Source organism: Sorex fumeus, unplaced genomic scaffold (assembly GCF_029834395.1).
Source record: "Sorex fumeus unplaced genomic scaffold, SorFum_2.1 ptg000095l, whole genome shotgun sequence".
Classification (NCBI taxonomy): Eukaryota; Metazoa; Chordata; class Mammalia; order Eulipotyphla; family Soricidae; genus Sorex; species Sorex fumeus.
This window is the reverse complement of record NW_026606152.1, coordinates 1,015,026-1,082,906: the sequence shown is the minus strand read 5'-3', so window position 1 is coordinate 1,082,906 and position 67,881 is coordinate 1,015,026. Positions and strand designations below refer to the sequence as shown.

At 67.3% G+C, this 67,881-nt stretch overlaps 1 protein-coding gene across 1 annotated transcript; it reads left to right on the top strand.

Annotated features, from left to right (window-relative positions):
• The first annotated feature begins 32,413 nt into the window (after positions 1 to 32,413).
• RXRA (retinoid X receptor alpha) lies at positions 32,414 to 66,546 on the top strand. Its single transcript, XM_056132735.1, has 10 exons — positions 32,414 to 32,502; positions 54,669 to 54,913; positions 57,412 to 57,568; positions 57,643 to 57,822; positions 61,361 to 61,530; positions 61,767 to 61,896; positions 62,219 to 62,351; positions 62,738 to 62,829; positions 63,009 to 63,114; positions 64,515 to 66,546. Exons 1-10 carry the CDS (start codon positions 32,475 to 32,477, stop codon positions 64,660 to 64,662), a joined length of 1,389 nt encoding a protein of 462 aa, XP_055988710.1. The 5' UTR covers positions 32,414 to 32,474; the 3' UTR covers positions 64,663 to 66,546.
• The last annotated feature ends 1,335 nt before the right edge of the window (positions 66,547 to 67,881 follow it).

Here is a 67,881-nt window from a genome sequence, read left to right as displayed (position 1 = left end):
TTCCTTCCCTTCCTTCCCTCCTTTCTTCCTTCCTCCCTCCCTTCCTCCTTCCTTCCTTTCTTCCCTCCCTCCCTCCTTCCCTTCCCTCCTTCCTTCCCTCCGTTCCTCCCTCCCTCCCTCCCTCCCTCCCTCCCTCCTACCTTCCTTCCTTCCTTCCTTCCTTCCTTCCTTCCTTCCTTCCTTTATTCCTTCCCTCCCTTCCTTCTTCCTTCTTTTTCCTTCCTTCCTCCTCCTTCCTTCCCTCCTTCCCTTCCTCTCCTTTCCTCCCTCCCTCCCTCCCTCCCCCTCTCTTCCCTGCAGTGCTCCATGGGTACCTCTGGCTGGGCTCTGTTCTCAGGACGGGCCTGGCTGTGCTCAGGGAGCCGTGTGCTGCAGGGATGGACCTGGGGCCACAGCTGCCTCTCTCCCCGCCCCTTGAGTAAGACCTTGAGGCGTCTAGTAAATTCTGCCAGGGCTGTTCAGTTCCCTATGTCTGTCCATTTTCTATTTTTCTTGACTTTGACTCTTTTTTCTTTCTTTCTTTTTTCTTTTGGGTCATACCCAGCGGTGTTCGGGGCTTACTCGTGGCTCTGCACTCAGGAATCACTCCTGGTGGTGCTCGGGGGACCATATGGGGTGCCCGGAATTGAATCTGGATTGGTCGTGTATCGCTCCAGCTCTGACTCGTTCACCTTTGTTTGCTTGTTGGGCCCCACCATGGGATGCTCAGGCTCACGCCTGGTTCTGTGCTCAGGGCTCACTCCCAGCTCTGTGCTCAGGAATCGCTCCTGGCTCGTGCTCAGGAATCGCTCCTGGTGGTGCTGAGGATTGAACGCGGGTGGTTTCGTGCCAGGCAAATGTCCTCGCCACAGTCCTATCTCTCTGTCCCCAATAGCTCATTTATTTTTGTGCTTTTTTTTCTTTTTGGGTCATACCCGGAGATGCACAGGGGCTACTCCAGCTCTGCACTCAGGAATTACTCCTGCGGTGCTCAGGGGACCTATGGGATGCCGGGGATCGAACCCAGGTCGGCCGCGTGCAAGGCAAACGCCCTACCATCGTCCTATCGCTCCAGCCCCCTGGCTCATTAATTTTTTAGACTTTATTTTCTGCATTTGTTTCTTTGGGGTCACACCCACAGCTCCCACCCAGCCCCCCCCGCACTCCCCACTGAGCTCGCCGGCCCTCAGCGGCTCATTAATCGATCAATTCTTTAGATTTCTCCCTTTTTGGGAACCGGAGAGGTATCGCAGGGCTGGGGTCTGCCTAGGCTGAATGTCTGGCCTGTCCAGGTCTCTCCTGGACAGGGCTGAGAGTGGCCCCTCCCGTCCATGTCTCTCCCCGTTTTTTCTATTTTCCTGGGCTTCTCCCCATTTTTCTGTGTTCCTGTGCTTCTCCTTGTTTTTCCTATTTTCCTGCGTTTCTCAAGTGTTTTGGTATCTTTCTCACTTAAAATAACTTGTTAATAGATGTCTGTTTTGTTGTCTTTGTAGGACCTGCATATCATTATTTTAGAGACTCTGGAAGCTTAGCTGCGAATGGATCTTCTCTTGCTTCCAGGCCTCTTGCATGCCTGTTTTATGTTTGCTTTTGGCTTTGGTTTTGGGCGGTGCTCAGGGCTGACTCCTGACTCTGTGCTCAGGAATCTCCTGGCGGTGCTCGGGGCACCATCTGGGGTGCCGGGGATGGAACCCAGGTCAGCTGCCTTATCCCCCCCACATAGCCGGCTGGATGCTGGGGCGTCAGGCCTGGGCTGGCTCCTGTCTCTGAAGCTCACAGACTGGGGGTCTGGGGTCCTGCCCTGCCCCCCACCCCGCTCCATGTGCTGGCCCCGGGTTTGGTGAGTCCCCAGCTTCTGGGCCTCACTGTGAGTGCAGTGGCTGGGTGGGTGGTCCCTTCCTGCATTCCCCCCTTCCCACTCCCCAGGGCCAGTGCCCAGGCCCCGCCCCCGTGGCCCACATGCTGGTGTGAGCCACTTGGAGTGGCCCCACCCTGGGCCAGGAGCCAGTGGTGGCCGTGGCCAGGGATTGGCTCAAAGGGCTGGGGTATCTCCCGGGAGGCCCCCAGGGCCTTGTGGGGCAGGATGGAGACCCCAGTGCCCCCTTCTTCTCTGGGCGCCTGCTGGTCAGACTCAGGCTTTCTCCAGGCCGCTGCCCCAGGCCCCCAGTGTCTGTGTCCCAGCGGAAATGTTGGTCCCCTGGAGATGTCCTGGGTGCCTGACTCCCCATCCACCCCCGAGTGGCACCTGGCCTGTAAATGCCAGGGTGGCCTGGGTGGCTGTCCCCAGGCAGGGGCTCTGCCTCCCTGACCCAGGCCTCTGCCATGGTCCCTGCCCAGGACATCGGGGTCCCCCAGGCTCGCTCTGGTCTGGCCTGGCCTCCGGGCCTCCCTCGGGGAAGAGGCTTGGAATGAGGCGGCTGCAAGGGCCCCCGCGCCGCCAGCAGACTTCCTGTTTGAAGATGGTCCCCACATGGAATTTCAGAAACGCTGTTAATGAAGGCAGGGTCACCCCTGACCCCGACATCCTGCCACAGGAAGCGGGACTTGCCCCGCCCACACGGGGGGGGCGCAGACTCACCTCCCTCCTTCTGGAAAGTTCTGTGCCCTTTTCCCGGGAGGGTGCTGAGGAGGGCGCGATGTGTCTGAGTGGCCGAGGGCCAGCGACCCCGGCTGGCAGGAGCTGAGTGGCCCCCAGTTTCAGACTTTTATTTACCTTGAGCTGCTGAGCCGAGCGGCACATTATTTAGGGACCAGAATAAAAAGCCATTCACTTTGCTTCAATTGACCATTTAGTTCAATTTGTGTGTTCCTGCAGGTAATTACTCCAGTAATAAGGCGCCGGGATGGGTGCGGGTGGGAGCCGCCCAGCTGCGTGGTAACGGGCGCGCGTGCTAATTACCCGGCGTTGCCATAGTGATTTGCACACGGGGACGCCTGGAAACGGAAAGCCTTGGCGCTGGTGAATGGAATCTTTGTGCCTCTCCGAGCTGAGTGCTTCCCATCGTATAATCCTGGCGAACATGAGCTCACACGGCAGCCGGCCAGGAGAGCCAGCGGTGGCTCTGCCCGGCCTCCCCATCGCTGTGGGGTTGCCAGGCAACCCGTGACGTCACTGCACGCGGGGAGGTTCTGGGGGTCTGACCGAGCGGGGTCACCCGCGAGCCCCCTGACTACAGTGAGGGGCTGAGAGTGGGGTTCGCGCAGGTGCAGTGGCTCCATCCCGACCATTCCCTTCCTCTGCTGGGGGGCGTGTATGGGCCTCCCCGGTGCTGCCCAGCTCTCCTGGGGGGCTGGACCCAGCCTCGCCCAGGCACTGACCCCCGGCATTGCTCGGGGTCAGCCCTGCTCATCAGGCCTGTGTCATAGGCCGCGTCCTCCCAAGCTGTCCCCTGCGGGTGGGCAGGAGCCGGTGGGGGGTCGGGACTGGAGGGCCCCACCTGGCTGGGTGGACCTTGGGTCTCGAGGGCCACGTGGCCGCTAGGCAGAAAGCCTGACTGGGGGCTCTAGGGATTCAGGTGTGGATGGGGGATGGGGCGGGGACGGGGCAGGGACGGGGTGGGGGACTGTGCGGGGCTGGGGGGCAGGGCGGGGCTGGGGGGGACAGGGGATGGGATGGAGATGGGGCAGGAGACGGGGCAGGGAGGGGAGGGGTGCCCCCAGTCCTGAGCCTCCGTCCACCCTCCCGTGGGCAGGGCCAAGGGCCTTTGTCTCCGCGCCCCCCGGCCTGCAGAGGGCCTGGCGCCTGCGTGGACAGATGAACGGGGGCGCGCAGCTCCTCCCCGCTGGCCCCTCACCACGTATTTTTCATTAAAACAGCCGCCCCAGGTCACGGCTGCCTGGCGGGGTGCGACGGCCGTTAGCGGGCAGCACCGTCCCTGCGTGATGGGTGACCGCTGGACGCTCCAATTTCCGCCCGTCCCACAGCGATTGTATCGGCCTGAGTGATCTCCTGCCGGCCGCCTCCTCCCCGGGGATGAGGGGCACTTGGCGGCCACGGCAACGGCGGGGTGGATCAGTGGGCCTCAGGCTGGCTTTGGGGGTGTCTGGAGTCCACATACTGGGGCGCCCACCCAGCACCACCCACGGGGGCCTCCTGTGCGCCAGTCAGCCTCTTCCTCCTGGAGACCTCACCCTGCGCTAGAAATTTCCAGCTGCTCCCGGAAGCCGAGGTGCCCGGAGGCCGGGCCCAGCTGTGGGGTGCCCCCCCGCCCCCTCCAGGGGGGCTGCCTGTCTCGGCGGCCGCCGCCCTGGCCCTCGCTGGCTTTATTGCGCTTCACGCCGAGCTGCCGGGACTCAGTGGGTTATTGGATCATTTTTCATTTTGCATCTGTGGTCACCAGACTCGGCAATGAAGCACGTGGGCCCAGGCGCTCAGGCACTGAGCCCAGTGCCTGCAAGGGGCTCTAGGGTGTGGGGGTGCGGCCGGGCATGGCTCACAGGCCCCCTCACCCCTGTGTCTGAGCCGGACACCGCCCCGGGCGCTCCCTGCCTCAGTCCTGCAGGCCACGTGTGGGCAACTGTGTCACCGCACTGAGACATGCGAAGGGGTGAGGGCCGTGGGCTCCAGACTCATGTGCACCCGCGGGGTCCCGTCCCCTCTTCCTCTGGGGCCTGGGGGCCCAGCCCTACAGCAGGACACAAGGCAGGTCCCTGGGAGGCCGAGGAAGGGGACCAGGCTGGCCTGGAGGAGGGGCCTGCCCCAGCGGCCAGAGGAGCACCAGGATGAGAGAGTGGAGGAGACCCGGAGCCCCCCAGAGCCCCTCCTGCAGGACCCCATCCCGCCCAGGGCGACAGAATGTGGAGACGTCTTGGCTCCTCGGTAGGTGGGGGCCGGCCTTGGGCTCAGGGTGGTCTTCGCCCCCCCAGGGAGTGGCCAGTTAGTGGCAGAGCCTGGGCAGTCCCGTCCAGCTGCCCGGGCAGGCCTCAGCTCTCATTCCTCATGTGGAGGGTCCCCAGGCCCCCAAGCGCCCTGGCCCGAATCTCTCTGGAGCTCGCACCCCTCATTCATGCGTGGACGGTGCGGGGTCTCACCCACCCCAACAGCACCCCCTTCCCAGATGATTCCAGCACCGCCAAGGCAGCCCACACCCCCCGCCCCCCCACAAGCACTTCTTGCCTGGCTGGATTTGCTCGTCCACACTCCACACGCCCCCCGTGAGCGCAGCTGTCCGCCTGAGGCCAGGCCCAGCTCATCGGGCTTTATCCATTTATTTATTTTGGTTTTGGGGCCACACCCAGCTGTGCTCAGGGCTGACTCCTGGCTCTGTGCTCAGGGACACTCCTGGCGGGCCCCAGGGACAATATCGGGTGCTGGGGGCTGAACCTCGCTTGGCTGCGTGCCGGCAGACGCCCTCCCCGCTGTGCTGTCGCTCTGACCCTGACTCGTGGCATAGGTCGGGATTCCACCCTGTCACGGTGAGCACAAGCCCCGTGTGTGCATCTCAGTCCCGCCAGTGTCCGTTCATTGGCTGCTCATGCTCCACGGACGCCCTCAACCTCCAGCCCACTCGCTCACTTCTACCGCCCACCTGTCCGTCTACCTGTCCCAAATTCCATCCATTCACCACGGAGAGCATCCACCTGTCACTCACTGCCTGTCCCTACACCCACCCACCCGCCATCCACCCACCCGCCATCCATCCTTCACCCACCCTCCACCAGGCACTCTCTACCCACCCACCCACCTGCCACCCACCCGCCACCCACCCACCATCTACTCTCCATGCACCCACCCAACCTCTCCATCACCCAGCGTCCATCCACCACCAGCTGGTGTCCTGGACTGCCCGTCCCCTGGTTCTTAGGCCTGCGGCGGGCACAGTGTGGCCTGTCCCGCTGCAGGGAGGCCCCTTGAGCAGACAGGCAGCAGGACAGGCTCCGTGACGCTCCGGCCCGCTCCGCACCGCTCGGTGACACCACGTAGGATAGGCTCCTTAATACAGAGCCTTTGTCATGAAGAAAGTCGCACTTGTTGGAAGTTTCCCTTTTGATAACAATGTGTTCCCGTTTCCATGGAAGCGGCGCGTGATGACATCTTGTACGCCGCAGCTGTGCGCCTGAACCTGGCACGTGTGTTCCCTTCGTCCCGTCCCCCTGCCCGTCCCACCCCCTCGCTTCTGGTAAACCACTAATTGGTCCTAGAGTCCAGAAGAGTTTCATTGTTTTATTTAGTCCATCTGTTTGTTTGCTTTTAAAAAAAACACATCTCCAGCGCCAGCCCCTGGCAGGCGGCCCGCATACTTCCCTTCTCTGTCCTTACGCTGCCCTGGGCTGTAGGGGCCGATTCCCACTGGCAGAGCTGGGGCACGGGCCCCGGGGCCAGGCCGTGTGCATCACTGTCTGCCTATCCTGGAGGCCCTCGGGAAGGCTGCCTCTCCCGGGAGGCCTGTGTGCAGGGCAGGGATCTGAAAGCAGCTTTCTGCAGCCAGCAAGCTCGTGTCCTCGTCCTCTGGGGTCCCCTGGGCCAGGCACACCATGTGCGGTTTCCTGATGGGCCTGGCGGGCCTGAGCCGGGAGGGGGTCCAGCTAACTGACCCGATTTCTGACTCGCAGGAGAAGCTGCAAAGGAGGGTATGGGCCGCCCCAGCGCCCCAGACACGAGCCCCCATGGCTCCTGTGCCCCTGCCACCCCCAGCAGAGCAGGCAGCGACTTTCCAGTAAACGGGGGCTGGGGCGCAAGGGGGAACTTCCGCAGGCTCAGCTGATTTCAACGGGGACTATAAAATTTTATGAGCGGTTCAATCGTCCTACGGCCCCTTTAACATTCACTCTGAGCGTCGGAGTCGCCGTCAAGAACAAGTGGGTTCCGCGGCGAGTTTGAGCACTCGCTCTGGAGCACGCTCCGCCCGTCAGAATCCAGACAGTCCCACTGTGGACAGGCCTGCCGGGAGCAGTGGGCATGTGGCAGAACTGGACCCCGGGGCCAGTTTGAGGTGGCGGCCCTGAGCGTGGTGCCCTCCTGGGGGGAGCCTCTGGTGGGGGGGAGGGGGAGACTGTTCAGGGAGGAGGGGCGCTGATCGGGGAGCTGTCCTGGTCCCCGGGGGCCCAGAACGGGGCCCACCTTTTGCTGAGCAGCGGGGTGGGTTAACCGGCGAGCATGTCCCTGTATCTGGGCCCTGGACACCAGGCCTCCGGGGTCTCGGCTCTCTCTGCAGGGGACCCCAGGAGGGGGCACGGCCTCCTCTGAGAACCGTGCTGTCACGGCAGGCGGAACGTGGCGGGGGGTGCGGCTGAGGTGCTGGCACAAAGGCCCTGAACCAATCAAAGGAGGTGGAGCCCGGAGGCGCCTGCCGTGCTGGAGAAGTCCTGGTCTGGCCCTGCTCTGCCAGAGGGGCCCAGCGCTGGGGAAAGGGGCCCAGGGTCACAGCCATGGGGGTCTGTGCCTGCAGGGCCCATGGGCTGTTCTGACGGTCCAGGGGCTGCAGTTTGGCGCCGCCCTGGTGGACAGTGTCGGGATGGCAGGGCTTGGCTGGGGAGTGGGTGGGGGCTCTCATCCACCCGGCCCCTTGGTAGGCAATTGGAAGAAGGAGCAGGCAGCAGGCAGGGGCCAGCAGGGCAGCTGGAGGAGGCGCTGCAGAGCCCCCGCGTCCCCCCACGGCCCCCAGCCCCACCCACACCCTCCGGGGCAGACAGTGGCCAGTGGGCGTCCCTGGGATTCTCAGGAACCCCTTCCTGCTCCCCAGCAGACGAGGGGCTGGCACTTTGCACTCTGGCTGGCCTCACACTGGCCGTTGTGTCCCCAAACCCGCAGCTGGGCGGGGGCTCAGGGGGCGGAGGCGGCGGCTGGCCCAGGAGCCGGCCAGGCTGGTGCTCCCGAGCGTTGCGACAGGCGGTGATTGGGCAATGCTGGGAGCTCCGGGCCAGCGTCCCCGTCCCCGTCCCCGTCCCGTGCCGTGGCCTGCCCTGCGCCCAGCACCCAACACCCTCCCTGCAGCCTGCCTACGCCCAGCCCCCACCCCGGGCCCACACCCGCCCTGCGGCCTGCCCCACGCCCAGCACCCTCCTGTGCTGCTCAGCCCGAGGGATTGTCCAGGTCTGCAGCTGGCCAGGCAGGGGCTCGGGGTCTTCTGCACTCAGGACAGGGGCTGGACCTGGGCGTGGGACTGGGGGTAGGACCGAGGGGGTGGGGGGTGGGACACAGCGGGGTGTCAGGCTTGCTACTTTGGGGTGAGCAGCTCAGGCCTTTCCTGCCCGTAGCTCCTGGCCGTCAGCAGGCCCTGCCTAAGGGCAATGGTCCCCTCGGACCCTTCAGGATCAGACGCTGTTTCCGCCCTCGGCCCCTGGCCTGCAGGGCTGGGGGCTGGTGTCTGGGGCAGCTGGACCCCGTGCTCCTTCCAGCCCTGCCACCAGCCCGTGAGTCCAGATGCTGCTCCGGCTCGGCTGGACCTGTCATCAGGGCCCTGGGCTCTGGGACCCCTGCCCCGGCGAGAAGTCAGGGGCCAACCCCGGGCATCGTTTCAGAGGGTCACACAGGCCACCATCGCCAGAGCAGGAGACCGAGGCATCGAGTCTTCTCCAAGGGTCCTCAGCCTCTTGGGTGCTGGGTGCCTGGCAGCTGGTCCTTCCCCACTGGCCCCAGCCCTCCCGCCTCTGCACCCCCTCTTTGCCAGAACCTCTGGGCCAGCCCCACCCACCCGGCTGTCTGCACCTCCCAAGGAAGGGCTTGGCCCGGGGTAGGCGTGCTGGTCGGGGTCCCAGCCTCGCCAGCCCAGCTCCCTGACCCCAGGGACGGGGGAGCGCTCGGTCTGTTAGGGCCCCTCCCCATCCCCTCCACGTCCAGACACAGCCCTGGGGGTTTCAGGGCCCTGAGGGACAGTACAGTGGGTTGGGGGGCGCTGACCTGGCACCTGGCTGACCTCCAGCACCACTGACTGTCCCTCAAGCCTGCAGGGGTCGTCCCTGAGCACCATCGGGCATGCCCCCAATAAGACCCCCCAAACACACCCGAGTGGGGACAGCCCTGCCCAGGGCCGCCCCTGGGAACAGCCTGCCTGGGCAGACCTGGCTGTGTGCCTCAGTTTGGCGTGATGGAAGGGGGGCCTTCAGGGCTGTGGGGTCCCCAGCCCGCGGGGCGTCATGTCATCCCCCTGGGACCACGCCTGGCCCGGCGGCTCTGGACAGTGCCTGGTGTCACGCTGTTGCCCGGGACAGCAGCCCGGCAGCTTGGGCTGCAGAAGTGCCCTACAGGACTGGGTCGCGCCGGGTGCCGGGTGCCCCCCGCTTGCCCGCAGCTGCGACGCTGGCCCCTCCTGCCTCTCATTTCCCAAATGGCCTCCTGGCCCAGTGCCTCCCACTGGGCCGCCGCCAGGACGCTGCTGGCCTCCCAGCCGGGCCCCGTGCTGCCCGCCAGCCCACAGGCACGCGGCTGGACCCCTGGCTTGGTGGGACCTGGAGCGGCACTGAGCTTCCTCCGGGCCCCTGCAGGCACCGACCGAGCCCCCGCCCCCACTGACCTGCACGGGCACCACCCCGGCCCAGCAGCCCCCCTTGCTGCCTCACTAGCCCATCTCAGGCGCCCGGCCCAGGCCCCTCGCTTCACAGGCAGGTGGCCAGGCCCCGGATCCAAGGCAGGCTGAAGGCCGAGGGCACCAGCCGACGCTGTCCTGGCTGGACGTGGCGCGGCTCTGTGAGCCCAGCCCCGAGGAGGTGAGGGCGACGTCCTGATAGCTGAGACCTCGGCCAGGGCTCGGTCCTGCGCCAGACACTACCAGAACCCGCTCTGTGTCCCTGGGGATGCCCCTCCGCAGAGCACTGAGCACCCAGCACCCTCGCCACTGTAGCGGGCACCAGGTGAGCCCAGGGCCCCCGGCGGAGCCAGGCATGCAGGTGCTGCTGTGCCAGCCCCCGGTCCGGGCAGGGCACACGCAGACGCGGGCACGTGCCCCCCGGTGCCCATGGCCCGTCCCCCAGGCTGGTCCGTTTCTCTGCCCAGAGCAGGCTGCCCAGGGCCCCAGAGCCTGTCCCCAGTCCTAGCATCAGCCCGGCTTCTCCCCGCTGCCTCTGGCTTGGTGTCACCTCCAGGGGCAGGAGAGGCCCGTCTGTGCCCGTGGGCTGAGCAGGGCCCCTGTGCCTTCTTGGGCCTACGGGGTCCGGGGGCTGGGCCAGTCCCGGTGAAATGATGCATCCAGGACACCGAGAGCACAGAGGCCCGGAGACCCCTCGGCCCGGCAGGCAGTTGCCCCTCCCACACCTCCCAGCCTGGATCTGGGGGACCCCACTCACCGCTGTGCCTTGCTCTTCCTGCTGGCTTCTGAGCAGCGTCCCAAGGGACTGTCACCGGCGTGTCCCCAGCCAGGCACTCCCCCCCACCCCGGGCCCACACGGGGCCTGTCCACAGCCCGCTGCTGCAGAGGTGCTGACGCCCTGCGGGGCTCTGAGACTGGGTGCCCCTGCTCCCCAGACCACGGCACTGACCGGCCTGCCCTCCCTCTGGGCCTCCTGGGACCCCTGCCCGGATGCCTTTGCTCAGCTCTCACATCCGCACCCCTAACTGCCCGGCCACCTAGTGACCCCCGTCCCCAGCCCCCCTGCCTTGCTGCCCCCTAGTCCACGGCTGTGACTTAGGGAGCGGCGGCCTTGGGGCCCGGAGTTCAGGGGTGAGCACATGCCCTAAGTTCACCCTGCAGGTGTGCCTCCCGGGCCTGAGCACTGGAGCAGCGCAGATCCGTGACCAGCGGGCCCAGCGTGGAGGCCCCGGCGGGACACCTGAGGGTGGGGGATGCTGACACCAGGCTGTGGGGACAGGCCCGGCCTCCACTGCCCCCAGGGGCCGCGGAGCGGCAGACAGGGGATGGGCCCGTGGGCCACCGTGGAGGGAACACTCATCCTAGCCTCGGACCCCCGCACTCCCACACCCACCTAGGAGTGGGGAGGGTGACCAGGACGGAGCCCCCCGGGGCGCCCAGACTCCAAGTAGAAATGAGGCCTCCCGCCATTGCTCCACGCAGAGCTGCAGCCACGCCTCATGCCCGCCAGAGAACCACTCCTGAGGCCCCTCCTGGGGCCACTCCTGAGGGTCATTCCTTGAGGCCCCTCCTGGGGCCCGCTGCTTGGTACCTTATGGCCATGCCACCCGGAACCGCATGGGCTGGGTCCGTGTCTGGTTCAGGCGCCTCTCAGGACCCGCCTGTGTCCTCCTGGGGCTCACGTCTTTGGGGCTCCCTGGAGCAGGGGCAGCCTGAGCCTGTTCAGCCCACCCTGCCTCAGTGTCCCCACAGCAAGGGGAGGGAGCATCTGGGAACCAGGAGTGCAGAGGCTGAAAAGGGAGAGGGGCCACAGCCCCTGCTGCCTGCATGGGGCCCCCCTGCAGCTGGGCTCCTTCCCGGGGCCTGAACTGCTTCTCATGGAGGAGGTGTCCTTTAGAGACCCCAGGCTTGCCCTCCGCCCCAGCCAGCCCTGCTCCTGGGGCCCGCCATGCGTACCCCACTTGGAGCTCGGCCCTCCCGGGCCTGCACCTGGATTCCCTGGCCCTTGGCCTCCTGGGACGCCTGGCAGTGTCGAGGGCCTCCCTTCTGACCGCTCCCTGCCCCTCAGAGTCCCCAGCCCTCACACCCCCAGGGCGAGAACATTCTCCAAGGCCCTGCGGATCTGAGGTGGGGGGCACGATGGGGTGGACGCTCCCTTCCGGGCAGGCTGGCCCGTCCCTGGTGGCTCCTCCACTATTTACCGGTTCCTATGGCGCCGTCCCCACAGGCCTTCGGGAGCGGTTTTCCCCTCCACAGCCCCGCCCTCCCTGGAACGGGGGAGCCCCTCAACTCAGGGGCCAGGGCCATGGTCCTGGGGTCCTTGCTGCTGCGCTCGATGCCTGGGTCCCCCCTTCACCGTCTTGGCCGCACAGCGACCTGGACGCTGGTCCCGCACCACAGGCCGGGGGCCCCTTCCCTGCAGCCCCCCATACTCGCGCTTGCCAGCAACCCCGGGAGCCCCCCAAGGCAGGTGGTCTGTGTGGCCCAGAGGGCCTAGCTTCCCAGCTGGGGCAGGGGTCCCATGGCAGCACCAGCAGCCTGAAGGGGGCTCCCGCCTCCAAGGGGACAGAGGGTTTGCGGTGAGTGCAGACTGACTCACACAGCCGCACAGGGCCCCTGCCTCACTTATACCTGGGGCGACCTCTCGGGCCCCCAGAAACCCATCGGCTCGACCCGCAGCTGCTGCGCCACGGGGGACTTAGTTGGGCAAGCAGGGCTGGACTGTGGGGTGCTGCCTCGGGGTGGCTCAGCCTGTACCTGGGTTCAGGGCCCCTCCCTGGGGGCCACACCCACACCGGCTGGACCCCCAGGACAAGTAGGGGCCGGGAAGCAGGAGTTGCGGACCCCCAGAGGGATCCTGGGGTTCACTCAGACCCTCTTGGAGCCGACCCGGGTCCCTGGACCAAGACCCATGTCGGAGGCCACTGCACCCCCAGGGTGGCAGGGTGGCAGGGGGAGAGTGGCGTGCGCTAGGCTCTCTCTGTGCCCACTGCGGGGATCCTGGGGGGGGGTCTGCGGTCAGGCCTCAGGCTGCAGGACGGACATGTAGGCCGAGCCCCATCAAGGCAAGGTGGCCTGGACCTCAGGCTACGGGCTCATCAGGGCTGGGCACTTGCAGGGGGGCCCCTGGGGCTGCATTCCCATGGGGGGTGAGCTGTCTCCTCCTCCCGAGCCCCTCGAGCGTGCTGGCTGCGGAGTGGCGCTGTGCTGGCCTCTGACGGTCCCCTCCGGCGGGGCAGCCTCGGGCCTGCAGGGGTGCCCTCTCCCCCGGGAAGACCCCCAGCTCTCAGGGGCCTGGGGTCAGGAGGGGGCCTGAGTGGGTGGACGCTGCAGCTGAGCAGGGCTCGGGTTCACCAGGCGAGGGCGGATGCCGGACGGAGCGCCACCTCCCTCCCCATGTGGGCCTGTCCACACGCGCCTGTGGGGCAGGGCAGAGGCCTCAGGGCCACAGCGCACCCCGTGTTCCCTCGAGGGCACAGAATTCGCAGCGGGCCTGAGAAGCCAGGGACAGGCCCCACGGCTGGGGAACGAGCGCCTGCCAGCCCGGCAGAACGTGGGGTGCCCCCTGAAGCCGCAGCCCTTCCCCGTGGGGGCCGGGGCGAGGCCGCTGGGTCTTCCATCAGAGATAAATAAGGGGAGTGGGCTACGTGGGGGGTCTGCTGGGGAGACGCGTTGTGGGGAATTTCATTGTGATTTAGGTGTTAGGCCCACCTGGTGCGTGGTGACTCTCACCCACCCCCAGCCTTGCGCCCAGCTGTTTGTGCACAGACTGGCACTGGGCAGAGAATATTTTTTTCTTTTTGGGTCACACCCGGCTATGCACAGGGGTTACTCCTGGCTCTGCACTCAGGAGTTACTCCTGATAGTGCTCAGGAGACCATATGGGATGCTGGGAATCGAACCTGGGTCGGCCGCATGCAAGGCAGACGCCCTACCCGCTGTGCTATTGCTCCAGCCCCTGGGCGGAGAATATTAGCAGCCTCAGCGAGCAGCTCCTCTGGGGGGCTGGGGGGCTCCCACCTGCCACCACCAGGCCCTGCTCGGCCTCGCAGGGGTACGTCTGGCTGCTGTGGGGGCCGGGGGGACACAGCCCCCCAGGGCAGGCTGCTCTGTGCCCAGGGTCCTGAGAGCCGAGCTGAGGCCCTGCTCACCATCTGCAAAGCCAGCAGGGGCCATGCCCTGCGCAGAACCAAGTCTTCGGGCCCTGGCGTCCTGCGCACCCTGGGCCGGGAGGACAGGCACCAGGACCCCAAGGGCTGACTGGACACCGCTGCCTCTCCCCCAGCACCCTCGGGGTCCCTGGAGCATGCTGCAGTGGGCTGAGCCCCCCGTGCTGCCCCTCTGCAGGGTCCCCAGATTCTCACAGACCCTCGGCCCGAATGAAGGAGGCGGAGGGGCGGCCGCTTTGGACAGAGTGACCGTCCATGTGTCTTCAGCAAACGCCTCATAAAGGGGCCCGGACTGGAAATCAATTCTTTCAAGCTGAAATCAATAACAATAACCGGTATTAATACTGATCGCGCCTCTTTCCTGCGCGCTGCAGCCGGGACGAATTGTCTGTCAGTGGCGGCCTGAGGTGACTGCAATGCGGCGGAGCGAGGTGGGCGGGGTGGGGGGGCCCAGGAGGGCAGCCGGGGGTGGGGGGGAGAAGGGGGTCTCGGAAAGGGGCTCCGTCAGGTGGCCTGCGGGGGCGCCCTTGGGGGCAGCTCAGGGTCAGTGCAGCCCCCCCGCCGAGCCCGCCTAGCTGGATACAGCAGGGCCTCCCCAAGGCTGTTTTCCCAAGACAAGGGGGAGTCCAGGCACTGGGCCTCATCTGCAGCACCCCCAAGGCCCTCGCAGGAGTGTGTGAAGGATGCAGTGCGAGGCAGGGGTGTTGTGTGCAGGAGTGAGCTGTGCGCGGGGGTGTTGTGTGAGCAGGGACAAAGTGTGCAGAGGGTGAGGTTTGCGCAGGGGTGTTGTGTGTACAGGAGTGAGGTGTGCAGGGGTGTGACATGTACACAAGGGTGTGTGCAGGGTGGAGTGTGCAGAGGGGGTAAGAGTGCGCAGGGATGAGGTGAGATATATGCAAGGGTGAGGTGTGTACAGGATGAGGTATGTGCAGGGGTAAGGCGTACAGAGGGTTGAGGTATGCACAGAGGGGTGAAGTATGTACAGAGGGGTGAGGTGTGGGCAGGGGTGAGGTGTATGAGGGGTGAGATGTGCACAGGGGTGAAGTGTGTGCAGGGCTGAGGTGTGTACTGGGAGTGAAGTGTGTGCAGGGGTAAGGTTAGTGCAAGGGTGAGCTATGTGCAGGAGTGAGGTGTGTGCAGGGGTGAGGTGTGCACTTCACGGGGTTGTTCCCTGAAATCTTCCTGAGCTGGGCGGGTGTCTTGTGAACCAGCAGAAGCTGACGCGTGTTTGCTTTTGGGCCGCCCACGCTGGGCAGTAAGTGCTCAGGACTTGCTCTTGGCAGTGCTGGGGGACCATCTGGGGTGCTGGGGATTGAACCCGGGTCAACCGTGTGCACGGCGTGCTTCCTGCCAGCTCGCCTTGACAGGAGTCACTTGCGTTGTGCTGAGGCAGGATTGGGTGACCCCTGGGCTGGTGGTCCCTGCCCTGCGCTCCCTCCCAAGCGGGGTCAAAGGCCCTCTGGGGGCCTCTCGTGTGCTCCTCCTGCTCCTGGCTGCGGCCACCCCAGGACGCTGTCCCTGTCCTGCCTCAGAGGCCCTATCTGGGTCCCGAAGACTCGAGGACACAGCTGCGCCTTGTCCCGCCGGGGAGGCACTGCCCCTCCCAGACATGGCCTGACAGCTCTGCTGGGCACACGTGCTCGCACTGTGCCAAACAGCGGGTCCCAGGTAGGCCTAAAACATGTGTGCACATGTATGCTTACACACATGTTTGCCAGTGTATGCATGTGCACTTGTACTATGTCTGCATGAGCACACGCCTGCGTACAGGTGTGCATGTGTTGTGTAAGTGTATAAGTATGCATGAGTGCATGTACTGCGTGTGTGTGAGTGCATGTGTGTCGGAGTATATGCATGCATGCGTGCATGTGTGTGCATGTTGTGCATGTGTGTGCGTGTATTTCTGTGCATGTGTGTGTGGATGTAAGTGCATGGGTGCATACACACGCATGCATGTATGTTCCTGGGGCTGCCTGCCAGTGTTTTGAACTCACCATTGGGAATAATTTATTCCTCTTTAGGCGGCTAATGGCACGTTCCGACGACATCTGTGCGTCAGCTGGGGCCCCTGGGAAAGACTCACGCAGAGCCGGAAGACAAGCTCAGAGACCATGTGGGGGGCGGGGTGGGCAGAACCCAGAGTGGTCAGCTGGGAGGAGGGGGGAAATCACCATGAGGACAACCTTTCACCTCTGACCTTCCACCCTTCCTGCCCGGGACTTTTCCTAGGAGAAACAAGGGGGGTTCAGAGCGGTCACCTCCTGAAGCCTGTCTGGACCCCGGGGACAGACCCCAGTGGGGCCTAAGTGACAGTTAAGGTGCCCCGGGGTGACCCTTCCCGCAGCCTGGGGCACAGGGTCAGGACTAAGCCTGAATGCTCGGGTGGGGGCTTCCCCAGGAGGGAGAAGTCGGGGCTCCACTGGCCCGAAGCCCCCGGGGGTGCCGGTGTCGAGCCTTGGCAGAGGCTGGGGTGCGGAGACTGGCCTCTGGGCCATCCCTTTCCTCCTCGCACCAACCATGGAGCCCCCCCATCTCGAGGGACTGTGACGGAGCACACATGCTCTGACTGTGGGACCCAGCACCCCAGGCTGCTGGGGCCTTGACTCTGGGTCCTGGAAACTTGGGGAAGGGGCCGGCTGTGCCTTGGGGAGGTGTGCCAGGCCCCCCTGCAGAGCGGGCACCAAGAGGCCAACGCCTAGGATCCGTCCAGCCCGGGGTCCAGGGTCCATCCAGCCCAGAGTCTGTCCAGCCAGGGTCCGTCCCCCAAGAGCTGTCCCGAGCAGCCGAGCTGGTGGGGTGGGGGCAGAGTCCTGCAGAGTCTCGGGAGCTGGTGGGATTCAAGGAAGCCCACAGACTGGGAACCAGCCAGACTCATTCCTGGACGCCCAGCCCAGGCCTCCCGGCAGAGGGGCCACCACAGCGGCTGTGTCGCCCCTGGGAGCTGCCTGCTGGGCGCTGACTGCCGGGAGGGGGAGGGGAGGTTTGGTGCTGGAGCCCAGAGCTGGCCCGGCACCCCGCTACCAGGTGGAACCCGAGGCTGCTGGAGTTCTGAGGGGTGCAGGGGTGAGACTGGGGGTCCCCGGCCCCCACCACAGAGCTGCCCTGGAGACGGGTATGAGGGGCGTGTCGTTCTGGGCCATGCTGGGTTCCTCCTGTTCTGGGCTCAACTCTGGGGTCTCCCCAGGCTCCATGGGTCCCGGCTCAGACGCGGCCCCAGAGGATGAGGCTGGAGGCGAAAGGCGGCTGGACCCCCTGGGGCGTGTCCTGGTGGGGGGTACTGTGTCCAGGGCACATGGCAGCGGGTCTCAGCCCACCCTCCCCCATCTGAGGCCCAGATGCTGCCCCCGTGCTGAGGAGGCTGTGGTTGGGTGGGGTAGGGACCCCCATGAGCCTGGCCTGCCTGTGGCCCCAGCTCAGGGACTGACCCAGCCAGGAAGCCGCCGGCCATAGCACGGCCGACCTGGCCGCACCTGGCTGAGGGGAGCTGGGGGGGGCCCTGCCCAGCCCATGGGCTGGAAGGCCAGTGTCCTGCCGGGGCGCAGCCTGGAGGGGGCCACATGTCGCCCACGTGCCCGCAGGCTGGGCTCTGGGTTAGCCGGCCAGGCGGGGGCCGGGAGTGAGCCCTGTCCTGAGTCTCTGCCCCCTCCAGAGTCACACGGGGGCTCGGAGGCTCCTTCCTGGCACCCCAGGAGTGGTGCAGCTCTGCCGGGCCCACGCGGTGCCTGTGTCGGGGGAGGGGGGCGTCTCCCAGGGGCAGCTGCAGAGAGCCTCGAATTCAGAGAGGACCCGGGGTGGACACAGGGATCCGCATGGCTGGCACTCTGGGCCCCGCGCCCCCATGAGCAGAGGGAGCCGAGGCCCCAGGCACAGTGGCCCCCCCACCAGCCCGCCTTGTTCCTCCTAGGAACAAGCTAGGGGGCCAGGGGGATTAGTGGGGGAAGGGTCCTCGCCTGGACTGAGGAGCCCTGTCAACAGGGGCCGCTCAGGCGGTGGAGCTCAGGGTCCCTGCGGGCTGTGGGGCTTTGGGACCTGGGCGGGCCAGCTGCGGGGTGGACAGATGCAGGGCGGGGCCGAGCTCCTCCCGAGGGGCCACACCGAGGGTGCTCTGGGGTAGGAAGGCAGCCAAGGGTTAGTGCCCGCCAGGCGCCTGGAGCCCGGGTTCCGCCCTGGGTGCCGTGTGACCCTGACACCACGGGACGTGACCCCATCGACAATTAACAAAAGAGGGTGGCCCCGCGCGGTGCTGGGGAGTGGGGGCCCAGCCCCACGGGAAGGCGGGGGACTCTGGCCGCCTCAGCAGGCTGACCGCACCGCGGGCCCAGGCTCCCCCTTTGGGGGTCTCGAGGAGCCTCTGCCCTACCCCCAGCACACTCGGGTGGCTTTCAGAAACCTGCACAGCCCCGCCCCGACACGTGTGTGCACGAGCTGCGTGAGCGTGCCCGCGTGTTCCCTCGCGCCCGTGCACGTGCACCTGTATGCCCCGTGTGTGCGTGTGAGCCGGGGTGCCTCCCGCGTGCTCAGCCCAGGCGGGCAGGCAGGCGCGGGGGCTGCGGGAGAAATGAGCAGGTTCCTCAGGCTTGTTTGAATTTCAATCACTGTCTCAACAATGTCCGTTTAATTAGTGTGTTTTGAAGGCAATGAAGGGAAATGAGAGCTTGTCCCAGAAAAGGCCCCCACGTGCCTGGCTGGTGCCCAGAGCCACCCTGGCTGGGGTGGGGGAGGGGAGGAGGGGGTGGGGTGGGGAGGGGAGGGTGCGGGGACGGGGAGGGAGGGGGCAGGCCTCCGGCGCCTGGAGTCCCCCAGGCTGGGGGGGCTGTGGGAGAGGAGCCCCCTTCCTCCCGCTCACTGCCCCAGCCCAGTTCCCCTGGCAGCTCAGCCGGTTTGAGGTGTCTGAGGAGCGCCCCGTCTTCAGGAAGACACTCTGCTCTATGCCAGGCTCGGGGGTCCAGGGTCCTGGAGACCACAGAAGGGCCAGGTGCCCAGGGGTGAGCCCCACTGGCAGTGGGAAGTGGGCGGGCAGCCGAGGCACCTGCGGGGCCTGGCAGCTCCGGTGATGGGGCGGATCCCAGGGCGCCTCCTCCCTGGCCCACCGTGCCGAGAGCCCTCCCGCCTGCTCCCTGCCCAGCGCGGTGCCCACGGGCCGGACACAACTGCAGGGCTGCTGGCACAGCCACTCCCATTGCCAGGGCTGGCAGGATCCGGGCATGGGGGGGCTTGGCCGTCCTGGCCGGGGAGCCTGCTCGGGGCCCCGCTGGTGGTTCAGGGGCTGTGACCGCAGAGCTGTGTCAGTGCCGTCTGCCCCAGGGCCGTCCCTCTGATCCCCGAAGCCCACCCCGGGCAGCAGGCTGGGAAGCTTCAGGACACACCTCTCAGTCCAGCCTGACGGGGGCTCCCGGGCACTCTGGCCAGGGCCCAGCTCAGAATATCGCAGGATCACGGTCTCCCTGCCCCTCTCCTAGCTCTGCCTACTGGAAGGATGGAAGGATGGGTGGGTGGACAGACGGATGTTTGGGTGGACAGGTGGACGGGAAGATAGATGGTCAGGTGGATGAATGGGCGAATGGATGGACGGATGGGTAGATGGGTGGGTGGATAGATGGATGCGTGGGCAGGTGGACAGATGGATAGATGGGTAGAAGAACGGATGGACAAATGGATGGATGAAAAGATGGATGGACGGATGGATGGGCAGGTGGACAAATGGATGGACAGATGGATGAGTGGATGGATGGGTGGATGATGGATGGACAGATAGACGAATAGAGAAATGGATGGGTGGATGGACTGACACATGGACACACGGGTGGGTAGATGAACAGACAGGTGGACAGGACAGCTGGTGGGCAGTTGGCAGACACAGGTGGGGCAGGTCCCTCCTGGAAGCACTAGCAGTCACCACCTTGACTGGGCTCAGGCCGTCTTGGGCAGGAGTGTCTTTGGGGGGGTGGCATCACTGGGTGCAGAGGTGCCCGAGGTCACAGCCAGACTCAGCCTGATGGTCAGACCAGCTGCTGCTGGCCATCCCCGCCTTCCCAGTCCCGGGAGGTCCTGCCACGGGACAGCCGCCTGCCTGCCAGGAACCCCTGGAGGGGCTTTGCCGAACCCCAACTCCCCCCAACCCTGGCTGCACCCGGGGAGCCTGGCCTTCAGCTAGGGGTCCCACCCCAGGTCAGCTTGGGTCCAACCCTGGGGCCTGGCCATCAGCTGGGGGTCCCACCCCGGGGCACGGCCACCTTCAGCCACTCCCAGGCTGACTGCCTCGGGCTGCGGAGACTCACATGCCATCTCCACTGGTCCCACCATACGCAGCCCACCTCCCCTGTGAGTCAACAGGCCCATTTTATCTATTAATTTATTTTAATTTTTTTTTACAGTTACGAAACTTTCACGTTTGCATTTTAGTCATACAGTGTCCCTCCACCACCAATGTCCCCGGTATCCCTCTGCCCGCCCTGTCCCATCCCCCCCTGCCTCTATGGCAGACAATTTTCCTCTTTCTCTCTACTTCTGGGCATTATGGTTTGCAATTCAAATAGTGAGAGGAACAGGTCCCTTTTAGCAACCGTGCAAGACACATAAAAGCAGACAAGCCCCTGTCTGGCTCTGGATTTGACCATCTTCAGAGCTTTCTGGAGCCTTCCAGACCCTTCCAGAGCCTTCTGCTGACCAAAGTCTGCACCTGGTTCTCAGGGCTACATCCCCATGACCACCTGCCATCCTGCTGGCATGTGCACATGGGGAAACTGGCTCTGGGGCCCCAGAGGCGGCGAGTCACGGGCCCATCTCGGGACAGGAGCAGCCAGAGTCTCAGGGAGGGGGAGACTCCGGGTTGAGACTGGAGTGCCCAAGAGTGACAGCTCGGGAGGAACCCCAGAGCGTCTCGGAGCTGGGAGCTTGGGGGTCGGGGTGATCCGAAGGGCCAGGTGGGGAGAGGCTCCCCCTGGGTGGCACCAGGTGCCGCTGCAGCCGCCAGCCACCAGCAGCCCCTTCGCATCCTGGCCGCGCCGCCCCGGCCTTGCCTGGCTGCTCCCCTGGGCCCAGGGTGGAGGGGTGGAGGGGCTGCGTCCGGGTGAACATTCCTGAGAAAAATGAGTTCATTATCACCTCAGTGCTTCTCGGAGTCGGGAACACGTGAGCGGCCCGAGGGGATGGCGGGTGGACGCCCCATCCTCCACAGCTGGGCTGGGCATGCAGGGACCCCTGACCGAGATGGATCTGCGGCCCGGGGTGGGGGTCGTCTATGATAAATCCCTCGGCTGATTGGAACTTAATTACAGCCCCTCTGTTTTGCAGACAGTGCACCTGGGCTCGAGGCTGGCTGGAGGCTCGGCCCCTGGGGACGCATGAAGGGGGCACAGGGAGGGGCCACCCCTCCCCCACTGCCGAGACAAAGGCTCTGGAGCATGGGCGATGGGGGTCCTGGGCAGAGGGCCGGGGGGACTGGGGGGTCTGCCCAGTCTGCTCTCACCTAGACCCAGGGCTGAGGGGCCGAGCATCCAGGCATCGGTATCAGGGGTGCACTGCTAGTCTGAGGGCACACCTTGCGGGTGGGGTGCGCTGCTAGTCTGAAGGTCCGCCTTGGGAGTGGGGGTGCGTGTGCTAGTCTGAGGGTGCCCTGCAAATGTGAGTGGGTTTGTGTGCTCCTTGAGGTGCTCCTGTGTGGGGTGAGTCCAGGCGCCCCTGCAGGGGTGTGTGAGGGCCCTAGGCCGGCAGCTTATGGCCGGTCTGAGCACTGGCCCAGGACAGACAAGGGTGACAGCAGCATCAGAGCTGGATGGAGACCCCCGACCTGACACTCTCCCCAGCCAGACCTGAGCTAATTCTCAAAGGAGGCAACCCCAAGGGCTGGTGTCACACGTGTGCATGTATGTGTGTGAACTAGAGGCTCACAGAGGTGTGTGTGTCCACATGACTGCATGTGTTTCCATGCGTGTCCATATGTGTTCGTGTGTCCATGTGTGTCTGTGTGTGTCCCTGTGTGTCCACATGTGTTTATGTGTGTCTGTGTGTACCTAGATGTGTGTATCCATGTGTGTTTATGTGTATCATTGTATGTCCATGCGTGTCCATGTGTGTCTGTGGGTGTTCATGTATGTTTGCACATGTCATTGTATTCTTGCATGTGTTCCTGTGTGACATGTGTGGATGTGGGTGTCCATGTAACTGGACTGCAGAGGAGTGGACCTTGCCTCTGTGGGGTCCAGTTTCTGTTCAGTATGATGGTACCTAAGTGGGCCCTGGTGCTCTGGGCTTCTGTCTACTCTGAGCCCCTGACCCGCACACGTGGGGTGTGTCCCCTCTAAGCCCATAGTCCCTGGCAAGGGTCCCCCTGGGATCTGTGGTCTGTGTGGTTGGGGTCCACTCTGAGTCTAGCTCCCATGTAGCCCTGCCGTGCTGGGCTCCCGCCAGCCCTGCCTGTCCTGGTGACCCTCTTGGGGTCTGGAAGGTGCTGGCGTCCTAGGGCAGCTCCCTGCTCCCAGCCCTGCTCTGGGGCACAGACACCCTGGAATCAGGGTCCCCAAGGCCTCTCTTAGCCCCCCGAGGGCTTCAGGGTGTAGCGCCCTTGCACAGCCCAGCGCCTCCTTTAGCCCATCTGTCTCCACCCCGACCCCCTTCCTCCTGTCAAGCTGGTGACACTGCGGGGTCGCCAGGACCCTGTGTGTGGGGCGCCGGGCCTCAGTGCCCTCTGGGGTTGGAGGACAGGTCAGAGCCACTTGGTGCTCACGGGGGTGGGGGGGGCTGGCTGCCCCCTGGGCGCCGCAGGGCCCTGGGTGGGCCCATCTGCCGTTGGGGCTGAGTGGGGGGAGGAAGGGCACTGACACACCACTTTTCCCACTCGGGGCACCTCCGGGACCCTCTGACAAAGCTGTGAGGCAGCACGGAGCTGTGACCCCCGACCCTGCCCTCGGCCCCATGGCCACACCCCTCTTGGCCGCATGGCCACACCTGCTTCTGGCCCCATGTAGGCTGGGAGGGGGGATCCCTCTCAGAGGAGTCTTCCCACCCTCCTCCCTGCCGCCTCACCATCCTCCCTTCCTCCGTGCCCTCCTCCCTGGCTGGTGTTCCTAGGGGGCACAGGCTCTGCAGGGCGTCCCATCTTCTCTGCCCTCTGACCTCACAGAGGAACCCTCGCCGGCAGTCCCAAGGACACCTCTAGCTCTTTTGAGGACCCCCTGTAGCCCGGCCAGCCCAGGTTTGACAGGAAGGCACTTGTTGACCGCAACCGGTGCCCCTTGTTGCTGACCCCTGTGTCCCTGCCACGGAGACCATGCCCGGCCCAGCAAGGAGCAGGCCACGCTGGTCCTGCTGTCTTACTTTTGACTTGCTGTTGTCAATAAGACCCCATTAAAAGTTGAAAATACATTTTCCTCCTGCCGATCTCTTTCCTTTTCATTTAGCAAACATTGATCCGTCCCGCTGCCAGTCCGGAATAGAGCGGAGCGTCTCCGTGGGGTCATTAGCTGGTGGGCGGCTGCTCCTGGCCTTGGCAGCCGCCCAGCTCACCCTCGCCCCCGGCCCACGACAGGGGAGGCCCTGGCGCTCCGTCCCCACCAGCGCAGGTCACAGCCAAGTTCACGTGTGTATCAAGACCGGATCCCGGCCAGTGAGAGTGGACAGAGCTGCCCCGCCCCCTGAGCCGCAGCCACCGGCAGGTCGGCGTGGGGCCTGGGCATGGAGGGAGCTCTGGGAGCACAGGGCATCCCAAACAGGGAGCAGAGGGGAGCATGCGGAGCGGACCTACTCACTCCAGCCCGTTCCCCCAATGGGCAGCGGGACCCTAGGAAGCTTGGCATCAGGAAAGCGCATCAGAGCAGTGCTGGAGCGAGATGCTGAGGCCAGGGGTGAAGATGACCGTGATGAGGTGATGGCATCAGAGATGGTGAAGGTGGCGGTGACGGTGATGGTGGTGATGGCAGTGATGGTGATGATGGTGATGGTGGTGGTGATGGCAGTGATGAAGATGGAGGTGGCAGTGATTGTGAAGGTGATGGTGGTGATGATGGTGTCACCAGTGGTTAAGAAAATGAAGGTGTTAGTGGTGATGGTGGTGGTAATAATGTCGGTAGAGAAGCTGATAAGCTGATGATGATGGTGATGGTGGTGATGGCTGGTGGAAGAATAACTGTACCCTACAACCCCGTGAGAGGAATGGTGGCGGGATACCTGTGCTCTCACACCATGACAGGGACAGTGGAGAGAATGACTGTGCCCGCCAGCCCCGTGACAGTCCCCACTGCATCCCTGGCACCTATCCGCCACTGACCAACTCAAACCACGGGGTCTGTACCTGGAGGTGGCTACTCCTGCCGGCCCTGCTTGGCCAATGGGAAACTGAAAATGGGGCCACGTGACTCCAGGCCTGGGCTCTGAGCTGCTCCCTGCGTCTGGGGCCCTCAGAGCACCCTCAGCTGCCGCAGGTGTCTGGGAAGCTCCCTCCCAGCCCCATCTCCTCTGCAAGGACCTGCCACCGAGCCCCATCAGACTCCACGCTGGGCTGCCCAGCTGGGCCTCTGGTGGGGTCCTGCCCCCTCAGTTGGGAAACACAGTCCCAGGCTGCAGGGGGCCGTGACACATTGTCAAGTGGAGGCCACATCTGGGCTGAGCGCATGGGTGGCATCACAGTCCTTGAAACTGCTTGGGCTGTACTGGCCGCCAGGCCACGCTCAGGCAGAGCCATCCAGCCCTTGACTCTTCCACTGGGATCCCAGTGTTTCACAGGCGTCACTCACGGAAGGCTCGCCCACCCACACCTGGGCACCTGCGCTTGGAGCACTTACACCACCCTACACACACCACAGGCACGCTCTCTGTGAAGTGCCCTCCATGGACACGCGCTCTGTGGATATACCCTGTGGATGTGCCTTCTGTGGACACACCTCCCACAACATGCCCTCTGGGGACACTCCCTCTGTGAACACCCCCTGCATGGCTGTTCCTCTGCCAACACGCCCCCGTGGCCATTCCTCTGCAGACGTGTGCCCCTACTTCCTCCGCGGACACACCCCCCGTGGCTGTTCCTCCTCGGACACGCCCTGCGTGGCGCCCACATGAGCTCTCCCTGCTGGTCCCAAGCCAGCAGTCCGGCATGTGTCAGGGCTCTGTGTAGCTGCGCTTGTGGGGTCCGGAGGAGGAGCTGGGCCTGTGCCGTCACACCTGCCCATCACATATGCCAGCAGGGCTTTCCCTCTGGCCAGGGCATGCACCCGTGTGTGGAGGGGAGACGCCTGCACAGACACCCCGGACTCTGTGGGCAATTGGCCGAGGGCCACCTGCAGGAATGGCACGAGCATCTGAAGAAAATACCAAGTTTGGATAGGAGTGATAGGAGAGCAGGGAGGGCGTTTGCCTTGCATGTGGCTGACCGGGTTTGATCCGCAGAATCCCATAGGGTCCCCCAAGCCCCGCCAAAAGTCATTCCTGGTGCAGAACCAGAAAGAATCCCTGACCATCTCCGGGTGTGGCCCCAACACAAACCAACCAACCAACTAAATTTCCCCCAAGTGATTGGGCCATATCACATCGCACAACCAGGCAGGAAGTTCTGGAGGCTTCACAGGAGTGGGGCAGGCTGTGTTCCTGATGTCGGCACGCTATGGGGGTGTGGATTCTTGTGTCTCCCCACAGTGATAATTGGGAGTCTGTGGGAGTCCTGTGCCTCATGCCCGTTTGTTGGTGGGGCAGGGTGTCCTTCCCCCAGTTTCTCCTTCCGGGCAGGGCCCCACTCTGAGCCGTCCCCCACTCAGACCATTTCAATTGATGGAGTTTTGGACAAACCAGACGGTCAGTGCTCCAAGTGGGCTCGTTGGCTCAAGTGTTGCTCACACAGATGTGTTTTTCAAGGCAACCGTGGTACTGATTTGTCAATTTTCGTCCACAAGCGTGTCACACTGTGGATTTGCTTTGTTTGCGTGGCATCAGTAGTGGAAGTTGTGCTTCATCCACCCTGTGGTCCTTGGCTGTCAGAGACACTGTCTCTCCACACTACCTCATCCTGACCGAGACTGTCTCCCCACTGTCTCGTCCCGTGTGGGACCCTGCTCTAGCTGTCTCTCTACGCCATCTCCCGTGTGGCAGATTTCCGCGCGTGTTCGCCGTCTGGCTGTGGGCGTGCGTGCCTGCCGGTTCTCACCCTGGCCAGAGTCCTGCTGCTGCCCTCACTTCCTCTCCCCTTTGTGCTCACATGGTCCCTTTTCCTTTTCCTACTGCACCTGCCCAGGGACACTGTTACTTCTTTTTTGATCCGGGTCTGTTCTGTGGCGCGTGTGAGACCCAAGGCGGGTGGGCTGTGTGCAGTGCCAAGACTGTGCTCGACCCTCCAGCGGGGTCTGTCTCCTCGGCTCAGGCCCGCCTCGGGGAGGCTGGCTGGGGTCCCACAGGCATCTTCTGGGGTGACCAAGCTCGATCGAAGTGGGTGCTGGAAGGGCCAGCTGCTTCTTCTCAGCCTCGAGGACCCCGCTCAACAGCTGCTTCTCCCCCTGGACCCTGTGTCCGGGAGGCAGGTTGGGCAGCGCGGGACTGGCCCACACGCTGTGGTCAGTGCGGGGATGGTCAGCTTCGTACTGTGGCTACTGCCCAGAGCTGTCGCTGCCCATACTCGGAATGCACCCACGGGACTCCTGAGGGGTCCTGCAGAGACAGCAGGTGCCCCAACCACTGGGCTGGCCCCATCCCGAGGCCTGGACCTTCTCTACCTGCGCGGGAAACACAGCTTGTGCAAGCAGCACCGCGTTCAAGTCGCGTGAGGTGGACTTGAACAGTCCCGGTGGCTGAGCATTCAGAAGCCTCTCCTGCGGCCAAGCTTCATGTGACCCCCGCGTTCCGTGCACATAGCCCACCCTCTGTCAGCCGCAGAGAACCAGGCGCTGGGAGGGAGGGCTGCTTCCCACAGCCACGCTTTGCCCCAGAAGGCAGACATGAATGAGTGTGCCAGGCTGTGCCCCCCTGGCTGGGTGGGAATGTCAGCACTGCCCAATGGACGGGGAGAGGGCAGGTCACTGGACGGGAGAGAGGGCGGGTCCCAGGGGCCACTGGACGGGGGAGAGGCGGGTCCCAGGGGCCACTGGACGGGGGAGAGGGCAGGTTCCAGAAGCCTTTGCTGCAGGACATGTAGCTGGAGGCGGAACTGGTGGAACCAGCTCTACAGGCTGGTGGACAAGCTCCAATCCTGCCAACCTGGAGCGTTAGGGAAACTGAGGCACAGCACTGCCCTTTGGGTTCCGCTTTAGGAGAGCGGGAGGGAAAGGTCCCTGGGACAGTGGATCACTGCCGGGACTCACCTGGGGCCCCTTGGGGCAGTTCAGCACGAGCCCCCTACCCCCCACCCCGTTCTGGCAACTCAGTATGGCAGGCCAACAGGGCTCGGCCCGCCCAGGGGCTTCTAGGAGTGCTGTGGGGGACGGGTAGCCATGCCCACGCTTGACAAGGGGCCCAGACGCAGCCCCTCACCTTGGCCTGGGGCTGACAGGGAAGACGGGAACAAGGCCCGTGGATCTCGGGCGGGGGCAGGGACCTGGGCACAGTCCCCGGCTGCACGGAGGCCCCGGAAAGGCGCTCACTGACCATGTGGGCTGGGCCACGGAGCCATGTTGCATGGGGGGGGGGGGAGCGCCTCTCGGGCATCTGAGCTCCCCGGGGCAGACTCTGCAGTTCTCTGTTCTGGAGGCCTGCACTGCCTGCTTCAGGGGTCAGTGAGGGGCAGTGCCCACCCACTTGCCACCAGAGCGTCCCCCGTGGGCAGACAGGCCTGCGCTCCCACTGGACACCAAGGTCCCCATGTCTCCGGTCTCCTCCAGGCCCTGCACCTCAGGCCAGGGAAAAGGCCCCCGTTCTTCTGACCTCACCTCCGATCTCTCCCACCTCCTCTCTCGGCTCTCAGGGCCCCCAGGACGCGGGCCCTGACCTGCAGGACTGACCTACATACTGGCCCGCAGGACTGACCCACGGGACATGGGGACTAGGCACAGGACACGGGGCCTGACCCATGGCACTGACACAGGACTGACCTTTAGGACATGGGGACTTACCCCCAGCACTGACCCCGGGGCACAGGGCCTGACCCCCAGGTGGGCAGAGAGTCCCTGAACAAGACTGAAGCAAAAAGGTTCCAGTGGGCTGGGTGAGGGACTGGGAGAACCCCGCGATGAGGCGGGTGGAGGGTGCTGGGGAGAGGGGGCTCGGGGCACCTCCCCCCGCACATCAGGCGACAGCAGCCTTTCGGCCAGGGACCCTGCCAGGCTTGCTTTGCCAGCAGCACAGCAGCTGTGGGGGTGCCTGGAGGCCCCCAGGGTCCCTTAGTTCTAGCACCGTTGCTCCTTGAGTGTTTGGCCGAGAGGGCTGGGAGTGAGGTCCCCGGCCCCACAGCTACCAAGACAGGGGCTGTGGCAGGGCTCCAGGGGGCTTCCCAGAAGCACAGCCCCCCCCACCCAGTTGTGCATCCGCCCAGCCTGCCAGAGGCTTCTGTCCCTCCTCTGGCTGGGGACTGGTGGTCTGGCCCACCCCTGGGACCCCCATTTCTGGGACATGCCCCACGTGTCGTCACTCAGCTTCTCTGGTGGGGTGGGGGGAAGTGGGGAAAGCAAAGACCGTTTGGGGGGTGGGGCGCTTCTCCCCTGGAGGGTGGGTGCTGGGGTGTGGCGGCTGCGAGGTGCTCCTGAGGGTCCTTCCTCTGGGGGTCACGGGTAGTGGGAGTCCCGGGAGGAGGGGCTTCGTCTCAGGCCAGGAGGACAGAGAAGCAGGGAGGGCACGCTGACGTCAGCCCAGCTGGGGCCCAGGGGCACCAAGGCTTGGGGCCACAGGCAGGAACCATCCCAGGCCCGTGGGTCCTTCTAGGGAACAGGCCCCAGGGACTGCAGGTGCGTGGGGTGCAGGGGCCATGCCAGCGGGCGTGTCCCGGGGCTGATGGAGGCCCAGAGGCCGCCGGGCTGGAGTTTGGACCTTACCGAGCCCGCGGGAACGGAAACGGGATTGCTGTCTGCCCGGTGCTGGTGCCTGGAGGCAGGTTCGGGCTGCCCAGTCAAAGCCATGTGGGGCCCTTCTGCTGTGGCCTCCGTGGGCAGCCACCCAGGGCTGTCCCTGGAACCAGGCCACGAGGGTGTGGCCGCGTCCGGGTCCCTGCGGGCTGCGGTCTGGGGGCCCTTCCAAATTGGCTGACTTAGCCATGAAGGTGTGTGGCGGGGGCGGGGGGGGGGGTCCTTCTGTGGCGCTGACCTCAGAGTGGCCACGTCACCCGTGGACCGGACAATGCTGACTGGCGATCACAGCCCGGGCGTGCGTGTCAGATAATACCATGAATCACTGCCCGCTATCTGCTTGGGGCTGAGGGATCCGCACTCTGCCGCGGGCCTTCGTACCCACGGTGGTCTGAGATGCCCCCCCAGGTGGTCTGAGGTGCCCTGTGGCGCAGGGAGCAGAGGTTGGGTGCCGGCAGGGCCAGGCGTGGGGCTGGGGCTCGGCTGCGGTCGCCCTTGCTGATTTCTCCCTCCCGTGTCCACTTCCGGCCTGTCTCTGAGCCGGGTCATCTCTGGAGGAAGAGCTGGGAGCGCAGAGACGCACAAGCGAGCCACAGGCCAGGCCGGCCTCCTCTCGCACCTCTTGGCACCCGCCCTGCACCCTGCTCCCTGGACTCTACCCCTTTGAGCGGGGTGTGTGTGTGTGTGTGGGGGGGGGTCAGTACCGACTCCAGCTGTCCTGGGCTCACGGCCACCCTCCCCAGGGGTCTGAGACCGGGAGCAGGGCAGGGCCTGGGGCGGTCAGTATCCCTGTGTGATGCGCGGGGCTGCAGGAAGGGGCTGGGGAACTCGGCTCCTGGCCAGGTGCCCAGGAAGCCCCAGCCTCCTGCGTGTCCTTTCCTCCCCCATCAGGGACTCCTTCAGGGACCTTGGGGTCAGGGAACAGCCCTTAGGAGGGTCCTGCCTCTGGCCCTTCCCCAGTCCTCGGGCCTAGCTCCCCAAAGGCCCGCCCGAGGCAGGGCCAGTGCCCGTCAGGATGGCCAGCAGCTACCCCGCACTGCTGCTGTGCGTGGGCCCCTGGGCAGAGTGCCAGGCTCCTGTCCCCTTCCCCCCTCCCTCTCCCAGGAGGCTGGTAGATTGCAGACCCGTGGAAGGCCCCTGCTGGCCTCCAGACCGTGGGCAGCAGGGCCCTGCTCTGGCTCCTGGGCACCCATGGAGACACGGGGGCCGTGGGAAAGGGCCCAGGCAGCACGTGGACAGAGGCCGGCCACCAGCTCCGGGCTCTGCCCCGGCTCCGCCTGCAGGACTGGTCCCTGGCCCTTGTGAGTGCAGGATCACGTGGGCCCTCCTGGGGGAAGGTTCTGGAAGCAGCCAGGGCGTCCTTTGGCCCAGACAGCACGGCTGAGACAGCAGCTGCCAACAGGCCTCCCTGGTGCTGTGGCGGCTCCCGGGGCGGCTCCTGGGCCCAGACTTGCCACAGCCTCCGTCTGCATCGGGGCCCAGCCTAGGCAGGGGCAGAGCCGCAGGGCAACCCAAGCTGGGACCAGCCTCTGGGAGGTTGGGCGTGGCCAATTCCCCTGCTCTCCACAGGGGGTGCCAGGCCCCCCCACCCCCGGGACCCCCCACCCAGGAGAGCCCAGGGTGGGCAGGTCCCAGCCAGGTCCCACCCTCTGCAGGCACCGGGTGGCGCTGGGGCTGGGTGTCCCAGAGAGGGGCCCTGGGCACTTCCCAGGACCTGCTGGGGGCCTGAGGGGTGTGTCTGTGGGTGTTTCCTGGAAGGGGCCGGCGGTGGGGAAGGCAGAGGTGGGAGCTTCTTCCCACAGGCGGCCTGCCCGGGCCTGCCCGCTCGGCGGCTCTCCCTCGGATCCATCCCCTCCCAGACCCCCCCTGCTCCACAGCAGCCTGTGGTCCCAGAGGTCGGTGCCCAGCTCTGCAGGCCTGGGGTCCTGGTGGGCGTGTCTTATCCCCTGGGGGGTTGCCGGACTGGGCTCTAATAACAGTCATAAGAGCCCGTAAATACCACTTAGGGTCTCTGCCTTCTGCTTATCTCCCAGCCCCGTGTGGGCCTCCTCCCCCTCCCCACGGGAGGGGAAACTGAGGCAGAACGGATGCGGTACAGGCTTGTCTGGCTCTAGGTCAATCCCTCCACCTTCCTCCCCCTCCCCTCCCTGCCTCTGCCCTCTCCTAGGGTCCTGAGCGGAAGGCCGGGAGCCCAGGCTGGCTTCCCCTCCGGGCCCCCTGCGCCCACTCCCCCAGGTGGGCACGCAGCAGCGGCTGTCACGGAGCAGAGGGCGCTGGTGTGGGCCTGGCCCGGCCAGCAGAGTGCGAGGTCGGATTCCCCAGTGCCCGTGGAGTGCCCCTTGGCTAAGGGCACAGCGGGGGGGCCTGCGGGGCTTGGGGCCTGTTGGTGCCTGCGGCCGCTCCTGCCTCACCCACGCGTGTCCAGCGTGGTGTCCAGCGCCGTCCGGAAGGACGTCTAGGTGTTCTGGAGTGGGTGGGATGACACGGATGGGTGCCGGGATGGGATGGTGGCACCGAACAGGGGTGTGTTGGGGAGAAGCTAGACCAGGGGCTTTCTAGAGAGGGGACCAAGCAAGACCCAAAGGACAGGCCCGGGGACCCGAGAACAGGGTTCCCCAGCCAGTGACTGCCCCCTGTCCATCCTCAGGTCACTCCTGCCCCACTTCCCTGGTCATACTGGTGTGCTGGGGCCCAGCTTGGACCCTGGGCAGGGAGGCAGCTGCTCCCTGGGGGTGGCCACCCGGCACCCTCCTCCCAAGAGCTGGCTGGCTTCCAAGGAGTGCGTGGGGCTCGCCCTCACACCCACCCCTCGGCTCCGGGAGACCCCAGGGGGCCTCCTTGGGCGCTCTGCACTCGAGGCAGGGCAGAGCGGTCCAGGGCGCGCACCCAGCCCCGGCCAGCGCCCAGCCCCAGGAAGTCTGGCGACGAGTGCGCACGCGGCCCGCTGCGCTGCAGGACGGCGCAGGGGGTGCCCAGGGGCCTGTTTTCTCTTTGGCCTAGAAGTATGTTTGCGTGGGTGGACCAAACCCGGAGAGGGGGCGCGGGGGGAGAGCGGCCCGACTGGGGAGACGGGCAGGGCTCGCGCCACGGGGCCTCAGTTTCCCCACGTGCCGGCCGCTCTGTGGTGGCTCGGGGCTCGGGCCGGGCGAAAGCGCGGCTGGCCTGGCCGCTTTGTGTGGCCGCACAGACAATGGCCAGACCGCTCTCGTCCCTCCTCCTCCTCCTCCTCCTCCCCCTCCTCCCTCTCCTCCCCCCTCCGCCCCGCGCGGATAGTTTTTTTTTTTGGCAGGCGGGGAGGGAATTCAGCTCCCGCCCCCGCCGCGCCCGCCTCCTCCCACGCCGCCTCCGCGCGGCTCCCGGGACCCCCTGGCGGAGGCAAACTTGCAAGTTTGCAGGGCGCGCGCCACTCGGCGGCGGCGGCGGCGGCGGCGGGGGCGGGGTGCGGGGCGCGCGGCCCGGCGGCGGGCGGGGCGGGGCGCGAGCCGAGGGGCGGGGCGCGCGGGGGCGGGGCGCGGCGCGCGGCGGGGCGGGGCGCGGGCCGCGGGGGCGGGGCGCGGCGCGCGGCGGGGCGGGGCGCGGGCCCCGGGGGCGGGGCGCGCCCGGGCGGCGCTGCGCCGAGCCCGCGCCCGTCGCGGGCTCCCCGCGGCTCCCCCCACCCCCTCCGCCGGCGCCGCGGCGGTCCGAGCGGGGCGCGGGCGCGCGGCGGGGGCGCGCGGCGCGGGCGCGCGCGCGGCGGCGGCGGCGCGCAGGCACAAGTAGTTTACATTGTTGGGCGACTTTTGCAACAACTCGCCGCGCCGCGGCCTCCGCGCGCCGCCGCCGCCGCCGCCGCCGCCGGCTCCCGCCGCCCGGGCCCGGCCGGCCGCGCCGGGGGCCGCCGCGCCGCCGCCGCCATGGACACCAAGCATTTCCTGCCCCTCGGTGAGTGCCCGGGGCCGGCGGGCGCGGGCGGGGCGGCGGCGGCGGCGGCGCGCGGCGGGGCGGGGGGCGCCGCGGCAACTTTTCCGGGCGGCGGGGGGCGCGCGGCGCGGGGCTCGGCCGCGGCCCTGGCCCGCGGCGGCCTGGGGCGGCCCGAGCGCGCGGGGCCCGGGGCGGCCCGCGCAACTTGTGCGCCCCCGGCCCGGCCCCCGCGGGGCCTCCCGGCGCCGCCGCCGCGCCCGCCCGCCCGCCCGCCGCGGGGCCCTGCGCGGACCCCCGCGCCGGGCGGAGGCGGCCGGGCGCCCGCGCCGCGCCGCGCCGCGCCGCGCCGGGCCGGGGAGGGGGCGGCGACTTTGGGGCCGGCGCGGGGGCCGGCGCGCGGCTGTCAGGCCGGCCGGCGGCGGGGGCTCACCTGCGCCGAGTGGAAACTGGAACAGCTGATCCCGAGCGGACCCGTGCGGGCCTCGCCCGGCGGCGACCCCGGCGGGCGGCCCCGGTGCCGAGCGCCAGCCAAGTTGGCGGCGCGGCTCCCGCGCCCGGCGGGCCGCGGGGCCCATCGGAGCCCATCCGCGCCCACGAGCCCATCCGACGGATGCGAAGACTGAGCGGCCGCGGCCCGCGGGCGGCGCCGCCCGGCCCCGAGCCCCGCCGCGTGCGGGCCGCCGGGAGCGGGCTCCCCTCCGGGGGGCCGCGGCGAGGGGCTCTGCCCCGCCGGAGCGGGTGCGGGGCGCGGGGGCCTGTGCAGGGAACGGGCGCTCCCGACCTGCCGCTGGCCTCGGGCCGGCCCCCGCCCCGGCCTGGCCGCGCTGTCCCGCGTTGATTACATTCTATTTTTTTCCCGAGCTTCTGACCAGCAAGTTGAAGGCCCGCTGAAGCGGCTGCTTGGCCTCAGCCTTTTGTCAACACCAGCGCAACCCCGGGGGTGGGGAGGCCGGCCGGGCCTGTCCAGACCCCTCTGGCCACCCGGGCCAGGGCCTGGAGCTGCGGGCCGGGTTGGGTGGCCGCTCGGCGCGGGGCCAGGCTTCCAGTGCCCTGCGTCCCGGCCCCAGGCCCGGCCTCACCTGCCCAGTGGCCCTGCCGCCAGCCCTGCCCCGGCACCGCTCTGAGGTTGCGGCTTGCTGCCCAGGGCATGAGTGCCCCGGCTGGCAGGGGAGAAGGGGGCTGCCCGAGGTCCGGCCTGCAGGGACCCCCTCCAGCCCCCGCTCGGCCATGTGCTGAGAAGAGGGCGGGCATGTGGGGAGCTGCGTGCAGGCAGGGCCTGCCCCGGGGCTCACGTTGAGGCCTGCGGGAACCCCCGTGAGGGGCTTCTGGAAAGGAGGGTCAGAACTCCCAGGACCCAAAATAGCACATTCCGGGGCCTCCCGAAATAACAGGGTCACGTGGCTCCCGGGAGCCGGCCGGGGCGGCCTGCCCGCACCTCGGTCTGGGCCCGGCCCAGGGGCCCCGAGCACTTGTTTGGGTAAAGGTGGTGGGGGCTCTGTTTGTCCACCAGGGAAGTGTCCAGGCCAGAAAAACAGCCCCCAGAGGCGGCCTTGGCCTGGCTGTTACCTGAGGCGGGTGGCCGGGCTGTGCCCTGACCCCCACTGCCCAGACCCGGGTGGGTGGAGTTGCTGCCCGGCTCGCCCAGCTGTGCCCGTCCTTCAGGGCCCTGGGGAGCCACACCCCCGGGAGGCCCGCGCCACGCTTGGAGAGCCTTCCGAGGGGCCCTTCCCGAGGTGCCCCCCTGGGGCTGCGGGACTCGGGTCCACAGCTGCCCGCCTCAGGAGAGGGCGCCGGCCCGCAGAGGCCCGAGCAGGCTCCAGCCGGCCCCCTCCTGGGCGTCAGGGCTGAGACCCACAGGCTGGGACCTGCCTCGCGCTGGAGGCTTGTCTGGGCGGGCGGCCGGCTTCGTCCCGAGACGCCTCTTCCCTCTGGCTTGTGCAGTGGACAGGGATGGGCCGAGCTCCACGGTACGGCTGGAGGGGCTGGTGTCCACTCAGGTTCGCCTTTGCAATCTTTGACCCGATGATCCAGAAGCGGGTCGATGTGCGGTGCCCTGGGTGGGCGCCCAGCCCGTCCTGCCACTCCCCTTCCCTCCCACCTCTCCCTTCCTCTTGCCACCGCGCTGGCTCAGACTCCTTTGGCACGTGCACCCCCGACCCCCGCCCCTTCCCCGACAACCTCTAGGGTTGGGGTGAGGACGAACCCTGGGCAGGGGTCAGGGGGTCAAGGTCAGGGGAGAGGGGTCAAGGTCAGCTGCTGGGCAGCTTTGGATGCCTGGCCTGCTGCAGAAGCCTGTCCCCAACAGCCTCGGCCCGTGAGGGGCGGATGGCCACTGAGCCAGTGCCCGATGTTCTGAGCAGTTGTGCCCCGTGCCTCCCAGACAGGGAAATCGCACCCCGGAGTTCCAGAGCGATTGTCTGGCTCAGCAGCTGAACGAGTGTGAAATGGAGCAGAAAGCAGGAAAATAGGATGGGCCGCGCGTACGGGAGAGTGGGGCCCGCACTGGCCGCGTCCTGGTGCCCCGTGCATCTGCCCCGTCAGTGTCCCGCGCTGAGCTCTGGCCTGGGCAGGACAGGTGACCAAGCCTGGCCTGGGCTCCCGCTGGGCCTTGGATCCCTGCCTGTCTGTTTCCTCTGGGTCCCACCGGCCGCTCCAGGCCGGCCACTGGCCCGGCTGTGGGCTCCTGCTGTGTTCTGGACTCACAGAGCCTCTCAGGCCGACCTGCCAGCCCTGGGATTGGGCCCCCTGAGGCAGTGCCCCGGGGAGCCACGCCCCCTTCCCGGCTGCAGACTGTGGGGCCCCCTGAGCAGCTGGGCTGCAATCGGCCCGGGAAGGGGCTGCCTGTGATGCGGCCAGGGCCTGGGCTGGGCCTTCCGAGTCCCGTCCGCTCCCCAGGAGTAGCCTCGTTCTCTGAGATCGGGGCTGGGGCTGGGGCTGAGGCTGGAGGACGCTTCCTTGGACCTCGCCGCATCCCTTTGGGGGTCCTCTGGGGAGTGGCTTGTCCAGGCTCTCCTCAGCTGTGGGCACAGGCGGGCAGGCTGGAGGCACGGAGCGGCCCCAGCTGCACGGGGCAGGCATGGGGGGTGGGCGACATACCTGGCCCTCAGGACAGGGGGTGCCATGGTCAGAAACCTGCTCAGGCTCACACACAGGTGAATGTACACATACGGGCACACACACGTGCATGATCAGTTCGCACTGGCTTGCGCGTGCATACCCAGGAACATGAGCAACGCGCACAGATGCTCACACGCGTGCATACCCACATAGACACGTGCACGTGAACACTTATAACACATGCACATGCACGTGTGTACAGGTGCTCACACACGTGCACAGATATGCACATGTATAGGCGCAGATGCTCACACTTGCGTACAGATGCTCACACACATGCATATACATACAGCCGCTCACACATGTATGTACAGATGCTGTGCACATGCACGTGTGCACAGATGCTCACGTTTATGCACACGATGCCCACATGCTCATGCACACACGTCCTGATGCTCACACTCATGCATACATGCACGGATGCGCACACACATGCTCACACATTCGTGTACGTGTGCACAGATCCTCACACACACTCAAGCACACATGTACAGATGCTTACACACATGCACGCATGCACGTACACTCAAACGCGGATGTATATGGGCACAGATGCTTACACTCATGCACACATCGATGCTCACACACTCATGCACATGTACGTGCAAGATGCTCACACACTCGCGCACATGTGCACAAATATGCACTCTCAAACAGATAAACGTACTCATATGCACATAAGCACACGTGCCCAGTGTGTACACATGTAAGCGCACACATCCGAAGTGTGTTAATGTGCAGACATGAGCATATATATGCTTACATATACAAACACAAGCTCACACATGAGCATCTACATGTCTACAGTATGCTCACATGAGTACACGGATACACACGATACACACTAACACACATGAACTCATGCACACGTACAGACATACGAACACTCATGCCCACAGTGCTTATGTGCAGCATACACATACACGTGAACACACGTATGGACACACACGTGTACATGAACATGTGTTGGCACGTGAGCACACATGCCTATGATGTCCAGATGCATGCATACACATCCACACAATGCACAGATGCTCACGAATGAACATATGTGTGCTCACACATGCGTGTACATGTGCAGTCTCCTCTGGGGCCTGTGGTGGGTTTTGTCTGTAGTACCAGTGCGATCTGCCCTCCCGTCTGCCCCAGAGAAGTGGGCAGGTCAGAGGCTGGGCACCCCCAGGCAGGGCAGGGCAGGGCAGACCCAGGCCGGAGACCCGTGGGGCTGCAGTGGAGAGCGGGTGGGGGCGGTGCCACGGGCTACCAATCAGGGTGGCAGGGACAGCGCAGGGCCTGAAGGGGCACCGAGACGGGCCTGGGGCCTCACGACTTCCTGGGGGTCCGTGGGCTTCTAGGGCCCGAGTTTGGGGATCCTCTTCCCCCTCCGTGCCCCCTGTCCTGGGGCTCTGTACTGACCGGCGTGTCCTGTGCTGGGCTGTCTGCTGGGTCTGGGCCAGGTGAGGGAGTGCAGACCCAGGCTTCAGGCGGCTGGGCCTTGGACAGGGTGCAGAGCCTGGGGCCCTGGGGCCCTGGTCCTGGGGCAGCCACACAGGTCATTCTGCTCTGTCCACTCTGGCTGTGGCCTCTTTGGGCCTTGGGGCCTTCTGGACACTGGCCCCTTCGGAGAAGGACCCAGCCAGCCTGGGGTCATGGGCCTGCAGCTCCCGGTGCTGTCTGGGACGAGGAAGTCACAGACCAGCTGGGCACGGGGGCGGAGCCGACGTGACGGTCCTGGGGACCTCTGGGGGCCAGCGTCTGTAGCCCTCTGGGACTGGCTGTGGCTCGGCCCCAGAGCACGTGCTTCCAGACACTCGCTGGCCCGTGTGTGCCCACTGTGCGTCATGGTGGGGCAGTGGCAACCTCTGCATAGCTGTCGTGAGGCCCCCACGCGGCCCCTGGGTGGCAGTGGCAGGCCGTGGGCACTTGCTGTCCGCTCCCCCCCCCCCCCCCCCCGGACATGGTGCAGCGTGCCCTGAGTCCCCAAGTCCTGCTCACGCTGAGCTGCTCAGGGACCCCTGCTGGGGGTGGCTGGACCGCCACTGCTGGTGTCTGCGTCCGCTTGGCCCGATGCTTGGCCACTGCCTCTGAGCCCCAGGCGGCCTCTACAGATCGGACACCTCCCAGGGCCCGCTCGGGGTGTTGGGGTGGCCGGATGTCCCTTCCTGGCTCCTCCCGCCCTTCTCTTCCCTGCCCTTCGAGCCCGTGGCATGGGGCCCACAGCTGAGACCTGGGCTGCGGGTGGACGCTGCGAGTGGAGTGCGGGACAGTGGGCCCTGACCAGCCACCACCCGCGGCCCAGCCGGACCCTCTCTTGGGCCCCCGTTCCCATCCCTTCTGCCGGAACTGCCCCCTCTACTTAGAACCCTGCGGCCTCCTGGCCTCCTCGATGCTGGCTCGCTCCCTGCTTCTCGGCTCTGGCCTTCATACTAGCTGCAGAGGCCAGTCGGGCCAGTGCCGTGCCGGGCGTTGCTGGGGAGCCACCCGCCCGGGCGCAGTTGATGCCTGTGGAAACTGAGGCAGTCAGGGATGGTGCGCTTCGCGGGATGCGTGGGAGCTCGTGGGCAGGGAGCCCAAACCCCTGGCGGGGCGGCCAGAGTGGGCTGCGAGGGCTTTTGGCCTGGTTTCTGGCTGGGGTGCGGTGCTCCGGGACGATGGGCCACGGCCGCCCCGCGGGGACCATCTGAGCCTGGCCTGTCCCCGATCGTGCTCGAGTTCTGGAGGTGCACGGCCCTGGGGCGGGTTTGAGGTCCCCATCCTTGGCCACTCCTGGGGCCCCTCCTCTCCGGGCGGAGGAAAACAGTCCCAGGCCGTGGGCCAGAGTCCAGAGAGGTGGCGCCACCGCCCCGCCCGCACTGTGCCTGGACTTTCTGCCTCTGGCTGGGGTCAAGGTCTGGAGGGAGGGGCGGGGGCCGCTCTGGGCGGGGCGCTGGAGGGAACAGGGGTCCGAGGGGTCAGGCTCTCCCAGGCTGGGGTGGACGCAGATGCTGGGGGGTCGGACCCCTTTTCCGGCCCCCTGCGTGGCTTCTGGTGGATGGCCCATCTCTGGGATGGCCCGAGCAGGTGTGCTGGGTCCAGCGGGCGGGCGCTGGGCTCCTGAGGGCCTGTTCCTGCGCAGCCCGAGGCCAGCTGTGTGGACACCCTGGTGCTGGCCCCAGTCCCTGGCTCCTCTGTTGACCCTTGGCAGGGGCAGGGGTCAGAGGCTGACCTTGTGGTTCCCAGCAGATTGCCTGGCCACCTCTGTTCTCCCTCCATCTCTGCTGGCCACCGTGGGGCCGTTGGTGCTGTAGCGTCCGTGGAGGAGCCTGTGTTGGTCAGGAGGGTGGGGGGCTCAGTCGCGTGCCCGCTTCCCTCTTCAGTCTGACCGTGTGGTTGGGGTGGGTCACTGGATGGGGCTAGTCATCTCATCCTTGCTCTGGTCCGGGGTGGACGGGCTGTTTTGCTGGAGTAGAGGGGGTGGAGGAAGTGGTCCTCGTGGGCAGTGGTTGGGGCACTCTGCAGCGGGCCCTGTGGGGTGCATAGGAGTGCGCTGGGGCGTGGCAGTTTCTGTATCTCTGCCAGCCTGCAATTTGCTCTTGATTCTTGGTTCCACGCCTGGAGGTGCTGGGGACCGTCTGGGGAATCAAGCGGGGGCGTCTCCCCTACAGGGCTGGCACTGTGCAGAGCTGTGTCCGGGCCCCAGGGCTTCTCCAGATGCCTCCTGGGAAGACCCCTGGGCCTGGCCTGCCCAGAAGCTCGGACCTGGATGGCGAGTGGGCAGCGAAGGGGCAGTGGGGGTAGAGGGATGGCGGAGGGTGGAACAGGGCACGCCACAGGCAGGAAGGGACTCCAGGGTGCCCCCGTGGTGGTGCCAGGCCGGGGGCACCCCGTGGCACAGCTCGTGTGGGCACTCTGACGCCGGGGGTCCCTCAGGACTGCGGGCGGTGGGGCCTGGGCTGAGTGCTGAGGGGACTCGTGCTCCCCCGACGCCCTGCCCCCCTCGTGCTGGACTCCCGCCTGGCCCCAGACCCGCAAGAACGTGCGACGTCAGCCGGGGCAGCTGAGCGGGGCTCCCGCGGGCGCCCTGGGCGTCAGGGCCCAGGCACTCGGGGTTGGGGCGCACCCCTCTGCGCTAAGGCTGTAGGGTGGGGGGCTCTGGCAGGGCAGAGATCGGGGGAGGGGACCCCGTATGTGGCAGGGCTGTCCCCCTCCAGGGCAGCGCCCCTGCCTCATCTGTGCCCCGTCCGCTCTGCCTCCCCGGGGGCGCGTGTCACTTGAGTGTGTGTGAGCCGAGCATGTGTCTGTGTGCTCCGGTCGGGGTGTGAGTGCGTGAATGCAATTATGCGTGTCCTGTGAGCACAGCACGTGTGTGCCCGAGTGGGCGTGTGAGTACACGCGGGTGCTGGGGACTGTGCTCTGAGTCCAGTGCTTGGGGGTGCCGCAGGGGGGCGAGTGCAGGGCGAGGCGTGTGACCAGCTGTCCAGCCGGCCAGTCGCTCTCTCTGCCTGGCCCCACGCCGTGTCTCCCGCAGGCCGGGTGCCTGGTCCTGGGTGTGCTGGCCTGCGCGGCGACCGCGGGCCGGGGGAGGCTCAGGAAGGCCGGAAGTCCTTCCTCTGATTGTGGCCGCGGGTGGGGGTGGGGACGCGGGCCGGGGCGGGGGCGCTGCGGGCACCGGCGGGGCTGCCGGGCGGGCGGCCGGCCGGAGGGGCCTGGTTTCCGACACAAACAACCAGGCTGGAGCGATCTTATTTTTATTTCCTATTTTTACTTCCCCGTTGGCTCCTTTTAGCAACTCGGGGAGCGAGGCCCCCGCCCTCCGGTCTCCACGGGCTTCCTGGCCCGGCCCGGCCTGGGGTGCCGAGCCTGTGGCGGGACGGACCCTGGGTGTGCGGCTCCGTTTCCCCTCCTCACGCCTGGCCTGGGCCGGGCCCTAGTGCTCAGAAGACCACCGTTGGGTGGGCTGCAGCGTGGCTGGGCTGGGGGTCCCTGTGCGTGGCGGAGGCCTGGACTCGGCGGGGGGTGCAGCTTACAGCCAGGAGGTGTGGGGGGCCCCCGGAGTCCTCTGGGTGGTGGACATTGGGAGCCTGGCACAGGGACGCGGGCCTGTTGGTCCCTGCCCACTTGTGGGCAGGTGGGGGCAGGACGCAGGCCCGGTGGTCCCACCCTTTGCCACGGCCACGTGGGGGCAGGCCCTGGGCTGTAGCTGTGGGGTCTGAGTGGGGTGTGGGGGAGGCGTGGCAAGGCCCAGCCCCGAGCTGCAGGCTGCTCCGTCCCCCACTGCCTCTTCCTGGGCGGGCGGGGGTGCCTGGATCCCCAGCCATGCCCAGACCTGAGTTGGGGTGAGGTGTGGGGGGCCCCGCTGCTCGGGGTGTCCCTGCGGCTCCACCCGGGACTGGGCACAACAGGCCTGTGGGGGCGTGTCCGGCTGGGGCTGGGGCTCTGGGTGGTGGGGCCCCTGGGGTGGGGGTGACGCCGGGGCCCACCCGGGGCCCGGCAGGCGAATGTGGGAGCCTCCACGCGCGGACTGCCGCTGCCCTGCCCACAGGGGTGCGTCCAGAGGATCCCTGCCGGCGGAGGCTCTGCCCCCCAGCCCCGTGAGCCTGGCCGGCCACGGGTGGTGTCACCCTGGACTTGCCTCGGCCTTCGAGCAAAGAGGATCTTTCGAAACTGTGGGAAAGGGCACTTCCTCGCTGCCCACGGGCCCGCTGGGCACTGCCCGCCCCACCCCCACCCTGGCCTGGCACCTGCCGTGGGGCAGCCTGGAGGCCCCGTGTGTGGTCTGAGCCTAGTGCCGGGGTGGGGGCCTGGGTGGGACTCAGGGCAGCCGCGGCAAGAGGGAAGTCGGGGGTTTCTCCACAGAAGCCACTCGGGCCCCCACCCCAAACCGGCGTCGCCCTGATTCCTCTGGAGGAGGTGGGACGTTGTGCTTACTCTCTGGCATCTGGACTACTGGGTCCCTGACCTCACGTATGCCCAGCACTGCCCTGTGTGCCCCTCACCTGCTAGCTGCCCCTCGGTCCTTACCAGCTGCTTCCATGAAGCCTCCTCCAGGAAGTCCTCCTGGGTTATCCTACCCAGCCCACGGTCTTGTTGTTCTGTCATCAGGGCAGTGAAGATGGGGCTTGGCACCCCCTTGGTGTCAGACTGACCTGTCTGGTGTCACTGAGCGGGGCCAGGGTTGTCTGCAGCAGCCCGGAGGCCTGGCGTTGGGTCCTGGGATGCTGTGTGCGCCCCTCCCCCAACAGTGAGGCCGGCTGAACGATCACTGTGGCTCACGCAGAAGTGCACTCAGGTCAGCCTGTGCCTGAGGGGCAGGTGGGCACTGAGAGCTGAGGTAGATTCTCCCTCAGGGACTGGATGGGGGTGGCACTGACTGAGCCTTGTTCCAGAAGGGGAAACTGAGGCGGAGGACCTCGAGGGAGTGAGTTGCGGACTACAGCTCTGGCTACAGCTCCCGGCTGTGCCTGTACAGAACCCCGGGGCAGGGCTGGGGGGTCCCCATGCAGTGGGGGGTCCCAGTGCCTGGTGTGTCCCTCTGTCCCTCTGCCTTGTCCCCGCGTCTGCCCCCTTGGGCCTCTGTCCCGAGGCAGTGGTGGGGTCAGGGTGCCCGGGGCTGGGTGCACGAGCTGTGCAGGGCTGCCCCCCCCCCGCCCCCGCCCACATCCTGCCGAACCCGCCTTCTGGTCCAGGAGCCCGGGAAGCCTCCGGGCACCTCTGCAAGCGTCCCTGTGCCTGAATATTTCATCAGTGAAACCCAGGCTGCGGGAGGCCCTGGTGGGGCTGGCTCCGTCCTGGGGGTGGGGGTGTGCTTGTCCGTAGGGGTGCGAGGGTGTGCGGGGCAGGGCTGGGCAGTGTCGTCCCACCTGTGGCTGCTCCTGGGCCTCTCCTGTCCCATGTCCTGGGTGCGGCCCGGGGATGGGACAGGAGAGGGGCCAAGGGATGCCCTGCCTGGGCTTAGGATTGGCAGCCCCGTGTGACACCCCTCCTCAGCCCTGTGGGCCAGTGTTGGGCCCACCCATTCAGGGCTGCCTAACGTCAGGGGGGCTTTCCCCAGGAAGCAGTCAGGCCCTGCAGGCAGGGGCGCAGGTGGGGGGGCACAGCCCTCAGTCCTGGGCGCTGGGTGCTGGTTTTTTCTCATCTCCCTTGGGGCCAGCGGCGTCCACACTCCAGGGAGCCTGTGGCTTCTGTGGCTGACCGGGATTGGCTTGTGGTCTGGGCCCGGAGGAGAGAGGAGTCAGGGAGGCTTCCTTGGACCTGCCGAGAGTGTGTGTGTGTGTGTGTGTGTGTGTGTGTCTTTCAGACCTGCTGGGGGCAGCAGGCCTGCAGGGGGGTGTGGGGAGAGGGGAGTTCAGGGGTGCTAAGCAGGGAGGCCATTCTTCTCCCCCAAGAGCACCCCGGGGCCTGCCATGGGGAGCCAGAGTCCCTGTTGCACGTGTGTGTGGGCGTGAACGACTGTGTGCATGTGACTTGAGTGCTGGCGTGAGCACCCGTGTGTATCTGAGTTCCTGCACGTGTGTGGGTTGGTGTGTCCCTGTGCCAGGGCTACAGGTGTACACGTCGTGGCACGTGTGTGCAGGTGCGTAGTTAGGTGTGAACTTGCACGCATGTGCAGGGAGGCGCGTGTGCACCTGTGCGTGCTCCCCCGGGGCCCTGGCCTGTGTGGCCCGTGCGTGCGGCCGGACACGCCTTTCTCCCGCGGTCAGCAGGTTTGCAGGCTGCCCCGCCCGCTGCGGGGGCTCTAGCCGTGAGGCCTGCGGGCCTGGGCCGGGCCAGGCGTCCCGGGACCGTGAGTCAGCGCCGGGCCGCTGCACCTGCTGGGCGAGCCCGGCCACCTGCGGCCGAGGTTCCCGCCCTCCCCGGGGCGCTGGCCCTGCCGAGGCCGAGGGAGGTGGCCTGCTGCCCTCGGGTCTGGGGCGGGGGTCTCCCGTGGCCGCAGGAGCTGCCTGGCCTCCCCAGCGAGTCCTGTGTCCTTCCTGGGGTGTGGGAACTCGGGCCCCACCTGGAGGCCACCCCCTCGGGGCCGCAGCCTGAGCCCTGGCCCCAGACGTGACCTGGGGGTGCGGGGTGGGTGCTGAGCGGGGCCTCATCCTGCCTTGGGCCTGGTTGTCCCAGGGGCGTTTTCCCACGCGTGCTCGCGGCACTCGCGGCTGACGGGCTCTGGGGTGTCCAGGGGCAGGAGCGGGGCCCCTCGCTGTCAAGGCCTTGCGGCCCTTGGCTGACCGGCGGGAGAGAGCCCCACGGCCCGTGCCCCGCTCTCCAGGGACCCCTGCGCTCCCTCGCGCCCGACCCCTCACCTGGATCCGAGGGGCCGCCCCGCCCGGCCCAAGCCTGCCCCGGAGGGAGGCGTGTCCCTAGGGCCCTGCACCCCTGGCCCCCCCAGAAGTGGGGTGGAAGCACCTCCAGGGCAAAGCCCAAACCAAACACCCCCTGGCCCGCCTTTATCTGGGGCCGGGGCCGCCCGGCGGGTTGGGAAACCTGATGGCGCAGATAGTTGCCCAGGCGCCGGGCGAGGCGGACGGGCGGTCGGACGGGTTTGGTTCCTGCGGGGCGCTGACCAGGGCTCCTCACGCTGGCCTCGAGGGGGGCTCGGTGGCGTGGGCCTGACCCCTCTCCTGGACCCGAGCGGAGGCACCCATTCCCAGGCCTCAGTTTCCCCATCTGTTCCAGAGCCAGGGGCTGGGAGGCCTGATTCCAGACTTGTTTGACGAGAGCTCGGGCCCAGGGAGAGGTGGACGGGCAGGGTCCTGAGCGCACTTCAGGGCCAACCCCCAGCCTTTCCAGAACCTTCCGAACCTTCCCGAGAACACCCTGCTAGGAGAAGCCAGCCGAGGGGCCGCTCGCAGGGGAGAGCTTGTGCTCTCCGAAATCCGGGGGCGCCCCTTGGGGGCTACTCAAGGACAGGAGCTGGCCTGGGGGCCCCGCTGAGCCCGTGGGAAGAAGCCGGGGTGCGGAGCGGGGCAGGCCGAGACCGGGGCGGGCCGGCGGGCGGAGGTGTTGGGGTGCGGCCTCCCCGGGGCAGAACTTGCTGTGCAGCCTGAATCAGAGAAACTGGGGCGCGGCCATGGAGCCTGGGGTGGGACAGCCCAGCCTGGAGCAGCGTCACCCCCTCCCCAGCTCCCTGGCCCGAGCAGGGCAGGGATTGCCCCGGTGGGGGCAGTGAGGGGTAGGGAATCTTTCGGTCTCTCGTCAGGTGTCCTCTGGTCTCCTCAGGGTGGGGACCCCCGTTCCCTCCGGAGCCCTGAGGCCCTGCAGCTTAGCCTGAGCCCGGTCACTGGCCGTCCCCCCACATTGCTCACGGGCTGTTCCCCCAGACCCCGATCACCAGCCCTGCCCCCTGCTCCCGTGCCAGCCCCTTGGAGACCGACACAGCCTTTCCGGGAGGGAGTAGCAGGAGGCAGCATTCCCGCCATGCCCACGGCAGGTCCAGGCCGTGCTGTGGCCCCTGCACCCTGCCCGCCCTCACAGGTCTGACTGAAGTCCCGAGTCCACCCTGTCCCAGCCCCCGCACCGCTTCAGCCTCCTTTGGGGGCTGGTGTGACAGATGTGTCTCACAGGGCCCTGGTGTCCCTAGGAGATCCTCTGCCATGTGGCTGTCACGGAGGAACGCTGGGGCCGGAGAGCAGAGAGGACCCCCCTGTACTCTGCATGTCTGTGGCTTCTGAGCAGTGGCCCCCAGGTCCTGGACTGCAGGGAGTCCTGTTCAGGGAGGTCTCATGGCAGAGAAGTTCCGTGGGTCCTGGGGCAGGGTGGCCCCATGGGTGGGGAGGTTCCTGTGACAGGGCAGTCTCGTGGCAGGGTGTCCCGTGGCAGGTCAGTCCTGTGGCAGGGCTGTCCCGTGGCAGGGCAGTCCAGGAGGAGGTGGGTGGGTGGAGACGGGTCGGGGAGACGCCCGGGTCCGTGCCCCAGTCCCTACACGGTCCCACTGTGCCCTCGTGGCTCAGTGGCGGCTCCTGGGGGGCGGTTGTGGGGCACAGTCCCCCGTCACAGCAGCCGCCCGTCCTGGGCAACCCCTGCTGGATTCGTTGGGGGGTTTGGCCCCACTTCTCGCCAACTCCGGGACCCCTGCAGCCCCGCCTCCTGCTGCAGCCCCTGGGGTGAGCGTGTGGGGATCGGTGTTGAGGCAGGTGGGCTGACAGTGACAGCGTCTGTCTCCCTCCGCCCCGCTGATGCCGCCCCAGCCTGCTCTGTCCCTTATTGGGACGGACAGGAGGCCCCACAGGGCACCCCACGAGAAGCCACCGGCCGCCCCCAGCACTGCTGGCGGAGTCCGACCTGGGCAGCCCCGTGAGGGCTCTGAGCCTCGCATTTGGGGGGCAGCACCCCCTTTCCAGTGTGGATGGCAGGGGCCGGGGTCAGTTCTGCCCCATTCTCGCCCCACCCCGTGCACACCGGACCAGCAGCCCCCTGGGGGCCTGCCTGCACGGGACCCCAGCCTGGGCTGGCAGTGGCCTGGCTGCGTGTTGAAACCGGCGGTGACAGCTGCGCATGTGGAAACGGCGCGTGTGCGTTTCCCAACTTCCTGCTGCCGCCCGGGCCGGGTCAGCTGCCTGGCCGGCCGGGGTCTCTCGGGGCCGGGCCCGACTTCGTTCCGGGGAGGAGCCACTGCCCGACCTGCTGGCCCCCCGGAAGCTGTGGGGGTGGGGAGGGGCAGGATGGAGTGGGCGCTCCAGCCCTGGGAGCAGGGGGACACGGCGACCGGTCCCCACCCCCCGCAGAGCCCGCAGCAGGCCCCCAGCCCCCCACACCCCTGCGCACGTGATGCAGCAGGCAGGAAGCCGGATGCCCGGAGACCCGTGACCCGTGGGTCAGGGCACCGCCTGCAGACCCTCCGTGTCCAGGCAGGAGTGGGGACTGAGGCTGCACTCAGGGGGTGCCTTTCTGCTGCCGTGGCTTCCAGCACGCAGCTCCCCTCCCCGTCCCGCGGGCTGTGCTCGCTCAGTCCCTGCGAGTGGAGGAGCTGCCGCCCAGAGACGGTGAGGGGCAGTCCCTCCGCCACACAGCATTGCCCAACCCAGCAGTCCCAGGAGTTCAGTGCCCAGCACCAGAGCTCCCCCGGTGCTCCCCAGCGTGGCCATGTGCTTACGGCACTGGGCTTGCTGTGCTGTGGAGAGGTGTGGGCATCGGCCTCCTACAGACAGCCCCCGCTGATGTCTGCAAGGCTGATGGAACTTGTCCGCACCTGGAAGAGGCTGTGTGTTCGCTGCCTGATGCTGGACAAAGGGTGCCTGGGCAGGACTTGGCCCCGTCTGCCCATTCAGCTCCGGGGTCTTTTGGGTCTGCGGAGCGAGCTGGAGGCCATCGTGGTATCTGGCCCCCGTGTGGCTGAGTCGTGGCTGCACCTTGAGTCCAGGTCTCTGGAGACTGACCCACCCCACTGTCAGTCCCCGGCCTTGACCGTTGTGGCTGCTCTCCATGAGTTTCCAGGGGCAGGGGAAGGCGCAGTAGGGAGCCCCGTCCCCACTGGGAGGATCATGGAGGACTTCCTGGAGGTGGTGGTGCTGGAACTGGTTGGGGTGGCCAGAGGAGTTTTGGGCCCAGAGCAGCACGTCTGAGCCCAGAGGCGAGAGCAGGAGCTGCAGTTCCTAGAAGTGATGGGCGCCCAGGGCCAGGGCGGGGCCGTGAGGGAGGCTGAGACTGCGGCTGGGCCTGGCCAGAGGCCCCAGGGCCGTGGGTTCTGGGAGCAGAGCCTGGGTCAGCGCAGGGTCAGAGGCCTCCAGGAGACTGGGCGCATGGCCCCTCGGGGTCACCGGGAACCAGCGGGGGCAGCCAGAGGGCAGCCCAGGGAGGACTCAGGAGCCTTGGCTGGCCACCCCCAGGACCCCTCCCGGCCGCGCCACCTCTCCGCGCCTTGTGGGGGCGCCAGAGTGCCTCCTGCAGCCCCCACACCTGGGGGACACACAACACAGCCTTGGGGGTAGCGGGGGAGGCAGGGCTAGTGCCCTCCCCACCCCACCCCACCCCTGCCATGAGCACGTGGGGACCCTGAGCTTCTTGTTTGCTGGACTGGGGCGCCCCCCAGGCCCAGGGTCAGCGTGCGGGGCTCCGGCTGGGGCCCTGGTCACCTGCTCTCTGTCAAGTCCAGGCGCGTTGCCCGGAATCTCTGAGCTGGGATGAGCCCGGACTGGGTGTGCGGGGACCGTGGGAGGGCCAGGGTGTGGCTACCCGGTTCCCCAGGCCAGGAGCTGGCCTAGAGGGTTCTGGGCTGGAATCTGTCCTGACTGCTTTGTCAGGCAGAGGGCTTCCTGGAGGAGGTGTCCGTGCTGGGCCAGGACTGGCTGGGAGCCTGAGGGCCCCTGAGCACCGGAGCCGGAGGTTCATGGGGGCAGTGGGGCCGACTCAGGTGACTGAGGAGCTATTTGGAGACTGTGGGGGTCCAACTGCACAATCTCTGTTGAGGGGGACCCACATATCCCCACCTGCCCCGACCTCTCAGGGTCTGCAGGCGGGGACAGCCCTGAGGGTGCCCCGGAGACGCACTGGGCTGTGGTGCCCAGGAAGGATGGCGGGCTCCGGGGGGCCCCAGGGCCCTGTGCTGACACTGGACCGGGAGTTGGGGAGGCTTCAGAGTGGGGGTGGAAGCTGGGTGCAGACCCTCCATGGCCCATGGACCTGGGACTACCCTCCAGACCCCCAGAGTGGAGGGGAGGTGAACGAGGACCGGGTGTGGGGAGTAGGGATGTTCAGGGTGCGGGGGTCTCGGGGGCCCTTGGGGTGCAGGGAGGGGCTTAGGGGACTGGTGTTTCTGGGTTTTGTTTTTTGGTTTGGGGATCACACCATGGTGCTTGGGTGACTCCTGTCTCTGTGCTCGGGGATTCTGGCAGGCCTGGGTGGCCGTGCGTGGCCAGCGCCCCCCTGCTGTGCTATTGCCCTGGCCGGGGTGTTGTTATTTCCTGCCGTGGCATTCCAGGCTGGACCCCGAGAGACACCCGGCCCGTCTCGCCCGGCCCAGGTCCCCGGCGTGCCTCACGCTCGTGGGCCTGCAGAGGTCCGGGCACCAGATGGGGCGCAACTCTTGGTTCCAGGAGGCGGCCGGAGAGGCGCTGGGAAGCTGGGAAGCTGGGGTCCTGGCTGCCCTGAGGAGCATCTGCCCGATGCCCAGCCTGGGTGCCCGCACCCCAGAGGAGCCCCGGATGGCCTGCAGCTGGTCCTTGGTGCCGCCGGTTCCTGGTGGGCAGAGATGCAGCCCGGGGTGGGGGCTGGAAGGCCCCAGCACCCTCCCCGTTTCTGAGAAGCTTCTAGAAGGTGGCTGGCTCAGGCAGGCTTCCATCCTCCGGGCACAGGCCACGGAGGATCACAGTGTCCACAGCGTCCCCCAGTGGTCCTTGGCTCGTGGCCTTTAGCAAGGAGCTGTCCATGGGCTCCCTCCAGCCACCTCCGTCACCGTCCTGAGCCCACCGCACTCCTTTAGGCTGCCTCCCCCCTGCATCCTGGTCTCTCCCCCTCCTGTATCCCGGCTTTTCCCACAGCCCCCCGCCTCCCCTGCAGCCCAGTCCCCCCAGATCCTCTCCCAGGCCAGCCCCCCAACAGAATAGGGCGGGGGGGCTCTCGTGCACAGCCTCCTTTCTGTGCGGGGGTCTCGCTGGGCATGCCCACCTGCCGGCAGCCCGCGCGGGCCCAGCGGCCAATGGGAGTGGCTGGAGCCCAGGTGTCTGCGGGGGCCGTGGCCTGGGAAGGGGAACTGGCCTGCGCAGACACCCCAGCGGGCGCCCAGCTGGCGGCACAGACGTGGGGGCCGCCTCGTGCCCGCCAGGCGCCATGCTGCAGCGCCAGTGCCGGTGGGGGCTGCCGGGGCCCCCTACACGCTGGGCCGCCCCGCTGGCCCTTGCCGTGAGGCGTCCCCCGCTGACCTCCCTGTCGGGGCGCCGCAGGTGGCGGGCAGGTGAGCGGGCCTGGGGCTGGGGGGGTGCAGAGCGAGACTCCAGGTGGGCGAGTCCACACGGCCACGTATTGGCGCAGCGTGGCGGTCCCTTCCTGTGAAGGTGCCCGGAGCCCCTGAAGCCCTCAGCCTCGTGACGGCGTGAGCCCCCGCCTCTCCAGGGCTGCTGCTCCTGGGCGTGGGGTGTCGCCGGGGCGGGAGGGGCGCCCCCTGGATACTGTGGGGCCCTGGGGCTCCAAGCTGTGGTTTTCCTCCCTGAGCTTGATGGGGCCAGAGCTGCCATGTGGGGGCCGGCGAGGACTCAGCGGTGGGCAGTGCCCAGCGGTGGCCCAGAGGCGGGTCGTGGGCCGAGGGTCCGGGCATGTGGGGGGCATGGGGCTGGTCGCTGGGCACGGCCGCAGGTGCACTTTCCACGGGAAGCACCCCGTGCCGGGACATTGGGGATCCCCAGGCTCTGGGACACAGGCTGTGCCCCACCACGGCCCTTGAGGGGCTCCACCTGGGCTGGGGACAAGGGCAGCCTCGGCTGTCCCCACTCTGGTGCCCCAATGCGCTGTTTGCTGGCTCCCGACACGGCGACAGGCACACAGCGCGGCACAGGGTGGTGCCGAGGGGGAAGTGGGCACCACTCAGGGTGCTAGCCTGACTGCCGCGGGGTGGAGGGGTCTGCGTGGCTGTGGGGATGCTTCCTCAGGGCAACGTCCCCCTGGGGGCTTCAGGGCCGTGGTCACCTCTGCACCCTGGGTGCCGGGAGACTGGGGGTACAGAGCTCGCCTGCTGGGCCCGCAGGGAGCTGTGAGGGGTGGTGGGGTGCAGACTCAGCATTATAGGGGGGCTGTGTGCGCCCAGCAGTGAGCCGCAGGCGGCGCATATCCATGCAAGGTCCCTCATCAGAGATGGGATGGGGCTCCGGGGAGCGGTGAGTGGTCTCTGATGGCCACATTCACCCCCAGACCCCACCACAGCCCCAAAATGAGAAGACCCAGTGGGCAGAGTGGGGTCAGGGGCTGCCCCTGGCCAGATCCTCTTCCCACCTCAGCTGTCTGCCTTTTCTAGAATGTTCGGCACACTCCGGCAGGCTGCCTGGAGAGGCACATGAGGGTCAGCCAGCCGCCAGTGGCGCCTGCGGACTGAGGCCGGGAGTTCCCGCCTGCGCCTGACCCCTCCATCCGGCCAGCCCACAGAGGGGGCACGCCCAGCGCCCATCCATGCCCGCGGGTGCAGAGCTGAGGGCCGGGAGGGCACGGCTGGGGCGCACCGGGCTCCTCTGCCCCGTCTCTGTGCCCTTCCGAGGTGCCTGGGGAGGGGTCGCTGAGCTGGGACCCCTGGGCGACCAGCACCGCCGCTGTCCCTGCCCACCGGGGGTCCGAGGGAGGGGCAGCGGGCGAGTTTGGTGGCCTTGGCCGGCCTGGTCTTGGGGCCCTGATGGTGTTGCCGCTGGCCCCTCTCCAGGCGGGGCCCTGCTGGCATCGCATAGGGAACCTCTGGCCACGTCTTCCTCCCAGCCTGCTCCCCACTTCCCCACAGCGGCTGCACCCCACCGCGGGCCCCGCGGGGCGGGTGGGCGGGCGGGGGGTGCCTCTGTGGGGACCTGCAGGGTGGGCGGGTGGGGTCCCTGCCAGCCCCCACACTGCTGCCCTGCTGCCCACCCTCGCCTGCCCGTCCCTCGGCAGCGTCAGCCCACACCGACCTGCACAAAGCCCGGACCCCTCCCTGCTGTCGAGCGTGAGGGTGACAGGGATGGTGGTCGTCACGGTGATGCTGAGGACAGAGGTGGTGATAGTCGGGTGGTGGTGAAGACCAGAAAGGCTGTGATGAAGCCAAAGGGGATGATGAGGAAGGGGTGCACTGGTGGCATGGAGATGATGGTGGAGACGGAGGTGATGGAGATGGGGGAGGCGCTGCAGGGCCGGGCGGAGGGGGCGAGGGTGGTGATCCTGAAAAGGGGGTGCAGGCTGCGTGGGGGTTGGTGCTCAGGTTACTGTGTCCAGCACCGCCCGGGGCCTCCTCGTGGGGCTGTTTCCCTTGGTTAGAGGTTGACCGTGGGGCCTGCGGGTGGACGTGGTCAGGACTGCAGCGGGCTCTCGGCTGAAGGGCTTGGCTGCCCTGTGAGGCCTGAGGAGCGCCCAGCTGGCCACAGGTCTGGACCCCGGCGCTGCCGCCCTGGCGTGTGTGGTTCCTGGCCGTGCGCCTACCCACACGTCTTTCCTACACCCCTGCTCTGGGCGGGCCCTGGGCCCGTTTGGAGAGCTGCAGTGGTGCCAGGAGGCCCTGTGGAGCCCCCGGGCCAGTGGGGAATGGCGCCTTCCTGGGTGGGGGCCCAGGTGAGGCCCCAAGGCTGGAATTCCCTGGGGGCCGTTAGCCTCTCGCGGGTGTGGCTGTCTTGAGTCTCGGAGAACCAACGCCTGCCCCGCTTCCCCACTCCATCCTGGTCTCTGTCCCTCCCACCCTCCCCACTCCTCCACGCTGCTCTCTGCCCTCCACACTGGCCTGTGTCCTCCCGCTCTCCCTCCTCACCCCTTCCTACTATACCTGGGTTGGGGGGTGGGAGTGAAGGGGATATTGGCCTGGCCATGCAGCGGGGTAGGGGGCTGCCTGGGGCCCAGGGTCTCCCGCTTGCGCTCCCTAACCTGCTCGGAGCCCCTGAGGGCTCTGGGTGGCCAAGCGCGGCCTTGGGGTGTCCCCTCGCCCATGGGGTCCTGTTGACCATATGTCTTCAGCAGGGCAGGAAAAGGGATTTTGCCCAGACCCCCGAGCCGTGAGCGGGCTCTGGCAAGGGTGCAGCTCCCTGTCTGGCTGCAGGCACACCCATCCCCCTCAGGGCTCTGTGGTTGGGCGGCTAGGGAGACGCCCCCTGGAGGGAGCTGGGAGCCCCGAAACCAGGGGCTTCCGTTCCAGGGGCCGTCCCTGGGTTGCGGGCATGGGCTTCCCAGGCCCCTGGTGCCCCCCCTTCTGGAGGATGGGGCTGCAGGCTCCACAGGGCAGGAGAGCCCCGAGCACCTACCTGACAGGCTGCATTTCCTGTCCTCCTGCGGGACACGCCGAGGCCGGAAAGGAGGGGGGGGTCACCGCTTTCTGCTGGGGGCCCAGCATGTGCTGTCCAGGAAATGCCTTGGGTGGGACTGTCCCTTCCCTCCCCCGAGAAGCCTCAGGGCTACCTGCCCGTCTGAGCACTGCAGCAGGAGCCGCTCAAACGCGGGCCTGCTCCCGCCCGCTGAGGGGGCTGAGCCCCTGGGCCCCACCCCATCAGCTGTCCGAGCCAGAACAGCTACCCTTGCCTGCCCGCACAGCCTCCCCCCTGCTCCTCAGTCTACCCCGCCTCACCTGCAGTCTCCCTCCGCGGCCCCCCAATGTGCAGGCGGGCTCCCCCGTCCTCGCATAGCACAGCCTCCCCCTGACCCCCAGTCCCTGCGCCCATACAGCTTCCCCCCTGTCCCGGCACGGCCTGTTTGCTGGCCACTACCCTCCCCTGCCCCTTTGCCTATGAACCTAGGGGTGTCTGCCCCTTTGCCTATGAACCTAGGGGTGTCTGCCCAGATGCAACATTACTGGCGGTTGTGTCCCCCCAACTCTCACCAGGACCTCATCACCCCGGACCCGCGGACCGGGGGTAGGTGGGGCGCTGTGAGGTGCTGGGCTTGGGGTGTTGGAGCGTGACCTGGCTGTGGCCTCGGAAGGGCAGGGGCTGGGCCCAGAGCAGGACCCGGTAACGGCACTGGCTGGAACCTAAGTGAGTGTCCAGGCGGCCTGGGGGGCTGAGGATGTGCTGGAGTTTCTCTGCCCTCCCCCTCCTGGCCAGGAACTCCTAGACTGCAGAAACCACATGTCCATTGTCACCAGGGCCATTGTCACCAGAGCCCATTGTCATCCCTCTTGGGCACGCTCTGTAAACAGGAACTGCCCAGGGGGCCTGCCAGGAGGGGGCTGCTGGGGGTCTGGGTGCCACCAGCACCGTTGGGTTGCAGTGAGACTCGGGCAAGGCTCTGCTGGGACATCGCACTGGGGGAGGACAGGACACTGAGGATTCATGGGCACTGTTGGGTGTCACAGACTTGAGCATGTTGGGGTGCATGAGCACTGTTGGGATTCCTGGGACTGTCCGCACGGCACTGGAGGGGCTCCTGTTCGAGGTTTGATGCCCTGGCAGGGAGGGTGGGCGACAGGCCGGGGCACATGCCCGGGGAAGCTGCCCGCTCTTGTCTGGGGTGCTGGGGGCGAGCCCTACCGTCACCCCTTGCACCCAGACTTCCGTACAGTTTCAGATGCGCTGGGCGTGGGCAGTGCCGGGGAGCAGGAACCCGGCAGTCTTGTTGGCACCGCTGCGCTGCGGGAGGCCCCATCCTGTGTCCACGGCCGCCTGGAGCCCTCTGCTCCCCACCCCCTCTGGGCGCTCGGCATGGCGGTGGGAGGTGGCGAGAGCCGTGGGGATGCGCGTGGCGCCAAGGTGGAGGGCTGCTGGGGGGGAGGTGTGGGGACGCCAGCAGGACGGGGATGAGAACTCAGTGACATCAGCCACCACAGGTGGATCTGGTGCCCCTACCGGGTGGCCCCTTCCCTGCGACCGCCTCTGGCCAGCCCCTGGGGCTCTGCCTGGGGACCTTGGGGACTCGGATGTGGCGATGCCTTGGGCTGGTCAGTGCCGCCTCAGCCGCAGGTGTCAGGCCGGAATTCTGTCCAGTGGAATGTTTATTCCCGAGTTTGTGGGGTTTGTAGGTGGACAGCATGGGCAATGGTCCCAGGGGAGGGTCTCCACAGCTATCTCGCCCAGGTGGGAGCAGGAGGGGGTGGCTGGGGGCACTCGGAACAGCTGCCTAGAGGGCTCAGACCCCTTCAGTGGTGGAAGTGGGGAGGCGTGGCGGTGGCTGCGTGCTCCTTCCCGCGGACCCCCTGGGCCCCGCGAGCACGCCCTCTGGGTGGGGCGGGTGTAACGAGCGTGGGCCAGGCTTCGGCCAGGCTTCGAGGCCCCAGATGAAAGGGCGGCGTGGGAGGTCCAGCAGCTGCCTGCACACGCGTCGCCACCGCCTCCCGGCAGCCCACACTGGGAAGACCCAGGGAGCGTGGTAGCCCTGGGGCCCAGCTCCCGGGCAGCCGTGGGCACCGGCATTCTCAGCCGTCTCCTGCCCCCCTGTGCTGTCCCCCCCCAGCGGGCGGGGCGCCTTGGGAGCGCCGGGCAGCAGGCGGGCGGGTCCTGACCACCCCACGCGCCCGTGTCTTGCAGACTTCTCCACGCAGGTCAGCTCCTCGTCCCTCGGCTCCCCCACGGCGCGGGGCTCCATGGCCGCCCCCGCCCTGCACCCCTCCCTGGGGCCCGCCATCGGACCCTCGCTCGGCTCCCCGGGACAGCTGCACTCGCCCATCAATGGCATGGGCCCGCCCTTCTCGGTCATCAGCTCCCCCATGGGCCCCCACTCCATGTCGGTGCCCACCACACCCACCCTGGGCTTCGGCACTGGCAGCCCTCAGGTAAGTGCAGGGGCGGGGCCCGGTCGGCGGGGCGGGGCCTGAGCAGTGGGGGCGGGGCCTGAGTGGTGGGGGCGGGACCATGGAGCTGGGTGGTCCTGTGAACCCTCCTGGGGCCTGGTTCCAGGGTTGAAGCCAGGCTGTCCTCCATCTGCTACTTCCCCCCACCCCTGGGGGGGCTCCCTGGCTGCTCCCATGACTCATCTGAGAGTTGGCCACCCCGCAGCCCCATCCTTACCCTCCAACTCAGGGACTTCGTGACCGGGGAGGCACTGTCTGAGGGGATCCGTGTGCCCAGCCCGACTGCACGAGGAGTCAGTATGAGGCCGGGCCATGGGGTGTGCAGGGAGAGGTGCTTCAGGGGACAGGGTGAGCCCGAGGCCCCCGATTCTCGTGTTGGGGTCCAGCCAGCCTGCAGGAGAGCAAGCATCAGGTCCAGCTGTCTCCAAACCCCGGTGCTGTCCCTGCACTCCACTCTCTGCATAGTGGGCCCAGACACGCCGCCCTTGGGTTTGGACTCATGACTGGCCAGGGAGGGGCTGGCAGTGCAGGGACACAGGTCAGTGGTGCCTCTACGGAGCCTCCCTGCCCGCTGCAGACCCCCCAGCCAGAGGCTCTTGGGGGCTCCATGGCAAGGTCGGGCTGAGCAGTGCCCGCTGCTGGCCTTCTAGATGCAGGCCGCCTGTCCCCTGGGGACCAGGACCAGACCACCTCCGGCCCAGTGGGACTCCTGGCTGGCCTCAGGCTTCCCTACCTGTTGTGGGGCCCTTGGACCCTGCTCTTTGGCCTCAGAGCCGCAGCTCGTGGGGAGCAGGTGGAGACTCCAGTGTGGGACCCCAGGGCCTGTAGTGGGGGGCACTGACCCTGTGCTGGGCTTGGCTGCCCTTCCCAGAGGCCTCTGTGCCCCCAGCACCTCCCAGCCCCCCCGCAAGCTGAGGTCAGCTTCTGGCTTTAGTGGTTTGTCTTGGAAACCTGGGGTTCCCCATATTCTTGGGACTGTGGGTGGAGCGGGGGCGAGCGTGCCCCCACCCTCTACCCCCAAACCACAACCGCAAAGACAGTTTCTGGAAGCAGCCTTCTCTGGTTTTGCTGAGGCGGGGGCCGGGCGCGGGCGGGGTTGGGGGGTGCTGGCCTTCTGCCCAGTGCTGCGGTTCTGGCCAGCTTTGCTCCTATGGGCAGCACGTATGCTGGGCCCTGGCTGTGGGCACCAGGTTGTGAGGCCCCTCCGTGGCCGGTGGGGGCCAGGGGGAGCCCCCCGCCTGCCGGGTTGTGTGGCTCGTGAGGCAGGAAGGGTGTGGTGGGGTGGAAGGGGTGAGTGAGCAGTAGGAAGAGGCAGGAAGTGAAATGGATCCCAGGGATGCGAAAGGGGAATCAGAGCCCCGCCCTGGCCCCTTGTCTGCCACTCCCCAGCCTGGCGCCTGGTTTGTCCCCCCCTCCCCCCGATCCAGCACCCTCTCCTGGGGGTCCCCGAGCTCTGTGCCAACCGTTGAGTGTCGGGGGCTCCACAAGGGGCCCTGGTGAGTTTGCCCCCTGCAGCTGCTTCCTGCAGGGCCTCTGCCTCAGTTTACCCAGGGCAAAGGCCTTCCCAGGACTGTGAGACTGGGCAGGTGCCCCCCTGTGGTTAGGGCCACCAGAGAGGAAATGGCAGAGAGGAAATGCCCCAGTTCCTCCGTCGGCGCAGGCGGGTGCAGAGGCCCCGGCCCCGCAGGAAGCTGCACCCCGAGAGCTGGTGCCCAGGGCCAGCCTGCGGGGCCCACCTCCAGGTGTGGGTGGCCAATTCCAGGAACCTTTCCCCTCCAGGAGTGGGTGCTGGGGTCCAGGATGGCTGTCACCCCCCTGTTGGCCGGGCAGTGCCTCCTGCCTGGGGCCCGGCAGCCTGGCCCCTGACTCTCTGCAGCTCTGGGGACCCCCTGAGACTCCAGGCTCTCCCCTGAAGGGCAGCCGTGGCCCTCACCCCCTCAGCAACTGGGGGTATTTGGCTCCGTCACCCAGCGTGCAGGGCTGGTGGGGCAGGGCCCACCGAGCCCCTCTCGCCTGACCTCACCACTGGTGCCCCCCGGCAGGCTAGCACCCTTGGAAGTGTCCTGAAGGGTCAGTCAGGGCTCCTGAGGCCTTGGGCTGTTCCTGCCCAGCAAGGAAGGGAGGCCAGGGCGAGGGTCCCACGGCTGGAGTGGACAGTTCTGCCCATTAGGGATTTGTGGAGTGGGGGGTGGGGCAGTGGAGACAGGCTGGCTGGGGGATAAACGGGAAATGCAGGACTGGGTGATGGGGCTGGGGGGGGGGGGGGTCACCCAGGGAACCAAAAGTGCTGAGTCACGGGTGAGTGTCCCACAGGCAGCAGCACCCGGGCCCTGGGACCCCCCCACCCCTCCCGCAGGCCCGGGGTCCCCACCTCCCCAGCCACGGCGGTGGGTCGTCCGTGGGTTGTGGCGGGCTCCTCCCCGGGGGACAGCGGCGGCTCCTGCCCTTCCCGCCCAGTGACCCCCGCGTCCCCTCCCCAGCTCAGCTCGCCCATGAACCCGGTCAGCAGCAGCAGCAGTGAGGACATCAAGCCGCCGCTGGGCCTCAACGGCGTGCTGAAGGTGCCGGCGCACCCGTCGGGGAGCATGGCCGCCTTCACCAAGCACATCTGCGCCATCTGCGGGGACCGCTCCTCGGGTAGGGCTGGGGCGGGGGCCAGGCGGGCCGGGGGGCCGGGCGGGCCGGGCGCTGACCCCGCCGCTGCCCGCCAGGCAAGCACTACGGCGTGTACAGCTGCGAGGGCTGCAAAGGCTTCTTCAAGCGGACCGTGCGCAAGGACCTCACGTACACGTGCCGCGACAACAAGGACTGTCTGATCGACAAGCGCCAGCGCAACCGCTGCCAGTACTGCCGCTACCAGAAGTGCCTGGCCATGGGCATGAAGCGGGAAGGTGAGCGGCGGGGGGCGGGGCAGGGGCGGGGCCAGCAGATTGTCGGTCGGGGTGTGGGCATGGGGCTGGGTCACCCTGGGTCAGCAAGGGCGGGGGCGGGGTGGGGCGGGGCCAGGTCAGCAGCTCCTTGGGTCCTCAGGGTGTGAGCAGGGCGCTGGGTCAGCCCGGGGCGGGGCCAGGCCAGCAGCGGGTGGGGCCGCAGGGTGTGAGCAGGGGCGGGGCCAGCACGGGGCGGGGCCGGCGGGGTGTGGCCTCTTCTCCAGGCCTCTCGCCCCAGTAGCCCTTGGTTTTCCTGGGGCCCCGTGGTTTTCCGTCTGGTCGTGGGGTGCTCCCTCTGAGGCCAGCAGTGCCGCATCAGTGTGCGCCTTCCAGGGCGCCCCTAATTCCCCCCTTGCCCCCAGTGTCCTCTGGGGGTTCCTGCGTTTCCTGTTAGAGGCCCTCCTCAGGCAGGCGTGCCTCTCATCCCCTCCACCCCCCCCACCTCCCTTCCCCGGCATTTGGGAAGCCCCTGCAGGAGGCAGACTTCGGGAAGCCCTGGAGTTAGGAAAGCCGCTGGGCGCTACCCACTGGAGCTTCCAGCCCCTCCGTCCCAGCTGACTTGGATGAAAGCGAGCCCCCGGGCCAGCTTAGAGTGGGGACCGGCAGCAGAGTGCAGGGAAGCTGAGCCCCCAGGTCCTGCTGTCCAGTGAGTGGGGAACGGTGTTGGGGTGACCAGAGGCTGCCCCGGCCGCCCTCCACTTTTGTCTGACTGCAGCTGCACAGGGTCACGGGGTCACAGAGGCCTCTGGCCTTGGATCCAGTGTGTCCAAGGCACTTCTCCTGATGGGGTGCTCTGAGGCGGGCACATAGCACCGGAGTTAGCCCCATTGCTGGGGTGCAGCCGGGACTTGGGGCTCCTCTGAGGACCCCGTGGTGCAGGCGGAACTGGTCTCGGCCCAAGCCCCCAGCCTGTCTGAGCCCTGACACGTGTCACCGAAGGCCACGCAACTCCGGGCGTCATCACTGATGGGGGCTGCGTGGAGAGCGGACACCTCGGGGGTGGGCGATGGTTTGGGACTGCGCAGACCCCAGAGTGGCCACACTTGGGTGTGGGGGTGTGACTGGCTGTGCCTGACCTGCCACCCTGAGGGACAGAGGGACCTTGCCCAAGACTGAACCCCACCCTGCATCCACACTGACCCCTCGTACAGTCAGAGTGGGGGGCAGCACATACCTGGCTCCTGTAGGCACCCCCCACCGTCACCAAGAAGTGGGATGCAGGGATGGCATTGGGGGTCTCAGGGCTCGGTGCTGCTGGCCCCTCCTGAGCCCTCCTGTGCTGTCTGGGCCCTGTCACGACCCGGGGGTCTCGGTTTCACCCCCTCCCCCGCAGCACCTCTTGCTGTGCGCCCTGGGGTCCAGGCCACGTACTCGGGGGCAAGTGGCCAGAGCCCCAGCTCCCGGCTCCCCTAGGAAGAGGCGTGGGACCCTGGAGAACACTCTGGCTGCAGGGGACCCCTGGCACTGTCCTGGCTGCCGGAGATGCCTGACTGGGCATGGGGCAGTGGAGGGGGGCCAGTATGCCCCACCTGATCAGTGGCTGGGGTGTGGCCCTGCTCTGGCCCAGCCTGGCTCACGCCTGCAGGCCCACCCTGGGCCGTGTAGGCAGTGACCCCCTGGCGCCTTGGACTTGGCCGGGTGTGCTCACGGCAGTGTACCCAGCCGGGGCACCCCACAGGCTGACAGGGTGGGGGTACTGATGGCATCTGGGCCTGCGTGCAGGCAGCCCCGGACTCGTTCGGCTGCATTCCGTGGGCGGGGGGCGGCCGGCTGGGAGACGCCTGGGCACAGCCCTGCACCGGCTGGGCCTGGGCCTGTCTTCTGGGGAGCGTGGCGGCGGGTTGGGGGAGGCAGGCGGTCCCCGGGCTCCTCTGATGGGGAAGCGGGCTGGAGGGGCCACTGCTGTACCCGCCTTCTCTTTGGTCCTCCTCCAGGAGGTCTGTCCTGTCCTTCCTGCCCCATTTCCTTCCTGTCCCCACTTTCTGTCTGTCCCCTTTTTTTCCTGTCCCGTTTCCTTCCTGCCCCATTTCCTTCCTGTCCTGTTTCCTTCCTGCCCTGTTTTCTCCTATTTCCTTCCTGTGCGGGGTTGTGTGTGCAGGTCTGAGCAGTTACTGCACGTTTGCGTGCGTGTGGGACGCTGAGTGCATGCGTTAATTGCATGTGAGGGCACGGGCAGCTGCCACATGCAGGTACCAGGGGTGAGATCTAGGGTGCCACTTTTTGCGCTGAGCTGGAGACATCAGCCCTGTGTGGGCCATGGGCTCGGGGATCCGTTGCCTGTGCCTGAGGGGAGCAGGCTGGGGCCTTGGGAGCCCATCCTTGGGGGCGGGGCCCCTCTGAGCTGGAGTCCAGCACCCCAGTCCATCCCACCCCCCACTTCCTGGGGAGGCAGCAGTGGGCGTCGGCTCAGGGTCTCCTCTGCCCCCGCACCTGGGGACTGGGGGTCCTGGCATGGCAGTCATCAGTCCGTGGCTTCTCGGCCTCTGTGGGCACCGTCTCATTGGCCCTAATGCCCCTCCTGGGGCCCCAGGCTGGCAGGAAGCAGCCCCCTCCCACCCCCCAAACCTGTAACGCTGCTGCCTGGCCAGAGTGCGTCAGACCTGTGGAGTCCTCCACTCCTGCCGGAGGACGGCCCTGTCACCAGCGAGGAGGGCCTGAGGTCCTGCATCGGCACTGCCGTCCTGGGGGGTCCCATGTGGACACTGCCATCCTGGGGGTGCCACACGAGCATGCCATCCTGGGGGGTCCCGTGTGAGCACGGTCGTCCTGGGGGCCTTGGGGCCTCAGTTTCCCTCGCTGTTGAAATGGCAGTTGGTGACATCACAGGCTGCCCAGTGGACAGAGTGGGCCTGGGTCTCCCTGCTCCCAGTGTGTGCCCTGCATGACCGCCGGACAGCGCCGGAGGGGGTGTGTGGGCCTCGCTGGGCAGCTGCATGGTGGCCGGGGGGGAGGAGGGGGCAGATGGGGAGGGTTCCCCAGGCATGTCCTGTTGAGCCGTGTGTGGTCAGCACTGCCCCACCTGTCCACAGCCCAAGATGTCCCGGCGTGGTGTCTGTGAGGAGCTCCGACCCTCAGGGCGGCCCTGCTGTGTGGGTGCGGGGGCATGAAGGGGCTGGGGGGCTGCCCAGGAGCCATGTGAGTTTGGTGGGGGGTGTTCTTGGAGCAGGGGGTCCCTGCCTTCGCTGGGAGAGATGCACAGGCAAGCCCTACCCACTGACCACTGACCCCCGTCAGGGTGGACACCAACCCACATCCCCAGTTCTGTCTCCCCTCTGGCTGTGAGACCTGCCCCCCAGCCACATGCTGGCCCTGGCGTTCCCCGCGGTCTTGGGGCGCCCTCCCCAGGACTGTGTCCTGCAGCTCGGGGGTCTCGGTGTCTGGGGTGGGGGCCGTCTGCTGGGGCCTTGCGCCTCCCTCCCGGTCTCAGGCGCACAGGCTCTAGTGGCGGCCCCCGGGAAGCTGCGTGGAGGCTGACACGCCCGGCCTGTCCCCGTCACAGCCGTGCAGGAGGAGCGGCAGCGTGGCAAGGACCGGAGCGAGAGCGAGGCGGAGTGTAGCAGCAGCGCCAACGAGGACATGCCCGTGGAGAAGATCCTGGAGGCTGAGCTGGCCGTGGAGCCCAAGACCGAGACGTACGTGGAGGCAAACATGGGGCTGAACCCCAGCTCGGTGAGTGCCCGGCCCGCACCCCCAGCCCGCCCCACCGCGTGACCCAGGGGGTGCGGCGGGCCAGGCCGGGCGGCTCCTGTCCGTGCCCCTCCCGCGGGAACCCCACTCTCCCCGCCCCGCCCAACCCGAGGCTCAGTGTCATTGTGGGTGTCTGCAGGGGGTGGCCATGCTGGGGCTCTGGGAGGGGGTAGGCCTGGGCTGTGTCCTCAGCCCGTGCCCTCTGACCCCCTCCCCAGCCCAACGACCCCGTCACCAACATCTGCCAAGCCGCAGATAAGCAGCTCTTCACCCTGGTGGAGTGGGCAAAGCGCGTCCCCCACTTCTCAGAGCTCCCCCTGGACGACCAGGTCATCCTGCTAAGGGCAGGTGAGTTTCCTGGGGGGTGGGGAGCGGGCAGGGGGGCAGCGTTGTCCCCCTAGAGCTGCCCTGGTCCTGGCCAGCCAGGAGGCCGAATGCCCCGGGAAGCACCGGGCCTCTGAGACCCCGGCCTCTGCCCCATCCACACACACGTCCTGGGCAGCCTGTGATGTCACCAACTCCCCCCTGGCCCCCTGAGCCTCGGAGTCGGGGTTCAGCTTCGCCTTGTTGCTGTTGCGCTGGGCAGGAGGGGCGCCTCCTCGGGGACCCCCGGGGGCGGGGTTTCCTGGGCCTGCCCGGCTGGCCGAGACGCACGTGACTGTCCCCGCAGGCTGGAACGAGCTCCTCATCGCCTCCTTCTCCCACCGCTCCATCGCCGTGAAGGACGGCATCCTCCTGGCCACTGGGCTGCATGTGCACCGGAACAGCGCCCACAGCGCGGGGGTGGGCGCCATCTTTGACAGGCGAGCCCCCCGCCCCCCTCGGCCCCCTTACTCTGGAGTAGCACCCACCGTGTCCCCAAGCGTTCTGGCTGGCCCAGGGGTGGAGCCACAGTGGGGGATGTGGGATGGGGTGGGTGCCGTGGGAGGGGTCCCAGGTGTTCCGGGACATGGGCCAGTGGGCACAGGCCCCCTCTGCCAGCCTGCTCACCGCAGCTCCCTGGCGCTGGGAGGTGAGTCTGGGGGTGCTCACGCAGCTGTGAGGTGTAGAAGGCCAGTGACGAGGCGCTGGACAGAGTCCTGGGCAGTGTCCTGCTGAGGGGTCTCCTGAGCCTCCGTGGTCACCTCCCAGTCCACAGATCCCAGAACAAACCACACAGCCTCCCCCTGATGCCTTTTGTCCCTTGCAGGGTGCTCACAGAGCTGGTGTCCAAGATGCGGGACATGCAGATGGACAAGACCGAGCTGGGCTGCCTGCGCGCCATCGTCCTCTTCAACCCAGGTGCCCGTCCCCCCAGCCCCCCCTCCCCTGGCAGTGCGCCTGTGCCCTGGGCATGCCTGAGATCTCTGGGTTGGGGCCAGTGGACTGATCAGGCGTCCTGGGGAGCTAGGGGCGCATGTCAGGCTCACAAACCGGCCCTGCCCAGGCTTCCGCCCTGACTGGCCCCTTGACCCCTGCAGACTCCAAGGGGCTGTCGAACCCCGCCGAGGTGGAGGCGCTGCGGGAGAAGGTGTACGCGTCGCTGGAGGCTTACTGCAAGCAGAAGTATCCCGAGCAGCCTGGCAGGTGTGTTCAGCCCCCAGCCGCCCACACAGTAGGGCTTTGTGTCTACAGCAGGCCTGAGTAGGGGGCCAGTGTCTGAATGACCACGCGGTGCGGGCCCCAGAGAAGCGAGACCCGGCCACTGCCTCCTCTCTGCGCCAGGCCCTCGGTGGGCGGCCTGGAGGGCCTGGGCCCTTGGTGGTCGCACACCCGGCGCCTGCCCTCCAGGGGGCCATCTGCCCGCGCCTGGCACCCGCACGGTTAACCGCCGCCCGCTCCTCCTGCGGCTGGGGTTAGGGGCGGGCGGGCGCCTGTTTTTCCTGGCTTCCCGCTGCAGCCATCCCGCCAGCTCAGCAGAAAAAGGCCCGTCCCTGGCCCCCTTCCAGCCGCGGCGGCCAAGCCAGGGCTGAGCCGCCTGGAACAGAGAAGCTGTTCATGGCCCGGCCACCGCCTCTCCCGCTGGGCGGAGGCCACGTGGGCGGAGGCTGGCAGCACGTGGCCGCGAGGGGGATGTGGACGCCCGGAGGGGACGTGTGGCCGCTCGGCCCGCCCCCACGGCGGTGGCCCCTCCCCCGGCCTCCCCAGAGCCAGCCCGGGCCCTGCCCCTCCTGGTGCCCAGGTGCCTCCCGCAGTGCCAGGATGTGGAGGCTTTACAGGAGGGCTTGTCGGGGCACCAACCTGCTCGCCAGCCCTGCAGAGGCCCCAGCCCGTGGCAGCCAGAGGCGCCTGGGCCCTGCCCCCAGCCCGGCCCTGCCAGTCTGTCCGTGGCCCCCGCTGCCCTGGAGAGCAACCGTGTCCTGACTTGCAGCAGAGCCCCTGCAGGCCCCCCTGCCCGCCCAGCCACAGCCCTACCGCCCCGCCCTCTGCAGCTTCCCGCCTCGCACCACTCGCCCTGCCTCCCCGCTGCCCAGCCCCGCCCCGCCAGCCCTGCGCCCTCTGCCTCCTTTCCTTCCCCTTCCTCTCCTGCGGAGCCCAGCTCCACCCGACTCTGCCTGTCCCTGCCCACTCAGCATTCCCCCCACCCCCGCTCAGCCCCGCCCCTGCCCCCTCTCCCCCGCCCCCCTCCACAACCTCATTTGCCACACTTCACCCAGCCTCATTTGGCCTCGCCCACCCCTCAGCCCTGTCCATGCCGCATTCAGCCACACCCCTCCGCACTCAGCCGCGCCCACCCCACTTAGTCCCGCCCTGCTGCACTTAGCCCCGCCCTCCTCAGTCCCGCCCATACTGCGCTTAGCCACACCCTCATGCAGCCCCTCCATGCTGCACTTAGCCACACCCCTCACTCAGCCCCGCCCTCCTCTTGCGGCCCCGCCCATGCCGTGCTTAGCCCCACCCCGCTCAGCCCCGCCCCGCCCCAGAGGGTCTGCACCATGGAGTCTGGCGCCAGCCCTGGCCGCACTCCTGATGCCCACCTCCCGCAGGTTCGCCAAGCTGCTGCTGCGGCTGCCGGCCCTGCGCTCCATCGGCCTCAAGTGTCTGGAGCACCTGTTCTTCTTCAAGCTCATTGGGGACACACCCATCGACACCTTCCTCATGGAGATGCTGGAGGCCCCCCACCAGATGACCTAGGCCCACCCGCACCTGCCTGGCCTGCGCGGACTTGGTGCAGCCTGGCACGGCGGGGCCCCAGAGATGTGTACCCCACACTGCCTAATCCTACTTGTCTTTGGATGGGGCAGTAGTCTCCGTGGCCTCAGACACCAGAAAGAACTGGGGTGAGACCCCCGCCCGGCCCCCTGACTTCCAGGGGGATCGGAGCTGTGGCAGGCAGGGAGCCGAGCTCCGGGAGGCGTGGTCCTGTTGCTCAGACAGACCCATCTTGGGGGTCTCTAGCTCAACCCACCCAGGCTTAGGGGAGGGGCCTGGCAGGGACCAGTGTCCCTGCAGAAGGCCCCCAGAATGCAAGAGGCACCTCAGGGCAGGCAGGCTCCCCTCTGCATGGGGAGGGAGCACCCCTTTTTTCCAAAGATGACTTGTTGCCTCGCCTCCTGCCAGTGGGAGCGGCAGTGGACCTCTGCGGGTGGGGCACCCCGAGGCGCGGGGGCACTGCCATGTGCTCTGCCACATCCTGGGCTCAGCTCCAGCTCAGCTCTTCACCCAGACCCGCGCCAGCCATCCCACCTGCCTTCCTGGAGTGGAGGCTGCTGGCCACACCCCCAAGGGGCTTCGAGCAACAGGAACGGGGCACGGCCGGCAGCTCCAGAAGGTTCTTCTGATCTGAAGGACCTTGTCTAGAATCCCCGCCAGGGCTGGACGCCCCTTCCACAAGCCCTTTTCCCCAACACCGCCGGCCCCGGGCCCGGCAGCCTGCGCAAGCCCTCGGGCTGCTCGTGGGTGTGGCTGGGCTGCAGGGCTCAGGTCCGATGCCCGTGGCTCTGGCGGCTGTCTTGCCCTCTGCTGTGGTGCGGAGGCTGCGTGGAGGGTCCACTCTGCTCTCAGAGGCCGGTTCTGGCCCCCCGCCCCACCCTGGAGCCCAGGCCGCCCCCACCTGTCTCCAGCTGGGGCAGGGAGGACCCACATCCCGCTCCAGGCTTCAAAGGTTCCCAGCCCCTTCCCTGGCCAGCAGGGCCCAGAGAAGCTTCTGGCAGGGGCATGGCTGGAACTGAGGCTGCTCCCAGCCGCACCCACCATCTCTGGTACCTTCCACACCCTCAGTCCCTGTCCACTGGCCTCTCCTGGGACCCAGGGGAGAAGAGCCCACTTGGGGGGGTTAGCCATTCTCGGCCCGGAGACCACCACAGCTGAAGCCAGGACCCCGCCACTGCCCCCCGGGGTGAAGCCCAGCTCGCCAGCGCCGGGATGTCTCGTCATTGTCGCTGTTCCTGTTTGGTGGGACAATCTTTCATTGCCTAAAGATAGTGCTGATGTCAGCCCGCTAGCCACCGCGTGGCGCCGCCCACCCTGGCCCGTCCAGCTCCCCAGAGGACTCGGGCTGATGGCGGGTAGTCAGCCGATGTCCCCATCGAGAGCTGGGGTGCGACCTGCTGCCACCCCCGCGGCGACAGCCACACCCACTCACCGACGTTTCATGTTTATTTTCAATCAAGACTTCTCCCGTTTCCTATGAATTTGCTTCGTGTAAGCAAGGACCTAAGGACCCTTCTTTGGTGAGCCCCGGTCCCAGTGACCATCTCGAGACCTGGAGACGCATCTATTTTCAGATGCTGGGAGCAGCCGGGGGGCTGGGTGGGGCCAAGCGCGCACCAGGGGGTACACGCGGGAGCCGGGAGCTAAAGCATCGGGAAAGGTAGAAAATCTATTTTTGTACAAATGTAATTTTATCCTCCTGTATACGTGGATGTGGCGGGAGGGTGGGGCTTCTCCGGTTTCTGCTTCCTGGCAGCGGAGCTCGGGCCGGCTCCCCCCTCAGCCCGTGTCCAGCTTCACGCACGGCCCAGGGACGTCGGTGTTAGCGGCGCGGGAACGTGGAGAAACAAACCCGAGCGTTTCACAGCCTTGTCTCCCGGCCTCTCATTTGTTCGCCGTTGCTGTGGGGCTCGGGCGGACCTGCTGCATGGGGCCAGTGCTGGGCAGCGGGGACTGGGGTGTGGCCCTCCCTGGGTGCCTTGTGGCTTCTCGGGGGTTGCCCCGTACAAGCGTTGGCATGTGAGACACCCTGGGGGTGTGGCACTGGGGTCCCCCATATGTCTAGACACCCCCTCAGTGGGACTACTCCCGTAGTCCCTCCTGGTCCCACCCCACACCCGTCCAGGACATCTGGGCTCCCAGACCCCTGTCCCTGCTGTTGGGGCCTCAGTAGTGACTGGCAGGCGGGAGCCCTCGGGCAGAATGTGCCCAGGGGCCTCCTGCGTCTGTCCCCACTCTGTGAGTTTCCTGGCCCCAGCCGGCCCCAGGGGAGGGGAGAAGACTCAGGAGCCCCAACCCCCCAGCGCGGCCCCCGCAGGGGCCAGCTGCCACAAAGCTCCCGGTCAGCCCCAGGAAGGAGGCCCTGGCGCCCCCACCCACCACAGCTCCGGGGTCCCCTGCCTAACTGTCCTCCAGGGTGGCCAGGCCTGTCAGTTCCCAAGAGTAAGGTCAGCCGTGGGCTCCAGGCATCCCCCAGTGCTGGGGCGCGGGACATGGGGAGACGCGGGCCACCTTGGGGCCTCACCCAGTGGCCAGGCCCCGGTCCAGTGGGCCAGCTGCAGTCGCCAGCTTCTATGGTGAGGGGCTGCACCATGGCGGCTCTGGCTAGTGTCTTGCAGCCCCGGCATGCGCTGCTGCGCATGTCCTGGGCCACAAACGCCCGACGGGCACCAGGACGGGCCTGACCAGTGCACTGGGGCCCCGGGTCAGCCCTGCCATCTGTGAGGCGTGTGGCCAGGGCGGGGTGCAGTGGGGTGGGGCACCCTAAAGGGGCCTTGGTCCCAGGGGTGGTGGGACACAGATGGTGACCTCAGGCACGAAGGGCTGGAGCAGCGGCAGCGAGGGGGTCCCTGGGGGTTCAGTGGTCCCAGCAGGGACTCTTCTGTGTGGGCGGGGCAGCTGCCACCATCACTGGCCTCTGGGCTCAGGGCTGAGGATGTCCCAGCCCAAATGCTGCCCTTGCCCGCCTCCAGCAAGCAGTACCCCCTGCTGCCCGCAGAGCCCATGGGGGCTTGGGACCAGGAAGCCACCACCCAGCCGGCAAGCGGGCAGCGCGGGAGTCAGCGCCCAGCTGCAGTGTAGCACTGCCCCCTGCTGGCGGTGCCGGGCAGAGGCACTGGTTCTTCCAGGGGAGTGGTGAGGGGGGGGCTGAAATTCTGCCCCACGCCACCCTCATCTGAGCCCACCATGCACCCCGGCACC

Excerpts from the sequence above, each read along its gene's own strand:
- RXRA (XM_056132735.1), top strand. The coding sequence starts at position 32,475 with ATGGACACCAAGCATTTCCTGCCCCTCG. Across the intron at positions 57,569-57,642 it reads CTGCGGGGACCGCTCCTCGG|GCAAGCACTACGGCGTGTAC; the intron begins GTAGGGCTGGGG and ends GCTGCCCGCCAG. Across the intron at positions 61,531-61,766 it reads TGGGGCTGAACCCCAGCTCG|CCCAACGACCCCGTCACCAA; the intron begins GTGAGTGCCCGG and ends CCCCCTCCCCAG.